This window comes from Eulemur rufifrons, chromosome 28 (genome assembly GCF_041146395.1).
Source record: "Eulemur rufifrons isolate Redbay chromosome 28, OSU_ERuf_1, whole genome shotgun sequence".
NCBI classification, from domain to species: Eukaryota; Metazoa; Chordata; class Mammalia; order Primates; family Lemuridae; genus Eulemur; species Eulemur rufifrons.
This window is the reverse complement of record NC_091010.1, coordinates 19,331,426-19,389,428: the sequence shown is the minus strand read 5'-3', so window position 1 is coordinate 19,389,428 and position 58,003 is coordinate 19,331,426. Positions and strand designations below refer to the sequence as shown.

The 58,003-nt window shown below is 48.8% G+C and overlaps 3 protein-coding genes across 6 annotated transcripts; all 3 read left to right on the top strand.

Annotated features, from left to right (window-relative positions):
* The first annotated feature begins 2,141 nt into the window (after window positions 1–2,141).
* On the top strand, window positions 2,142–20,622 carry MAT1A (methionine adenosyltransferase 1A). The gene is made up of 9 exons (XM_069460763.1): window positions 2,142–2,455; window positions 5,764–5,841; window positions 7,311–7,433; window positions 10,707–10,819; window positions 11,228–11,371; window positions 15,907–16,125; window positions 17,205–17,387; window positions 17,768–17,901; window positions 18,520–20,622. The coding sequence occupies exons 1-9, from the start codon at window positions 2,362–2,364 to the stop codon at window positions 18,620–18,622; spliced, it is 1,191 nt and encodes a 396-aa protein (XP_069316864.1). The 5' UTR covers window positions 2,142–2,361; the 3' UTR covers window positions 18,623–20,622.
* Window positions 20,623–42,047: 21,425 nt separating this feature from the next.
* LOC138376353 (pulmonary surfactant-associated protein A-like) lies at window positions 42,048–44,270 on the top strand. 2 transcript variants are annotated; one of them, XM_069460625.1, is made up of 4 exons: window positions 42,048–42,132; window positions 42,556–42,615; window positions 43,360–43,437; window positions 43,894–44,270. In XM_069460625.1, the coding sequence occupies exons 1-4, from the start codon at window positions 42,048–42,050 to the stop codon at window positions 44,268–44,270; spliced, it is 600 nt and encodes a 199-aa protein (XP_069316726.1). The 2 variants fall into 2 exon arrangements, with proteins under 2 accessions (XP_069316726.1, XP_069316725.1); XM_069460624.1 differs by having other exon boundaries at window positions 42,048–42,219; window positions 42,496–42,615.
* A 6,727-nt stretch (window positions 44,271–50,997) lies between these two features.
* LOC138376337 (mannose-binding protein A-like) lies at window positions 50,998–55,665 on the top strand. Of its 3 annotated transcripts, none has more exons than XM_069460582.1 (5): window positions 50,998–51,092; window positions 52,558–52,750; window positions 53,176–53,292; window positions 54,146–54,220; window positions 55,212–55,665. In XM_069460582.1, exons 2-5 carry the CDS (start codon window positions 52,567–52,569, stop codon window positions 55,583–55,585), a joined length of 750 nt encoding a protein of 249 aa, XP_069316683.1. In that variant the 5' UTR covers window positions 50,998–51,092; window positions 52,558–52,566; the 3' UTR covers window positions 55,586–55,665. The 3 variants fall into 3 exon arrangements, with proteins under 3 accessions (XP_069316683.1, XP_069316684.1, XP_069316682.1); XM_069460583.1 differs by lacking the exon at window positions 50,998–51,092 and adding an exon at window positions 51,123–51,156; XM_069460581.1 differs by lacking the exon at window positions 50,998–51,092 and adding an exon at window positions 51,679–51,741.
* Window positions 55,666–58,003: the final 2,338 nt, after the last annotated feature.

Below are 58,003 nucleotides of genomic sequence, written 5' to 3'. Positions count from 1 at the left end.
TTTAGTTCTCACAACAACACTGAGGTAGGTAATTATTTAACCCACTTTACAAGTGAAGAGACTACAGCTTAGAGAGGTTAGGAGGCCTGCTCCAGGCTGCATCGTGGGTTAGAAGCAAACTGGAGCCCCACTGCTGAAGCCTGCCCTTCTGACCACCATGCTCTGTGTATTTCTTCTTAACATTTATTTACTGAAAGAACATAAGGCCTCTTAGTGTTTAGTGGAGATGTTATATGAAACTCATACATGGAATAGATACTGAATTAGGTGCCTTCCAGATCCTTCCCTCATTCTGAATTGGTGTCCAGGCTGCAGAAGCCTCCTGCACATATTTCTGAAAGTGCCACTTCTCTATACAGGACGTTCCACCACCCTGGTGCCTCTCCACCCCATAATGCCGTTACTCATTTGGGAATTCAGAGAGCAGTTGTTGCTTTGATTTCTGTATTCTTTCTAGCTTTGGGAACCTTTATGAGTACTTGATACTTCAACTTCATCTTGCTCTTAAAGCAAATTTAGGGCATAATGGCTATCATACAGTTCAAATTGCTGGGAAAACCTAGGTCTACAGTTCAAATTAAACATTAGCTCGTATTGTCTCCAGGTTTGAAACTAATGTACCCAGAAGAAATTTACAAAGTGACAGTGATGTTGAAATATTTTAAGTGCAAACAGGAGGGGCTCTGTGCACTGGCAGTGACTAGGTTCTGTTGTCTAAAGTCCCTATTTGATTCCTCATTTGTCCACCCCTTCCCAGTGGCCTTTCCTCTCTGAACTCTCAGCAGTCTTGTGCCTAAGCACTTCAGCCCACTCATTGTTAAATGCATCTGATTAAATATGTATGTGAAAAATCCCTTACTTTATTCCAGAAGCAGTCACTTCAATACACTTTTAATTCCCTGGAGGGATGGTGCAAGATTTGGAGCACCAGAATTTGTGCCAGAATAAGAATTTTAAATAATGCTATATAATAAGCACAGAGGGAAAGCTTGGTCACCAAAATTGTTAGGGCTATTGACTCCTAACTCTTTCTTTCTTTCTTTCTTTCTTTCTTTCTTTCTTTGTTTTTCACACCCACAAATCAAAGGCAAGTATTGCCTCCTAACTTTTGCTTCCCACAGTCCAACCTTTGATGCATGAGGTTTTGGGTGATTACTTTTTATTGCATTTTGGTGAGAACTGGTTTCTCCGCCCATCCTCATTCTCTGCGATCTCAATTCCCTATTGTTCCTTGGGTCTGAGGATGCAGCCAGATCTGAGAGTGAGAGAGAATGAGGTGGGTGGGAGGTGCTGTCATTCGGTGCATGAACTAGTTAAAGACATAATCCTGTTTACTACTTTGCTTGGTCAAAGCAAAACAATGCAGAAAACATGCAAAAACATGAACATGGTGTTTATCAAGTATATAGAACTGAATATGTAGATGTTTATCATCTGGAAACTTTGGGAAACTGGGTTCTGATAATTTCCCTGTAAGGAGTCTGTCTCTCAAAAGTCCTTTTCCAAAGAAACATTGCTTTCTATAACTTACCCAGATACTTTTTAAACATCTTACTCGTTAAAATGCCTGCCAACCTCTTAGAGAAGTTGACAGTTTAGGTGATTGCTGTTAGCAAAAACAAGTGGACTCAAAAGCTTTTCCTCTAAAGTGAATCTGTCACGTAACCTCACAGCTGGCTCAGAACACAGGTGCTTGCTCCTGCTCTGCCCTGAGAAGGTGGGAGGGGAAGAGTCCAATCCAGAGAAGATGTGGGGGAGGAAGGGGACCTCCCAACAGCACAGCCACACTGTGTTGCAATCTTAGCCTAAACCATATCTCTTGGAAAGAGTCTCTTGCTGCCCGTTTGTATCTCTGAGTAACCACAGACCCCTGCTCTCCAAAGTGGGTTGTTACCCCTGGACCAATAGGGAGATTAGCTGGGAAGCTGAAGGACTGTCCCAAAGCAGCCTTAGTTCTTCAGAATCTATGCAGCCTCCTTTCCCTTACGTTGACCAGGTGCTTAGGGTTTGGGAAATCAGAGCCAAGGTCTGAAATTCCTCGAGGTAAGAAGACTCCCCTCCCAGGAAATGGACTCCTCCAATTTTTTTTCACATGATTATTCGGGCACTTTCACTTTCCCATATATAGGAGTCACTCAGGAGCAAGCTCTGACCCGCCGGAGGCAGTGACACATCTGCGTGCTGTCCACTCCCTCCCTCCTCAGCCGCCTCGTCTTACTCTCACGTGCGCACCGGCAGCCAGGCAGAGGTGATCCCCGGGGCTCTGCCAAAGACAAGCCTGTTGGGCTTGGAGAACAAACTCAGGCGCAGGCTCAGCATCCACACCGTCACCTGGCAGAAGCTAGAGAGAAGTGTGGCAGGATGAACGGACCGGTGGACGGCCTGTGTGACCACTCTCTAAGCGAAGAAGGAGCCTTCATGTTCACGTCAGAGTCTGTGGGAGAGGGACACCCGGGTAAGTAGGTTGTCCTGGGCCGTCTGGCAAGTCTGTTACTCCTAGCCCATAACCGAGGGAGTCCCTGTTTAAAACATTTTTTAACTGACACTTAATGATTGTGCATATTTATGGGGTATGGTGTGATGTTTTGATACATGTACACAACATGTAATGGTCAAATCAGGGTACTTAGCATATCCAACACCTCAACATTTATCATTGCTTTGTGGTGAGAACATTCAAAATCTCTCTTTCAGCTCTTTTGAAATATACAATATATTATGATTAACTACAGTCACCCTCCTGTGCCAGGGAACACTAGAACTTATTCCTCCCATCCAACGGTAACTTTGTGTACGAGGGAGTCACTTGTCCTAGAGGTCTTAAGAACAATGTGTGTTGGTTACCATAAGGGATCTCTGCAGAAACGGAGAGAAACTGGAAGAGTTTTGTAAGACAGTCACTCGTCATGAAGCCAAGGGTCCACACTGCTGCCACCACCAGCCCGCCAGCACGGCGGGGCCACGGCAGAGCAAGCAGCTGGCTGGCAAAGTGTAGGCTACATATAAAATGTACCATCAGGTCTTAACTTGATATATAGATTTTTTTCGAGTAAAGCTTTATTATCAGTGATCAACTTGGATGAACAGAGACTATTCCTCAAACAAGACCAGAGGTCACTGAGTTTGGCACGTAAAGCACGTGCAGTTCAGAAGTGAAGGCTGATTGGTGCCGAGCTAGCTCTCATTGCACTGGAGTTCTCAGGTACATTATCTAAGAGGAGTACAGATGGCCTCCTGAAGAGGGAGAACATCCAGGCGTTGAAGTAGGTAGACTGTGGTGGGGGGAAGTGAGAGAGGCTTCCTTGGTGACGGCGAGGACTCTAACCAGACATTCAGAGCCTCGGGTTGCAGGACAGTTGTTCTCAAACTTCAGGGTGCATCTGCATCACCCAGAGGGCTTGTTGAAATACACAATGCTGGACCCCTGCCCCAGAGCTTCTGATTCAGTAGGTCTTAGGGGAGGCTCCGGAATTTGCATTCTTAACAGGTTCCCAGGAGATGTTGGTGCTGCTGGTGTGGGAACCACACTTTGAGAACCACTGTTCTTGAAGAACCCTGGGGGCTAGACATATAGGTTTATGTATTAAAGTGCTTCTTCAAACTTCTTGTGAGTATTTGAAGTGTTTAGTGACTTATCAAGTCTACCTTTTTCCATTGTCCTTGTTTTTGTTCTTTCTTAAAGATATTTAACTTCCCTACCTTGTCACTTGGCTTTGGACACCTCAGTGCAGTACTCCACATGCTTTAGCCAGTGGTCCTCAACTGGGGGCATTTTTGCCACTTTCCCCAAGAGCATTTTGTAATATCTGGAGACGTTTTTAGTTGTCACAACTACGGAGGACGGGGGGGAAGGTGCCACTAGAATCTGGTGGGTGGAGGCCAGGCATGCTGCTAAACAGCCTACAAGGCACAGGACAGCCCCACAACAAGGAATTATCTGACCCAAAATGTCAATAGTATAGCTGTTGAAAACCTTGAATTAAATTGAGTTTTGTATGTGACTTAATTCAAGTAGCCTGTTTCATTGTGTATAGCTTTATAGATAAAGTTTCAAGGTTTACTATATTTATAATCTGACGTTGCTGGTCATCTTTATGGTTAATGAAGGTCATATATAGATTAGGAAAAAGATTTACTCCACCTGGAGGAAGTGGGTTCTTTGGCATACAGTGGCCAGTGTTCCCAAGAATGGCCCATTGCACACAACAGCAATGCACTCAGCAGTCAGAGAACGAAAACTCCAGCCAAGAAATTGATGGTTTTGTCTACTTAGTGACAGCCCATCCATTGGTCTGATCCCCCTTTCACTTGTCACTAACTGTCCGGGTGTAAAGTCAGTTTCCTCTAAGGCTTGATGACTTTCTGCTTGTCTTCCCAAAGTTCCTCTCTACCAGAAAGATAAAGTTAATGGTACTTTTTAAACTTCTAAAAAAACCGACTATTGACTGTCTTAAGCCTATGGAGTGATATTGATAGAAACTTTGAAGCCTTAAAAAAACAGTCCAGAAAGGACCCCCTAGGCCTTGTCTCAGTTTGTGGTGCTATCTTGATGCCCTTGCTAGACCCTGGCTTTACCCCTGGTCACTGCTGCATTTCCCTAGGCAGAGTGGGAGCGAGTGGTCTGTCTTTAAACAAGCGGAGACATCCCTGATCAGCATGTGAATAAGCTTCTGGGCATCCTGAGGGCTAGGCCAGGGTGGCCAGCATGTGTTTATTTTAGCAGCAGAGGCCTTCATCTGTAGGGATTTGCAGAGGCTATGGGCTGAGGCAAACACAGACGTACCACCGGGATCTGCCCCTGGCAGGAGGATAGATAGAAAAACTCAAACGTGTTTGCTGGGGTTTCTAAAGGAAAGAGTAGAGTGTTCGCCTTTAATGGCAGATTAATGAATACCTTTCATTACAGAAATTAATATCTGCTTTTGAGAGCCAAACTACTTGATTCTGGCTCAGGCTTATTAACTTTAAAACATATCACTCTATTAAGAGAAGATTCTGGGTATTTTGAACACTAAATGAGATGAAATATGTTTAGAGGTCACTTTTATGTCTTAATTGGTGAGCATTGACAGTTTGTATAACCCCACAGCAAGAGTGGCTTTTTCTACAGTTCCATTTAGTGGTCTATGTGCTAGACCATGTAGAGTCATTACGGCAAATAGTAGAACAAGATCAAATCCCAGCTCATGCTGAACCCCTGCCAGGCCCACCTTGGCTGAGGAGGTCAAACCCAGCTGTTAGGACATCTGGCCTTCGGGAGGCTGAGTGACCTTGCGGGAGGATCCAAGGTGCCGCTTATGGAAATGTTCTGCAAAACAGCAGTGACGTGCAGGGTCCTCCTGTAGAATTCTATAGGCGGAGCCCTGTGTTGGGTGTGGCGCTTTACACACGGCAGCTTGCAGCTTGTGGAACCTGCAGTGCCCTGCAGCTGTTTGTCCCATCGGATGTTACGTCTTGGCACCTGCTCTTCCTGATGTTATTAACTATTTTAACTTCTATTTCTAGAACTTTTCTAAATGTTTCAATTAAAAGGAATATGATGAGGAATGAGAGACGTTTTAGTTAGAAGAGTGTGTATGTACATTTGTGTGTTTGCGAATTGCTTTAGTCTCTTAGAGGAGCTGATTTTGAAATTTATTTCATTTTTTAGGGACCTCTGTGACCTTATATAATACATGTCATACAACATTAGGCAGGAATGGGAAGAAGTAAAAATTTACTATACCTACTATTTGTGTGATTCTCACCCGTGTTCTTGTCCAGATAAGATCTGCGACCAGATCAGTGACGCGGTGCTGGATGCCCATCTCAAGCAAGACCCCAACGCCAAGGTGGCCTGCGGTAAGAAACACCCAACTCCTTGCTGCCGGAGACCTGCTTGGGCTACACTGAGAAGTTAATAGTAGAGCCACGCCCCTCAGTTCCAAAGTCTCTGTCCTCTGGTCTGTAGTAGGTTTCTTGATTATGCAATCTCTCCTATGTAGTAACAGGGAAGGAAAACATTTCTAACCACAAAACAAATCGATAATTGTTTTTGGCAAGACTTTGGCATTAGATGTCTTACTAAATATCGGAGGGTTGGATTAGCACGCAGCTTCCCCGATGCTTGATCCCACTGGGAGCCAGGGGGCCTTCTGGAGTTCTCAGGTGACTCCTGCAGACGAGGTGGAAGAGCCTGAAGCAAGGGTAGCTGCCTGGGTGGTTACGTGCTGTGCTCTTGTGGTAGGAAGGAGCCTTTGCTAGTTACACAGATGTCTGGCCCCTTCCTTTGTTTTCTTCCCTAGTTTGTGGTATGATTTGGGTTTTAAAATAACTAATGCCTCCCATTTAAGAGCAACTGGAGGGCAGCATCTTCACCAATTGCGTTTAAATAAACTAATAGCTTTCCTAAGGGACATTACTGTAGAATTAAAGCACTGAAGCCCTCTTTCATATCTGCATCATTCATTGCTTCCTAGAGACCTTCATGCAGGCTGAAGATCTTCCCCTTTATCTGCAGGATAGGTTCTTCGACAGCAAAACCTTGCCTGGGTTGAAGCCCTTGGCACAGTGGCAGAGTGCCCAGGAGTCAGGGACTACAGAGCCTGGAGGACCCCTGGGGGAGGTCATGTCCAGCCTATTCACTTTACAGATGGGGGTCATGGTGCCTGCTGCATCAGGGAGTGACCCAGGCCACAGGGTGTGGGTGCCCGAGTGCAGAGACCACTGTTAGTGCCGCATCTTGTCTGTTGCACAGACTCATCCTTCCCTCTCTGGTGGCAGCCTGGCCCCTGTATCCAATACTACAGGGACCCATGCCCTATGAAGGTAGACTTCACCCTGACACCTTGTCTTTGTAAATGTCTGGAGAGAAGTTTGGCCTGCCGTGTGTGTGTGTGTGTGTGTGTGTGTGTACATTGTGTATGTGCATGTGTGTGTGTGGTGAGGGTGCTAACATGCACTGACTACATTCTTTATGTTAGCTACAGACCACCATTGTCTCATTTCAACCCACACAGCGGTCTTACTATCTTCATTGAATAGTTGAGGAAACCAAGGCTTAGAGAGGTTAAATAAGCTGTCCAGGCTCATGCACGTGGTAAGTGTTCTGTGTAGAACTCAAGTGTGACTGATTCTTTCCAAGGCAGCATTTGAAGATGCTCAGTGTTTTTTGCTGGGATTTAATCTTTTTATTGGCATTCTTATTCTCTTTCTGGAGTCCATTCCTTGTAAGGCCCCTTTGTGTCTTTTCATCAGCACTGTGAGAGGTCTAGGTACTGGAGCTTCCCTTGGTGGTGCTGGGCCGCTCACCCTGCCCCCTTCCCTTCCAGAGACAGTGTGTAAGACGGGCATGGTGCTGCTGTGTGGCGAGATCACCTCGCGGGCCATGGTGGACTACCAGCGGGTGGTGAGAGACACCATCAAGAACATCGGCTACGATGACTCTGCCAAGGGTGAGGGCGGGCCTCCAGCTCCCAAAGACACATTGGCCTCTGCCGAGAAAGCCCCCCAATGCTGAGTCAAACCCGAGGCTTTCAGCCTTCTTGGACCCATCTTTCAGGTTCCAGGGGTCATAGGCTCTGGCAAAAGTATGACAAGCAGACGGCGGTGCCCAGTGGACCCAGCGCATGCCCGTCTGTTGTTGGCTGGCCTTGTTTAAGGTCCTGCCTTCTTGGTGCTGGCAGAGGCTTTGGAAGAGAAAGAAGCACCAAACAAAGGGCATTGCCTTCTGTTGGGGACCTGTCCCCCCCAGGCACAGGTGGTAGTCTCTTGGTATGTGTTGTCTTCATCATTTCAGAAACCCTGACATACTTCCCCTGCTGATGAGGAAACTGAGAGAGAAGTAAACAATTGGTGTCAGGTCATGCAGTCAGTACGTGGCTGCCAGGTTTGGGACGCTTGTGCTTTCCACTGCATCATGCTGCTTTCCATTGTAGACACAGAAAAAGACGACTCAATCCAGCACTGGTGCTGGCAGCAGGCGAAGGAGACAGGTTGGCTCAGGTTAGCACCAGTGCCAGGCAGAGTGGAGCCCAAACCCAGGGAAGAGGCACAGGCCCTGGCAGGGAACTGAGGAGGGGCACTGCTAAAACCAGGTGGGGGCAGGCCGAGCTAGATGAAATGAAGGCCTCAAAGCAGACTCCCACATCTCAGACTGGGCAGGCCAGGGAGCAGCATGGCCCAGAGGGGCCTCAGAGGACACAGGGTGTGAGGGCCAGGTGCTGAGGGCTCGTGACATCCCATGGCAGCTTCAGTGGCCCTTTAGCCACACTGGCTTCCTGGGTAGGATGATGGCCCCAGTTCTTAAAGGTTCCATATTGGCCTCTGGTATTAGATATTTGGGCAATTCCAGTTTTTAAAGAATAATTCCTTTGCATCTCTGTTGGCTCTCTCCTAATTCTCCAAAATTACCATAAGAGATGTAATGGCCTAACACAGTTGCAAAAACGTCCACATCCAGACCAACCTTGCTGGACTTAAACCTGTGACCAAGACTCACAAATGGAAGCGTGACTGTTTGAAGGTGCTCATTTCTGCCTGTGTCCCATGCTGGTTGTTTAGGGTGACGTGTGGTATCCCTGTGGGTCAGGGTAGGCAGAGATGCCCGGGCCCCACCTTTATGAATGAGAGCCCCTCACGGCATGAGGGCACAGACATGCAGAAGCTCAGTCTACACTGTCTGACTCGGCCCAAAGCGCTCATGAGCAGTCCGTGTCACCTGAGTGCATGAAAGTAGGTTTTTCTGGGGGGAGGTGGGATGCGTATCAAGAATCACTGGGAAGAGAAGCAGTGAGAGCCAGTTAATTCTCCCAGTCGGGATGGGAGCATGTTCACAGAGGAAACCCATTGTCCCAGACTAGCAGCTTCCCATCATGTTTCCATGCAGAGCCCTCCCCGTTCTACCAGGAAAAGCCAGTTTGTTTACGTACATTTATTTAGCCCTTATTCAAGAGGAAACCTTGTTCTGCATTAGGTAGCAGGGAACTTTTCCAGGAGGCAATGTCCCCTAGAAAGGGAGAAGTGAGTGAGAGCCCAGCCCTGGCTGAGATGGGCTCAGTGGGCCGAGGTCCTCCGTGCTGGAGCTTGTCAACGTACCTACGCCAGATGGACTGTCGCAGGGTGATGGCCTTAGCAGGGCCTGGGGCCAGCCTCTCCTTACTGCTCCTGGCTACAGAGTTGCTGGGCTCATTACCTTTTCCAAGCCCTGTGCCTCTCCCCTTGATCTCCTAAGTTCTGTTTTTCCAAATCACTTGGAGCCCGTGCTTGATTTTAAGCACTGGGAAGATTCACTATTTAGACAGAAAGTGATTAGGTAAAATGTGGAATGTTTCATGCAGAACAAGATAACTCTTTGGCAGTTCTTTAAAGACTTTTCATTGATTTGCAAATTCAAAAACATTCATTGGGGAATAGGAAGGTGTAAAGAGCAAAGGTGACCTGATGCTCCCAGGGCAGAGGGACTGCCCAGCCTCAAATGACGCAGTGTGAGGTGTCCCAGGGGTGAGTCTGTGGCTTGGTGTCCGGTGAACTGCAGGAGGGTCCAGGGACACTCACTGACAGCTAGTGTAGAGTTGGGGAGCTGGAGGAAGAGCATTCTAGGCAGAGAGCCCTAGCAGAGGTGGAAGAGGATGCTGTACTTAAGGGTAAACCCAAGTTCACGTTGGCTAAAGGAGTTCAGGGGGCAAGGGCTGTCTCAAACTGAGGAGCTTCAGTTTTAGTCTTTGGCAGTAGGTCCCCACCTGAAGCTTGCGCATGAACAGTAGCTTGGGTCTGCCTGTGTTTTTTCCGTAAGTCCAGTCTGGCAGTGTGCATAGGGGAATGGACTGGGAAGAGGATGGCCGTGGGGTTCAGGGAGGAGGGTAGTGGCTTGTTACGACACTTGGCCTTGTGGTGGGGCATCTGTGCATTTAGCTCCTCAATCTCACAGTCCCTGTAGCTGAGCTCGGAGGGCCGGGTGGGAGGAGAACACACCCCCTGTGCACAGCGGCATCCTCGGGGGGCTGGCTGGGCTGGGCTGCCGCTAGCCCGGACTTCCCTGAACCAGTGCCCAGCATGCTGGGGGGAGGGGACAGCCCTGCACCTCTGTGCCTTAGCTTGGCAGACAGGGTGGGAGGGAGAGCTTGGCCCCAGACATGTGGCTTTTCCATTTGCCCCTGACCCTGCCCACATCTCGGGTCAGAGAACCCTGGCTCTGGGAGTCTCTCTGGACTGTTCATGTGCACGGTATTTGTTCAGTATATTGAATACTTGGGTTGGGCACACAGCTGGGCTCCTGAGGGACAGTGTTGGATGGAGCCCTTGATTTTCACTCAGAGTAGTTGTTTTCAAACTGGGTTCTGGGAGGCACCTCTGGGAGGGCCTAAGGGGCAGGGCTGTGAGTCAGCCACCTGCTCTCCAGCCAGAGCCGCCCCGATGTCACCTCATTTCAGTGCTGCAGTTCTGTGTTGGACATGTTTTTTAAACCAAGGTCTAACTGAGTATAGTACAGTAAAAATGTACCATGGAGAACTTTCATTGGCCAACAGTCCCACATGATAGTGTGAGAAGGACACAGGGCCTCCCCCAACCTGGGCCCCAGCTGTGGGCCTGGACAGAGCCCAGCGAGTTAGAGACCACCCACCCTGGCACTGAGTGGCATGTCAGGAGCTGAGCAGTCCCCCAGGAAACTCTCAGCCCCCTCCGTCTGACATGCATCCCCACTGAGGCTCACGTTCCCTTCCACCTAGGCTTTGACTTCAAGACCTGCAATGTGCTGGTGGCTTTGGAGCAGCAGTCCCTGGATATTGCCCAGGGTGTCCATCTGGACAGAAGCGAAGAGGATGTTGGCGCAGGAGACCAGGTAACTCAGCACTGAGTGTAGGAACCACGTGGGGACTTCCCTCCAGGGTGGTCTGGCTCAGACCTGGCTCTGACCTGTGTTGAGGAGCTAGCCAGGGAAGGTCATGAGTGATGGGTTAATCACACCCTGGGGAGGACCCCTCCTCCTAGCGTGAGAGCCTGGAGTGCGTCGGACACCCCTGCTTCACCGCTGTGCTGTGGAAGGCTGTGGTTGCTGATGCGGGGTTTGGGCTCATCGCCCCTCCTAGAGAGCTGAGGGTCAGGGACTATGTCCTCCTCTCCGCAGCAAGTGCCCAGTGGAGAGCGAGCTCCATGGATGAGGCACCAGGGGAGTTTTAGACTGGCAGAAAGCCACTGTCCTGTTGCTCCTGGGCCAGTGCTGCTCAGCCTCCTCTCTGCCCTGCCGCAGGGTTTGATGTTCGGCTACGCCACGGACGAGACGGACGAGTGCATGCCCCTCACCATCGTCCTCGCTCACAAGCTCAACACCCGCATGGCGGACCTGAGGCACTCTGGTGTCCTGCCCTGGCTGAGGCCCGACTCAAAGACTCAGGTGAGCTGCTGAATTGCCTTCTGGAGAGCCTCAGGCAGAACCTTTAAGCAACCCAAGCCCTGATTCTGTCATTTTTAAGATCAAAATGTTCAGTCTCAAAGAATTGTCAATTTTGAAAAGAACTATTTATTTAAAAAATCTTTCAGTTGTCTACCGCACATTTTATTATAAAAAATTCCAGAAATACAGAAAAGTTGAAAGAACAGTTCTAGATTTTTTCCCCCTTGTTAGCCTACGTTGCTGCTGATGACTCCCCTAATCCTGCCACATACTTCTTAACCGGATTCAGACTTTCTGGTCCCACGTAGCCAGGGCTCCGCACCTCGAACAGGCTGTCTGTGCTGTCTGCATCTCGTAGTGGCCCTTTTTCTTATCTTTGTGTCTCATAAAAAGGCTTTACCTTTGATGTTGCCAGCTCCGGCCCCAGGGGCCCTGACCTCTCTGCTCCCTGCAGTGTTGAAATCCGCCTCCCAGGTCCGTATTTGAAGGTCCAGGTGATGCAAGTGCTATAGGTGAAGGCCTCCTGCCGGCCCTGCCATGCCACCCCCCCACCCCACCCCAGCCTTGCTGGCCCCGTGGGCCCTGTCCTCATGGCTTCCTTCCCAGCTCCTCTTCCACACTCCAGCATGACTCCAAGGTCCCACACGTCCTCCTGCACACGCTCTCCCTCTAGCCATACTTGTGGGACCCCATTGTCACCTTCACACACTCAGCTCCAAAACCTACCTGCTTGCTGGTCTCTCTAACTCACTAGCTTCATTTCTCCTTCACCCTGCAAACACATGTGCCCTGAGAGCCTGCTGCACCCTGTAGCCCCTGCCCAGCTGAAGGAGGGGCTGGAGCGCCACCTTTCCTCAGCCCTGCTCAGCGTGTCTCTCCCCACCCTACCTGTGCCCCATGTCTGTCCTATCAAGCTCCCCTCTTGCTCCAGCCCAGCTAGGCCGGGATCAGTGCCCTGCCCTCCCAGAGCTTCTCCCTGCTTGGAAACTCCTGTTAACTCTCTTCAGGCTTCACTTTTTTTTTTTTTTTTTTGAGACCGAGTCTCGCTCTGTTGCCCAGGCTAGAGTGCTGTGGCGTCAGCCTAGCTCACAGCAACCTCAAACTCCTGGGCTCAAGCAATTCTCCTGCCTCAGCCTCCCGAGTAGCTGGGGCTACAGGCATGCGCCACCATGCCCGGCTAATTTTTTCTATATATTTTTAGTTGTCCAGCTAATTTCTTTCTATTTTTAGTAGAGATGGGGTCTCGCTCTTGCTGAGGCTGGTTTCAAACTCCTGAGCTCAGACGATCCTCCCGCCTCGGCCTCCCAGACTGCTAGGATTTAAGGCGTGAGCCACCGCGCCCAGACAGGCTTCACTTTTTAATGTTCAAATAGCTGCTCAGTATTTTCAACAACTTCCTGCTTCCTGTGAGGGGAGAGGGGAAATCTACTTGGTTGCCTTTTATGGTCTTCCAACTTTACTTTCCTCTGCCTTCCTCCTCCCCATCCTTGCTTAATCTACGTCATTTCACTCATGTTCCCCTTGTTTCTTACTGCTTTGCATCTGGGCTCCTACCCTTCACCTTACTTGGGCTCCTTCTCCGGTCCTCAGCTGTCCATGAGTGGCCAGCAAAGTTCTCACCTCCTCTTGCTCCCTACCCCCACACCCCCCCCCCCCCCGCAACCCGCAACTCCCAGAGAGCACCTCCTCTTGTCCTGCACTTGGAATTTGGCACATGTGGTTTTATAGCTGGGCGTGGTGCATATAGCTCCACCTGTTCCTCCAGGTGGACAGAGATGGAGAACCTTCTAACCCCAGTGTAAGCCAGGCACAGGGCGGAGGTTGCACCATGGCTACACCTGGGGCAGGGGAGTGTGCTTATGGCCCAAAGGAAACCCTTCCCTGGGACTTCCTGTGACATCCATGTGAGCCCCCAAGGCAGGAGGTGGCGCCATCAGCACTGCTCGGCGCTCTCTGAGGTTGCGGGGAAGGAGAGCGTGTGGAGTGGGAGGGTACCAGGCTCTGAGCCGTCCTGGACTGGGACTGCGCTGGATGCAAAACAGGGGAGATTCACAGAAGAGGAAACCCCAGAACAGGGATGTGAGGCAGCTGGTGGAGCTGGCTGAGTGGGAGTGAGGAACGGGGGAGCCCCTGTCGGGCCAGCTGGAGCAGGACTGGCCTCCTTCCCTTGCCTTAGATACGAAACAGCAGGTTTCCAAGTCTAGGAGGCAGCGAGGGAGGGAAGGGTGGATGGATTCCTTTAGGGTTCCTTCCCATGAGGAATTCTCTTAAAAATGGTAGTATGAACACCAGAGCCTGCCTCAGTCCCCTGCCATGGGCAGGCTGGGGGCCAGCTCCGGTCGGAGGGGCGGAGGGGCTGCGGGGCTGCGGACGGAGCCCGTGTGCCCCTCGGCCCTCCGAGCAGACTGGCTGGCTCCACGCGCTCCCGCAGGGCTTGAGGCCGGTACGAGGCCCAGGCCTTCTTCTCCCCACCCTGTTTGTGAAGGATTTTCATCATCTAAGCAGTGCTGACTGTGAACAGGACGAGTCTTTCCACCTGAACAAATCCTCGCTGCTGATACTGAGAATCGGTGGCGGTGCGGGTGGCTATTTTTGTACCGGGTCAGAGTTGTGTTTTCCGTGCTGTGTTTTTCCCCACATCTGCTGACACAATGAGATAAGAGCCCTTTGCTCCGCCACCCTGCGCTGTGGTTCCCCAAGGCCACCGTGCGGGGTTTGCCAGAGTGGGGGCGGGGCTGTCCCAGGGAGCAGTGGGACAGGCCCGAGCAGCCCCTCAGCATGTGAGCCTTCTCCTGCAGCTCCCTGCAGCAGGCCCGGGGGTCTTGCCTCCTGGGAACCCCCTACCCGCCCCCCACCCTGCCTCAGCTCCCGCTCTCGGGGCCTGTGAGTGCATAGTCAGCATTTAAAGGCTGCTCTTGGTCCCCTGTGTCACTAGCATCCAGCATCACACAGCCAGAGCTCTTTCTCTTCCTTCTTCTGGACCCCACCTTGTTGGACAAGGCAGGACGCAGAGAAGGACTTTGATACAGATCCAGTGTTTGGCGGATGTCTGAGGGGCCTGGGGCAGGCAGAGACCGTGCTACAGGTGCCATCCCGGGCAGGCACTGTTTGCTGCCCGTGGTCCTGTCCAGGCCCTGGGGTATGGAGCGGTCCTGTGCCCTCTGGCCAGTGTCCCTACCAGGACCATCTGGCAGAGCTGCACCTCTGCAGGTACCACAGGTCCCTAAAACCCTCTGGGCCCTGCTCTCAGGGGTCCCACTGCCTTAGGCAGTATCGGGCCTGTGGCCAGCACATCCCTCAGGGTCTAGAGTGGCCACCTCCTGCTGGGCAGAGCCCGGTCTGCCAGGCCACACAGCTCCAGGTCAGACCCCGGCTCTTCTGGCTGTGTGCTCTGGACCAAGGCACTCACATTCTGGAACCTGAGCTTTCTTGTCCGTAACGTGGAGGTAACGGCTTCTAGCATACAGGGCGCGCATAATCGACGCCGGCTTTTTCCCAGCCTCGTCTCCCGTCCTCGCCGCCTCCTTCCCTCTCATTCTGCACACCGGGGTGCTCAGACTGTTTTCCTTCTTTGCCAAAACAGATCAGTCTGTGACTGCGCTCACTGACGTGTAGTGAAGGACAGGGTCTGTGGAGAAGGGCGGGGGCATCTGTGTGTAGTGGGAGGGACACAGCTGGTGGGCTGGACAGAGGAGGGTGCAGCCCTCTGGCCTTTCACACACTGGCTGTGTGACCTCAGACAAATTGTTTCATGGCTTTGTTTTTCTCACTTGTGGAGTGGGATAATAATACTTCCCCCACTGTGATGTCGTAAGTGTTAACTGACGATGCATAGAATGGGCGCAGAACGGGCCCATGGTGGTGGCAGTGAATGTTAGATTTGTGCCTGGGCCTGGCTTGCTAGGGCGTTGCAGGCACGTTCCTCCCCTCCAGGTGTGCTCTGCTCTTCCTTCCTTTGGGAAAACGCCCAGAGGCTGGCAGTCCAGAGCTTGCTGCTCCCTCTATTTCACCACCCTGGCTGGGGTCCCTCTCACCCTGTCCCTGTGGCAGGCAAATCTGCTGGCACAATGCCCTCCCAGAGCTCCTCCCCTGAGGGTGCAGGGACCATCACCAGGCTCCTCCTCTCCTATCTCAGAGGCTTCTGGGCACCAAGAAATATCCCCTGGCCAAAGCCCTCTCTTGACCCTCCATGGCCCAAGGCCAAGGTAGCCCTGCACCTGCCAACGATGTGTGGCCTGGGTGTCTATGGGAGGATCCAAGTGGGTCCTAAGTCATGGGGAAACTCAAGTTTCCATGCAGTGCTGATTGTGGTCCCATGTGGGCACAGCTGTGCCACATGCCCATCATCCCATAGCACTGGGCAGTTTTCCAGATGTAAGAATGTGTCAGATTAACTTGCCAGAGACGAGTTGAGGACAGGAGGCCCCGTGGGGAACCTGGGACCCCTGCCTGCCTCCCGGGTGTCTGCACCCGGCAAAGGGGTGCCTTCGGCTCAGCCTCAGCCTCTCCGTGTTTCCCCGCCCTCTGATGGACAGGTGACGGTGCAGTACATCCAGGACAACGGCGCAGTCATCCCCGTGCGCATCCACACCATCGTCATCTCCGTGCAGCACAACGAGGACATAACGCTGGAGGAGATGCGCAAGGCCCTGAAGGAGCAGGTGATCAAGGCCGTGGTGCCGGCCAAGTACCTGGATGAAGACACCATTTACCACCTGCAGCCCAGCGGACGGTTTGTCATTGGCGGTCCCCAGGTGCGCCCTTGTCTCTGAATGAGGCCCTGATTGGTCCTTGTTACTGGGGTTGCTCATGTCTTGGAGCACAAAGACCACAAGAGACAGCTTTGCGTGGCTCAGCCGGGTCTGGCCGTGGACTAAACGTGAAGTCTGTGAATTCCGGCCTCCACGCGTTTAATGCGCTCTCCTTGGGGGCCTGCCGTATCTGTCCGTCTGTGAGTCTTGGCCCTGCCTGGCTCTGTCGCTCCAGCCTCCCGCTCTGCAGCCGTGCTGTGCCGCCCTGCTCAGGTGCTCGCTCTCTGCTGCCGCGTGTGCTCGTGGCTGACAGTGCCCAGGTGGCAGGTCTCTGCCAGAGGCTGCCTGCGCTCTGTGGGCGCCCGGGGGGGCAGGGTGTTGTACATGGGGACACCTGCTGCTCCTCTCTCCTGTGGCCCAGGCGTGAGGAGGTGGAGGTTGGCAGAGCACCTCTGAGAGGCTGCTGCCCGCCGCCCAGGACCTAAGCTGTGGACGTGTCACCACAAAGTCGAGCCCCGCCCCAGGTTCTATGAGCCCATGTAGTGTAGAAACACAGGGTGAAAAGGAAAGCTTGCTGTTTTTTCTTGCAGAACTTCTCAAAGCCTAGACATACTGGGATGAACTGTGGAGCTCTAAGAGGGGGACATGCAGACTGCCCCCACCTGTTTCACACAGAGCCCCTGCCCTTTTAGAGACATCGCTGTTGGCTGATGTTACACACAGTGCACCCAGGAAATGGGCGCCGGCCAGGGCCACAGCCAGGGCTGTGTTCTCCACGTGCAATTCCTGCCTGCGGGTGCGTCTCTCTGTTGTGATGGGCTAGACAACAAAGGCACTGAGGTAGCTGCGACCCCAGAGAACCTCTGGCCCGTCTTCTGCACTTTCTGATGAGGCTTTGACAAGCTATCTGATTTCTGTATCTGGGTCAGTGTCGGAACTGGGGTTGGAGCCCAGGGTTTCTGGCCAAGGGGTCTTTGAAAATTGCCTGCAGGCAGCCTCAGGGCATCCTTCCTAAGCGTCATCCCCCCCAGCCATGGAGGGCCCTGCTTCTCATCTCCTCTCTCTGTTCTCTCCCTCTGCAGGGGGATGCGGGCGTCACTGGCCGTAAGATTATTGTGGACACCTATGGAGGCTGGGGGGCTCATGGTGGCGGGGCCTTCTCTGGGAAGGACTACACCAAGGTGGACCGTTCCGCAGCATACGCTGCCCGCTGGGTGGCCAAGTCCCTGGTGAAAGCAGGGCTCTGCCGGAGAGTGCTTGTCCAGGTGGGCCCCCCACCTCTGACCCCACCTTCCTGTCCCAGCTGAGGGCCCCTGCCCAGCCCTGCCCTGGGTAAGGAGATGTTGGCCGAGTGGGGAAGCCTCGTGCTTTGCCAAGGGTCGTGGCTCTGGGGTATCATGTTGGGCTCTGTAGCCAGCACTCTGGAAACCTAAGGGAGGGAAAACAAAACCTTCAGGGAGAGGGGCCCCTGCCAGGACCGCCCTCCATGAAGACAGTGGGGGACTCTAGGCAGACAAATTGAGGGGGAGCTTGTCAGGCAAGAGATGAGTGGTCCCTGCTGCCCCTTCCTGAGGACAGCAAGGCCCCCATGAGGGACAGACACTGCATGGAGACTTCAGTCCCTGACCCCGATCCCTTCTGGAAGGTGTCCTATGCCATCGGTGTGGCGGAGCCGCTGTCCATTTCCCTCTTCACCTACGGAACCTCTGAGAAGACAGAGCGGGAGCTGCTGGACGTGGTGAACAAGAACTTCGACCTCCGGCCGGGCGTCATCGTCAGGTAAAAGCACCGCGGGCTGCTGTTATGTGGGGCCTGCCCCCTCCCCAGATGCTCAGCTCAGCTGGAAGGGGAGCAGAAAGAAGGGTGTGTCAGCCTCTCGGCGGTAGGGGGTCCCCAAGCTCTTGGCCCAGCACAGGGCACAGCCAGTGCAGGAGGTCTGCTTTTTGGCTTGAGGGAGGCTGCACAAGATCCCCGCTGGCCCAGGGGACACTAACTCCAGTGGACTCATCTTTGAGCAGCTGGGTATGGGGGGAGCAGTGCGTGTGGATCTTAGGAAAACAATGATATGCCCACATGGCTGGGAATGGGGTTGGCAAGCCTGTTCCCACATGCTCATTTCTCGTGCCACCTCTGTTTTCTGGAGCTTGTGGACGTTGGCCTAGGCCAGGTCAGTGGAGTGAGGACAAGAAAAGCACCTTAATAAGGCTGGAGTTCCAATCCTGGCCCCTGGATCTCCAAGCTCTGTTTCCTAAGCTAGAAAACAGGACCGTGGTGTGGCATAGACGGGAGGTGTGCTCGTGAAATCCACAGGAGGAGGAGTGCCCTTAGAGTCTGTTAGCCACGCCCACACTCTGCTCCTGTTCCATGTTCAAATGACCTTTTCTTCTGGACACACAGGGATTTGGATTTGAAGAAGCCCATCTACCAGAAGACAGCATGCTATGGCCATTTCGGAAGAAACGAGTTCCCATGGGAGATTCCCAGGAAGCTTGTATTTTAGAGCTGGGGGGAGCTGGGCCTGGCCTCATCCTGGTGGCATCCGGTGGCCACGCTCCTCTTTTTCAGGATCCGAAAGCTCAAACATCCTGGAGCTCTGGGTGCTGACTCCCCTCCCCACCCACCAGCCCTCCGGGACAAAGCCGGGTCCCTCTCATTTAGTCCTGTCCTGCCATCACCATGCATGGCCAGAGGCAGGTGGCTTCCTGGTACTGAGGGTCAGAGCTCCGTGTGAGGGTCATCACGGTGTCTCCCTGCCTCTCCCTCAGACCAGGGCAACGTTGATTTTGTGGGAAAAGCACCCCTGTCCAGAGTGAATGCCCTCACTCTCCTCCCTGCGCAGCCTGGACCCTGACCAGCCCCTCCTCGCCCCACGTGGGCCATGGTGAGGTCAGCACTACTCACAGACCTCAAGGTTCCCTCTGGGCCTGGGCCACAGGGTCTCCCTCACAGCTGCTGCCAACACCCCTGAGCCAGAGGCTTCACAAAGCCGCTCCCAGGCCAGGCATCTGGCAGGGATAAGAACAGGGGCTGATGTCTCCTAAGTATCTACAATATGTGAGGGACCCAGCTAACCCCTGATCTCATTTTTTCTTCACTGCAACATGATAAGGTAGCACCTTTTATTACCCCATTTATAAATGGGGGACACCAAGGCACAGAGAGTCTAGATAACTTTCACAAGGTCCCACAGCCACAGGTGTCAGGGCCTCAACATGAATCTAGGAGCTTTCACTCAGGAGCCTGTGTACCCCGTCTCATACCAGAAACAGACTTGAGCAATGACTAAGCAGATTGCAGTGAGGCCATGGACTCTGCTCTGAAGACCTGGGGTTCCTGGGAATTATTGAATTAACCCACTGGCTCTTCTTGAGCCCTGGGCAATGGTCTGCAAAGTCAAGATGGAACCATAGGACAATTTCATTTGTCTCATTTGTCCCAGAAGACAGTTCAGGGTGAGCTGGGCACCCTGGCCCATCAGGCTGGGCTGGAGTTTGGAATTAACAGGCAGCCTTATCATCCTAGCCACGTGACCACTCAGAGACACTCGGGGCTGGGGATTTTGGACCTCTGGGTTAAGTGGTCTAAGCCCAGTCCGTCCTACCTGGGCTTCTTGGAGCAGAAGCAGCAACTTGTCCTAGCACAGGTGACTGGCCCCTTAGGGGACTTCAAGTCCTTCTCCTTCTTTGGCCCCTTGTATGTTCTGCGGGTTTAGTGCCATTGGAGTAAGTGATGGGGGGCCCTAAGGTGCCCTTCTAGAAAGGCCAGCCCTAAGGCTCAGATACTGATGTTAAGTGGGCCAGGCTCACCTCCTAGTGGTGGGCAAGGTGCGTGAGATATCCTGAGGAGATTCTGCCTTCGCCAGGTGGTTTTCTGGGGACAGATCTGCTGCTGAGGGGCCTGAGTGGTCCTTGGTCCACCAGGGTCTTGGAAGCTGCACACTCCCCTGCTTTGCCATCCCTGGCCAGCACCGCCCACCCCACCTGTCCTCAGCCTGGGCCTCAGACAGCAGCGTCTGCACCTCCTCTCGAGCTCCCAGAGCCACAGGCTCAGGTAGGGGCCCCCACGGGCCCCAGGAGAATGCCCCCCAGGGGGCCTTGACATCTTTCCAGGGCACACAGTGCTCCTTCTGGCCGGCAGAGGTGGCCAAGAAAGACTCACCTGGAGAGCCAGCAGCCTGCACCTGGGCCTGGCCTTTCCCTCGGGACAGGAAACTCTTCAGGGCAGAAAGGGAAGCCCAAACTGCCCTCAAAGCCTGGAGCTTGTGTATGATACTGAAACTCGGGTCTCTCTGCAGGCTCCTGGTGATCTGGGTCAGCCTTAAGTTCCTCCAGTAGATGGAGGGACACGTTTGCGGGTGGCTGTGAGTCCTCTAACTTGGACAATGTCCCAAGCAAAAATTCAGGATTTTATACTTTCCCTACCCGCTAGAGGAGTGAGATCTTGCTTTTATTTGTTCATAGTTCTTACTAGAATAGTGAATAAAAACTCAAGGAGCAACTACCTTACGCTTAGTTTTTGTCTTCAAAACCCTGGAGACACCCCCTGTGTGTAGCACTACCTGACTCCCCCACCCACCCCCAGCAGGGCTGGGGTCCTCCCATCAGCGTCACCGGCCTGGGGCGCACCCCTCACGAGCTCATCCTCCAGCTGCACGTGGGCCACACCACTGCCGTACTCACCCCTTACCACCTCCCAGTGAGGTACATGTTCTCAGGAAAGCCACTTTACGTGCGGGGACACTGAGGCCCCAAGAGGGTTAGGGGTGTGACCGGGGGCACCTGGCTGGCGGTGGCTCCTCAAGCTTCAGGGCGTGTTCTCTTGGTCACAGGCACCGCGTCCCTTAGCACTTGCTGGAGCGCTCCTGCCCCGGCTTCACGGTGTCTGGTGAGGCCGCGAGAGGGGGGCGCTCGGGCAGCTTTTGTCGGATGGCGGGGTAAGGGGCTGGACTTGTAGCGAGTGCAGAGGTGGTCTGCAGAGGTGGTCTGTAGCGGTGAGGCAGACCTTGAGGTGGGTACGATCTCCCCTTCACACATCTGCAGTTGTGAGGGGCCTACACAGATGATGCTTTTCAATTAGAACATCGTCCCTGCAGTGGCCCCGAAGACGCAGTCCTGGAGGCGTGGTCAGAGCAGAAGGAGGCGGACTTGCGCAGTTCCAACACGCACGCAGTGTGGCCGGGACTCAGCTCCAGGGAACGTCCCCAGGGCGGGCTGCGGGGAGCCGTGCAGCCCCTCCCACCCACGCTGAGGGGGCTAGTCTGGGGTGCACAGGAGGGCAGAGGTGAGCAAAGACCCGGGAACGTGCAGAGTGGGGGACAGGAGGGGGAGGCCAAAGCCCAAAGGGTCTCATGGTCTCCTTTGAGACAGAATCTATGCCCTGTGAAGCCACTACGTGGGATATGCCATGAAATATTACACATTACGGGAAGTATTAAGAGTACAGACTTTGCAAGAACACATGTGAACAAAAAGACTCTCATGAAACACATTAGAACGCTTGCCTGTGGAGGAAGAAAGCTACAGACATAAAAGGCAAAATACAATGAGTGAAAGCAAGGAGAACCAACTGCGCCACGGAGCACTCAAGCGTCTCAACGTCAGGGAAACGTGGAAGGAGCCAAGGAGATTGTGAGGGAGCCGCCAGTGGGGCGGGAGGAAACCCAGGACGGGGTGTCCTCGGAAGCCAAGTGAAGACAGTGTTTCTAGAACGAGGGAGGGATCAACTGTATGAAATGGTACTGATGAGTTAGATGACATGAGGCCCAGGAGTGTCCCATGAATCCAACCACGTGGAGGTTGTGGGTGATGTGGGAAATGGCACAGTCGTTTTAAAAAGTAAGTATGACCATTTTCCCCACCCCAATCACGACCCTTTTGTGCATCTCATACATTCCAAGCGCAATTAAAAGTAAGTGCCTGCCTGTCCCTGCCGCGCGTGGCTGTGCAGGGGCTCCTCCCCTGCCCTCATTGCAGACTCTGCTCCCCCTGCGCCACCACACTGCAGACTGCCTGGTTTCTATGGCTTCTCCAAATAGGCCAAGCTCATTCCTGCCTCAGGACCTTTGAACATGTCATTCTGCCATGGGTACTTTATCGCACCCTGTAGGTTTCGGGTGAAATTTGTGTTTCTGAAAAGCCCCTTCCTTGATAACTTCTCTTTTCGGCTCCATTCCGTTTTTCATTTCTCACCCAGTGTTTAACAAAATGTGCCAATGGATATAATTCCTTGTTTAACCCTTGGAGCCCGCCCCCCTCACTCAATTCCCGCCATACCCACCTCCCTTCTGTTCTCCGCATGCGGTTCCTCTGAATGTTTTTAGTCTCAGCTTCCAAGGCAACGTCCAGAAAGATGCCTTCAAACATCCTCCATAAATTATAACCGGCACCATCTTTATCTGATACTGAAATAGTGAAGGTTGTGTAAGTCTTTTATTTTTAGTAAACATTTTTATTATTAATAAGGATGTTATGGCAATAATTCTATAGCTCATACACTAAAGAAAATATGTCAACCCAAGTAAGAAAAATTTTCTTTTTCCAGCTTCATTGAGGTATACTTGACAAATAAAAATAGTGTATATTCAAGGTGTATGACATGATGATTTGATATATGTATACATTGTCCAAGGGTTACCACAATCAAATTTACCAACACACCTGTCGTCACACAAAATTGCCCTTTGCAGGCTGGCCTTCTTTATGGATGTCAGTGCCTGCCTGTTTAGCCTGTTGCCCCTGTAGGACCTGGCACTCCCAAGGTCTGGCCTTGTCTGCTTTGTGTGCATCTCACACCTGGCTCCAGTGCAGGGCCCAGCACAGAGCAGGTGCCCGATGCAGCACTGGGCACATCAGAGAATGAGTTGTAGGTGTGTCCATCCCTCCTGCCTCCTGAGCTCCTCTTAGCAAAGAGGTTCTGCAAGATACGAGGATTCTGCTTGCCCTCCAGTAGGTGTTGCCAGGCTCAGGTGCCCAGAGATGTAAATTCCAATCATTTAACAGTTATTTTTTTAAGAGTGTAGCACTGTGACTATGAAAACTTATATACAATGGTCACTCAGCATTTTTTCTAATTATTTCAGAATATTACGGGGGTACAAACGTTTTTTACATGATTTATTTTTGTGCAGTTTGATTTACAGTTATATGTGTGCCCATCACCAAGATAGTGTGCGTTGTACCCATTAGGTGTGAATTTACCCATCCCCTCCTCCTCCTTCCCACACACTTGGTTTCCATTGAGTTTTACTACCATTTGTGCACATGGGTGTTGATCAATTAGTTCCAATTGAATAGTACATGTGGTATTTGTTTTTCCATTCTTGATACTTTGCTTAGAAGAAAGGTCTCTAGTTCCATCAAGGTTGTTACAAAAGGTATTAGTTCACCATTTTTTATGGCTGAGTAGTAAGTACTCCACAGTATACATATACCACATTTTATTAATCCACTCATGTATTCATGGGCACTTGTGTTGATTCCACATCTTTGCGATTGTGAATTGTGCTGCAATAAACATTCTAATGCAGGTGTCTTTTTGATAAAATGATTTTTTTTCCTTTGGGTAAATACCCAGTAGAGGGATTGCTGGATCAAATGGTAGGTCTACTTTTGGTTCTTTGAGGTATCTCCATACTATTTTCTATAGAGGTTGTACTAGTTTGCCCTCCCACCAACAGTGTAAGTGTTCCCTTCTCTTTACATCTGTTCTTTTGGGACTTTTTGATAAAAGCCATTCTCACTGAAGTTAGTGATATCTCATTGTGGTTTTAATTTACACTTTCCTGGTGATTAGAGACTTTGAGCATTTTTTCATATATTTATTGGCCATTAGTCTGTGTTCTTTTGAAAAGCTTTTGTTTTTTTTTTTTGTTTTTTTTTTTTTTTTTTGAGACAGAGTCTCACTCTGTTGCCCAGGCTAGAGTGAGTGCCGTGGCGTCAGCCTACCTCACAGCAACCTCAAACTCCTGAGCTCAAGCGATCCTCCTGTCTCAGCCTCCCGAGTAGCTGGGACTACAGGCATGCACCACCATGCCCGGCTAATTTTTTCTATATATATTTTTAGCTGTCTATATAATTTCTTTCTATTTTTAGTAGAGATGGGGTCTCGCTCTTGCTCAGGCTGGTCTGGAACTCCTGAGCTCAAACGATCCGCCCACCTCGGCCTCCCAGAGTGCTAGGATTACAGGCGTGAGCCACCGCGCCCGGCCTTGAAAAGCTTTTGTTAATGTCTTTTGTCCACTTTTGTATGAGATTGTTAGATTTTTTTCTTACTGATTTTTTTGAGTTCTTTGTAGATTCTGGTTATTATCCCTTTATTGGATATATAGCATGCAAATATTTCCTCCCATTCTATAGGTTGTCTATTCACTCAATTGACTATTTCCTTGGCTATACAGAAGCTTTTTAATTTAATGAAGTCCCATTTGTTAATTTTTGTTGTTGTTGTGATTGCCTTTGGGATCTTCTTCATAAATTCTTTGCCTTGGGCCAATATCTAGAGGAGTTTTTCCAACATTTTCTTCTAGAATTTTTACAGTTTCATTCCTTAGGTTTAAGTCTGTTATCCATGGTGAATTTATTTTTGTGAGTGGTGAGAGGTGCAGATCCTGTTGCAGCCTTATACATGTGGCTATCTAATTTTCCCAGCTCCATTTATTGAATAGGGATTCTTTTCCCCAGTGTATGTTTTTGTCTGCTTTGTCAAAGACCAGATAGCAATATGAGGATGGTTTTATATTAGGGTTCTCTGTTCTGATCCATTGGTCTGTGTCTCTGTTTTTGTGCCAGTACCATGTTTTTTTGGTTACTATAGCTTTGTAGTATAGCTTGAAGTCTAGTAAAGCTATGCCTCCCAATTTGTTCTTATTGCTTAAGGTTGCTTTGGCTATTCTGGGTCTTTTCTAGTTCCATATGAAATGAAGAACTATTTTTCCTCGATCTGCAAAAAATGATGTTGGTATTTTAATGGGGATTGCATTGAATCTGTAGATCACTTTGGGAAATATAGACATTTTAACAATGTTGATTCTGCTGATCTATGAACATGATATGTTTTTCCATCTGTTTACATCCTCTGCAATTTCCTTCCTGAGTGTTTCGTAGTTCTCCCTGTAGCGGTCTTTCCTTAGTTAAGAGGTCTCAACCTCCTTAGTTAAATATATTTCTAGGTATTTTATTTTCCTTGTTGCTATTGTGAAAAGTATTGAGTCTTTGATTTGATTCTCAGATTGTTGGTGGCGTATGTGAATGCTACTGATTTGTGTACATTGATTTAGTAACCTGAAACTTTGCTGAATTTGTTTATCAATTCCAGGAGTCTCTTGGCAGAGTCTTTGGGGTTTTCTTTCTTTCTTTCTTTCTTTCTTTTTTGAGACAGAGTCTCACTCTGTTGCCCAGGCTAGAGTGCTGTGGTGTCAGCCTAGCTCACAGCAACCTCAAACTCCTGGGCTCAAGCGATCCTTCTGCCTCAGCCTCCCAAGTAGCTGGGACTACAGGTATGCGCCACCATGCCCAGCTAATTTTTCTATGTATATTTTAGCTGTCCATATAATTTCTTTCTATTTTTAGTAGAGATGGGGTCTCACTCTTGCTCAGGCTGGTCTTGAACTCCTGAGCTCAAACAATCCGCCCGCCTCGGCCTCCCAGAGCGCTGGGATTACAGGCATGACCCACCACGCCCAACCCAGGGGTTTTCTAAATATAAGATCATATCATCCACAAAGAGTGATAGTTTGACCTCTTCTTTCCCCATTTGGATACTCTTGATTTCCATCTCTTGTCTGATTCCTTTGGCTAGGACTTCCAGCACTATGTTGAATAGAAGTTGTAATAGTGCAAAACCTTGTCTGATTCCAGTTCTAAGCGTAAATGCTGTCAATTTTTCCCTGTTCAGTATGATGGTGGCTGTGGGTTTGTCATGTATGGCTTTTATAATTTGAGATAAGTCCCATTTATGCCTATTTTGTTAAGTGTTATTATAAAATGGTGCTGGATATTGTCAAATGCTTTTTCTGTGACTATTGAGAGGATCATGTAGTCTTTGTTGTCGCTTCTATTTATGTGGTGAATTACACTTATAGATTTGCATATGTTGAACCATCCTTGCATGTCTGGTATGAAGCCCACTTAGGTCATGGTGGATTTTTTTTTTTTTTTATGTGCAACTGAATTTCGTTCACTAGGATTTTATTGAGAATTTTTACATCTATATTCGTAAGAGATATTGGTCTGTAATTTTCTTTTCTTGTTTGTCCTTTCCTGGTTTTAATATCAAGGGTGATGTTGGCTTTGTAAAATGAGTTGGGGAGGATTCCTTCCTTCTTGATGTTATGGAATAATTTCTACAGTATAGGTACAAGTTCTTCTTTGAAGGTCTGGTAAAGTTTGGTTGTGAAACCATCACCATCTGGTCTGGGACTTTTTTTGTTGGAAAATTTTTTATTGCTGCTTCAATTTCAATACTTGATATTGGTCTGTTCAGGAATTCTATTTCTTCCTGATTGAACTGAGGGAGTCTGGGTGCTTCCAAGAATTTGTCCATTTCCTTGATGTTTTCAAGTTTATGTGTACAGAGATTTTTATAGTATTCAGAGATGATATTTTCCTTTATTTCCATGGTATCAGTTGTGATTTATCCTTTTTCATTTCTGATTGAGCTTAGTAGAGTCCTTTCTTTTCTGCTTCTGGTTAATCTAGTGAGAGACCTCTCAATTTTGTTTATCTTTTCAAAGAATCAACTTTTTGTTTCATTAATCTTGTGTATAATTCTTTTGTTATCAATTTCATTTAGCTCTGCTCTGATATTGATTATTTCTTTTATTCTGCTGAGTTTGGGATTGGTTTGCTCTTCCTTTTCCACTTTCTTGAGATGATTCATTAAATTGTTCGTTTGTGATCTTTCTGTCTTTTAGATGTAGGTATTTAGGGCTATGAATTTTCCTCTCAGGACTGCTTTAGTTGTATCCCACAGATTTTGATAACTTGTGTCCCCTTTATCACTTAGTTTGAGGAATCTTTTGATTGTCTTCTTAATTTCCTCCTTGACACAACTATCAATCAGCAGTAGGTTGTTTAGTTTCCATGACGTGGTGTGTGGATGAGTGTTTCTGTTGGAGTTGATTTCTAATTTTATTCCACTGTGGTCTGAGAAGATGCATGGTATAATTTCTATTTTTTTTTTAAATTTTTTGAGACATGTTTTGTGGCCTAGGATGTGATCAGTCTTAGAGAATGTTCCACGAGCTGATGAAAAGAATGTATATTCAGTGTTTTGGGGGTAGAATGTTCTATAAATGTCTGTTACTCCCATTTGTTCTACAGTTCAGTTTAAGTCCATTCTTTCTTTGTTTATTTTCTCTTTGGAGGATCTGTCCTGTTCTGTCAGAGGGGTGTTGAAGTCCCCAGCTATTGTAGTGCTGCTGTTTATCATTTTGTTTAGATCAAGCAGGATGTGTTTTATGAATCTGGGTGCACCTGTGTTAGGTGTGTAAATATTTAGAATTGTTATGTCTTCTTGTTGAATGGTTCCCCTTACCATTATATAATGACCATCTTTGTCTTTCTTTACTTTGATTTGAAGTCTATGTTATCTGATATGAGAACGGCTTTACCAGCTTTCTTTTGATTTCCATTTGCATGGACTGTTGTTTTCCATCCTTTCTGTGCAGAGAGATGGGGACGTGCTGCCGCAGTTCAGCATGAGTGTGGTGGGATGGAAAGCCCTTGTCAAGCTTCACCCTGGGATAGATGAGACAAAAGCCCAGGAGTACCTAGTGCCCTGGGCAGGTCTCACTTGTGATCTGCCCAGGGCAGATCTACAGAAAGCGATTCAAGGCTCTTAAAGGAAACCTGGAGGGAATGATTTCTTCTTCCCAGAGCCAAATTCTGCCCCTTGAACTAAAAGCTCACGATGGTTGGTTGGGAGCAACAAGAAGCCTCATCATCTCCAGACAGGAACTGCAGACCTGAGCCAAGGAATATGGAAACAGAGATTAACCCTGAGCTTCTAAACGTGGGTCCTTACGCACCTAATGATCCACATGGAGCATTTGCCCTCTGACCCCTGGGCATGGGATGCAGCCTTCCCTGAAACCAAATGGCCTCACGCTTCCCTTCATACTCTATCCTAGGGGATGTTAGGCTTTCCTCTGCCCCTCTCCTCCGTTCTCAAAGCCCATGTTTCCAGTGACCCAAATTTGGAGTTCATGGCGAGGAACCACCCCGCCTCCCGCCCCCTTCTCCAGGAAGCCTGGGTGAACTATTCAGCTGGCTTCCGTGAAGGGGTCACTGTCTTCTGGTCCTTCCTCAAGGGCTAGACACCCCCACCCAGGAAATGGAAATGAGCTACCTCCTGGCTTCAGTGAGCCTCCACATGACCTGCTAGTCCAAATCCCTAATCACCATGAGGCCCTGTATAATTTATTGTCTATACTTGTTTTTAGTTAAAAAAAAAACAAAAAACTTTTTTAATATGTATTTTACTTTTACTCAAATTACACCTCAATATAATATAAACTTATGGATAAAATTTAGTAAATAGTGATAAAATTTAGTAAATAGTAAATATTTAAATTATTCTTATAATTTCTAGAAAACATAAGGAGTTAATTTTAATTTGATGACACAGTCCACTATTTCCTAAACTATGCTATTATCTGGGAGCAGCTCAGCCACCAGAGACATCTAGAATATCAGAACACTTCCTCTCTGCCAATGCATCTGTGTTGCTTGCTGGTAAGACAACAGTGAAGGTGATTTGTCAGGCTCCAGAAATGTAAAAATATGGCTTGGCCGTGGTGAGGTACCTCATGCAGAGGAGGTAGCTCCTGGTCTGGGCCCAGTAGGGCTGCTGCCCTCTGGCTGTCAGGGTCCTGGCCAGGGCTGGACTGAGCTCAGCTACTCAGGGTGGCAGAAGGTCTACAGAGGCTGGAATTCTTCAGTTCTGCTCCACCTTAGGAGATCTGTGCCACTGGGGCCCTCAGACTCTTCATCTGGGATGAAGAGCCTGCCCCAGTGTCACTACCATCCATAAAATTCATATTCTCAGGGCCTCAGGGCAGCCTGTGCCAAGCTCTGGGGTATCTGCAGCCTAGAGACTCTGGGTTGGGGTGTGGAAGGTGCTGTTCCCAGCAGCCTGGCTAAGCCAGGATCAAGCATGTCCAGGGCTGGGTGTGGGCACCTGTGGGCAGAGAGCAAGGCTGAGCCCCAAGGTGACCCAGTGAGCAGTCCTGGCACGAAGCCTGACTGGGTTCACCTTGCAGAGTGACAGGCCGGGCTGAGCCTGAGCACAGCCTGATCCACAGCTGTGGCCATTGTGGGCAGAGCATGCACTGGGGTCTTCAGGGACACCTGAACAGAGGAAGAGCGACCCTGCCTTGCAGGGAGCCTGGGAGGGATGCAGTAAACATACAGAGTACAGCTAGTGCCTAGCACCTAGCAGGCACTCGGGGATGCATAGTGGTTCACATCAGGCTTCTCCAGGACACAGCACTCAGCTGGCCTCTGTGGACAAACAGGGATGGGACACTTAGCCAGAAGAGCCCTGACAAAGGGAGTCACACAGAGGAAAGACTCTACTATCAGAATCAGGAGCAGTAGGAGAGAATTCACATGGCTGCAGCCTGGGAGACTCAGAGGATTAAAATCGTGCCTCCTGTCCTATCATGGCACGGGACACGAAGTAGCCTCCCGGATGTGGAATGCATGAGCATGTCTGCACAGCCCCTTGGCTGGCTGCAGTTTTTCTTGCAGCCAGCAGAGGGGAGAGCTGACCCACACATTGCCTGTGGACAGAGGCGGGGCTCCCTCTTGGGAGCTCTGTGTGTTCCCATGGGGAACAAGGGCTCAGTGGCCCCCATCCCCGGCCACGGGGAGGCCATTCAGAGCCCCCAAGAGATCAAAGCTCCTTCCCCAGCATCCCATCTCTCTGAAACAGGACAGTCCCATTGAGACAGATGTTCCTGTGCCAGTCTGACCAGGATTCCTGGGGCCTTGGTGTACCTGTGTTCCCTCGTGTCCCAGGGAGTGCTCCATTTATTTCCTTTATTAGGGGAGTACTTTTCTTAGGGGGAATGGATAATGCATACAAATGTTATTCCATGCAGTGTAGGCAGCCAACGTCAGTCAGCTAGGAGCTAGCTGTCTTTATGCCCATTATACAGGTGTAAGAACTGAGGCCTATTGCAAGGTCATCATTATTGATGAGGAGCAGAGCCCAGTTGTACATGGGCTGAAATTTGGGGGGTGTGTCTGTGTGTGCTTGCGCACATTCTCTGTCTTTCCGCTGTCCTGCCTTGGCGTGTCATGGCTGTTGTCTTTGCTGTTTGAGGGAAAAAGGTGGCTGGCCACCACTCTGGTGGTAGAGAGAAGGGGTGGATAGCATCAGGCTCTGCCATCCTGGGAACAGTTCTTTTTGGATCAGAAATACTTCTCATTTGGAGAAGGGTTACAGGCTTGGAAACCAACCCTTGCATGGGGCCATCAAGGCCCTTTTGCTCGAGGACACCAGCCTATGTCCCTGCCATGCATAGCCTCTCACCTCTCAGGGCTCTATAATTCCCTGTTCAGGACTGACCTGTCCACCTGGACCACAGTGGACATGTATCAGGGTGCGGACCCCATGACAGGTGCAGCAAGGCCACCAGTGCACTCTCCATTACTCCTGGGCAGGACATGGAAGGGTGTGGAACGGCTCTCTGCAGGACTCTTGCTTCCTCACATCAGTGCTCATGACCGGTGAGTCTCTGCGGGTTAGCCCGGTGCTCCCGTCCCTGGCTCATATGCACCTGGAACGAGTGTCTTCAGGTGGCCTGTGTGCTCCTAGAGGACCCTACAGGGAAGGGCCGCCTGGCCTTGTGCTCTGTGTTGTCCTGTCTTCCGCACCCCTGCTGCTCCTAGGACCAGGAATTTTGCCACATACCATTTCACGCAGATTCCTTTTTATCCTGTGGATGTCTGCAGGGCTCTGGGCAGATGGAGCCATGGCAGTGGGCACAGCCCTAAGGACAGTACTGTCGGGTTCCCTGGACAAGGCTTTGTGGTGGGAGCAGATGTGGCTAGTGGTAAGTGTCCCTGCAGTGCTCACTTGCCATAGTTGTTCTCTGGCAGGCCCCAAAGGTCCTCCCTAAAGGTCCCTCCAGGCCTGGCTCCTGGCTTGTGGCTTTGGGCAGTGTGAAGCCCATGTCCCATGTGTCCCTTCAGGTCTCAAGCAGGATTGCGTGGCCATGTGGCTTGGAGTTAGAGTCCCAGCTCAAGCAGAGGAGGAAACCTGAGCGAGGTTTGCAGGGAGCTGAGTTCCTTTAGTTCAGGCCATATGTGAGGTATCCAGTTTTGTATGTTTATATTCATATTTGCAATTTTTTATGTTAACACCACCCCTCAGATAACCATGATCATTTTGGTCAAAGTTGTTTTAGATTAGTTTTTATCGAAGCTGGAGTCTTTATTTGCTCAGAGTCAGTTCCTCCTAGGTCAGTGAATGATGACTCCAGCACCCACCCAACAGGTCCTCCGGATTCAGTCAACTCAAAAGCAACAGTAACACACCAGGGGGTGGTTTCAGAAGACTCTAGAGCTGGGAGTTTTGCAGGTGCACGGTGTGAACTCCCCCCAGGGCTCACAAGCCAGGGAACACTTGCTTCCTGTCATCAGAGGTTGGGTGCTGGACTGGCGTGCGGGGAGCCAGGGACTGTCACCCTGTAGGTGTGGACATTCTCAGCATGGACTGAGTTTTTACCCACACCGGTCACTCTGCCAGGAGCCCTGCCTGAGTTGCCGTAGTTATTGTCTCTTTACCCAGTGAGTTAGATACTCTTGACAGATGATTTCTTTTTGTTTTGTCTTGCCCTGGGAGCTCATGATCTTCCTGGGAGAAATAGTCTTGATGAAAGAGATGAGAGCAAAGGACGAGTCGGGGAGAGGGAGAGAAAGGAGCCTGCAGCAAGTGAGTGCTGTGAAGGCCCAGGGCTCACGTAGGTCCCAGATGTGCTGGGTGATGACTGAGTCAGCGTGGATTAGGGCATAACCCTTTTTCCACACAGGATCCTGATGTCTGGATCATTGCAGGGTTGGGATAGTTGGAGTTTAAGAGAAGGGAGATGGAGCCCCTGGAAGGGCCCTTGATGTCTTGGTCAGGAATTCCCATCGGGCATTTGAGGAACCCCTGGGACTCCTTCTGGTGACTACAAGAGCATATGCTGGATTGTCTCATGGCATTCACAGTGACATTATACATGCCAGGAAATAACAATTGTCTATCAGCACCATAGTGGATAACTAATTGATGGCAATAGAGTTCAGAATAATGGGTTCCTATGGGGAAGGAAGAGGGTGCAGAGACTGAGAGGATGCATACGAGAGTCTCTGAAGTGTTGGCAAAGTTTACTTCTTAACTGGTTGATGGTTTTATGGGTTTTTAATTTGTGATAACTTATGGAGACATAAACATATATTTTATTCTTTTTTGTGTTACAATGTGTTAAAGTGCAAAAATTTTTTTAAAAATTAAAAGAGAGCAAAGAATACATTACTCAAATTAAAAACAAACCCCAAGAAAAGACTACAGTACAATTAGATCCGTATGTGATCCATATGGGAAAAGATGTCTGAAGTTTGTAAGAGAAAATACTAATTGCAGAAGACTATGACCTTATTTGTGCAAAGTAAAAGAATGTGTGTGTGCCTGTGTATCTGTGTCTGTGTGTTTCTTTTTTTTTTTTTTTTTTGAGACAGAGTCTCACTCTGTTGCCCAGGCTAGAGTGAGTGCCATGGCGTCAGCCTAGCTCACAGCAACCTCAAACTCCTGGGCTCAAGCAATCCTCCTGCCTCAGCCTCCCGAGTAGCTGGGACTTCAGGCATGTGCCACCATTCCTGGCTAATTTTTTCTATATATATATTTAGCTGTCTATAATTTCTTTCTATTTTTAGTAGAGATGGGGTCTCGCTCTTGCTCAGGCTGGTCTCGAACTCCTGAGCTCAAACGATCCGCCCACCTCGGCCTCCCAGAGAGCTAGGATTACAGGCGTGAGCCACCGCGCCCGGCCAGTGTTTCTTAATGTATTTCTTTGGAGACAGTTGCTGCCACATGCCAGTTTCAATACTTCAAGGTAGCAGAATGAAGAAGCTGTCTCCCTCCCCTGAAAGCCTAAAGCATGGTGTGTTTCCCTGGAGTTTGGATAGATTCAACCCAGAAAGGTCCTCTCTGAGGCACTACAGTCAAACCATCAAAAGTAAAAGACAAAGAATTCTAAAAACAGCAAGATAAAACCATCATGTCACATATAAAGAAATTCCCATTAGACTAACAGTAGATTTCTTAACAGGAACTTTACAGGCCAGAAGAGAATGAGATATTTTCAAAGTGCTGAAAGAAAAAAAAAAATGTCAATCAAGAATACTATGTCCAGCAAAACTATCCTTCAGAAACGAAGGAGAAATAAAGTCTTTACCAGACAAGCAAAGACTGAGGCTGAGGGAATTCATCTCCACCTGACTGGTATTACAAGAAATGCTTAAGAGAGTCTAATATCTGGAAGTGAAAGGATGATACCTACTATCATAAAAATATGCAAAAGTATAAAACTCATTGGGACAGCAGAAACACAAATGAAAGAGAGATAGGATCTAAATCTTATTATTATAGAAAACCACCAAACCACAAAGATAAACAATAAGAGAGGGAGGAAAAAAACAAAGGATACACAAAATAGCCAGAAAACAATTTAACAGAATAACAGGAGTAATCCTCACTTACCAGTAATAATCTTGAATGTAAACAGATTAAATTTCCCAATTAAAAGATGTAGGCTAGATGGACGAATTAAAAAAAAAAAAAGATCCAACTATACGCTGCCTGAAAGAAATTTACTTAACCTTTAAAGACGCACATAGACTGAAAGTGAAGGAATAGAAAAAAATAATCCATGCAAACAGAAACCAAAAGTGAGCAGGCGTAGCTATACATAGATAAAATAGACTTTAAGTCAAGAGTTGTAAAAAGAGACAAAGAAGTTTATATATAATATTAAAGGGATCTAATTCAGCAAGTGGATATAACAATTGTAAATATGTATGCACCCAATACTGGAGTACCCAGATATATAATGCAAATATGATGTATAAAGATAGAGATAGACTCCAATACAGTATAGTTGGGGACTTCAACATTCCACTCTCAGCATTGGACAGATGATCTAGACAGAACACTAACAAAGAAAAATTAGATTTAAACTGTGCTATCAACCAAATGGACCTAACAGACATTTACAGAACATTTCAACCAATAGCTGAAGAATTTACATTCTTCTCAGCAGCATATGGAGTATTCTCTAGGATAGACCATATGTTAGGCCACAAAAAAAAGCTGCAACAAATGAAAATTAGAAATCAATAATGATAATTATTGATTGTACAAATGCATTGAAATTAAACAACATGCTTTAGAACAACCAATGATTCAATGAAGAAATTAAGATGGATATTTAAAAATGTCTTGAGACATTTGAAAATAGAAACACAATATACCAAAACCTATAGGATACAGAAAAAAGCAGTACTAAGAGGGAAATTTATAGCATTAAATACCTCCATTAAAAAAGTAGAAAGATTTCAAATAAACAACCTAATAATGCACCTCAAGAAACTAGAAAAGCAAGAAAAAAATCCAAAATTAGTATAAAGAAAGAGATAATAAAGATCAGAGCAGAAATAAACAAAATAGAGACTTAAACAAACAGTACAGCCAATGGAATGAACTCCAATCCAATCAACAGATCAATGGAATGAAAAGTTGTTTTTTTGAAAAAATAAACAAATCTACAAACCATCAGCTAGACTAAGAAAAAGAAAATAGATCCAAGTAAATAAAATCAGAAATGAAAAGGAGACTTTACAACTGACATCACAGAAATACAAAGGATTGTTAGACACTATTATGAATAGCTATATGCCAACAAATTGAAAAACCTGGAGATAATGGATAAATTCCTAGACACACACAACTTACTAAGATTGAACTAGGAAGATATAGAAAAACTGAATAGACCAATAAGGACCAAGATTGACCCTGCAACAAAAAGTCTCCCAGCAAAGAAAAGTCCAGGACCAGATGGCTTCACTGCTGAATTCTACCAAACTTTTCAAGAAGACATAACACCAATTATTCTCAAACTATTCCAAAAAGTTAAGGGGAAGGAGTTCTTTCAAACTCATTCCATAAGGCCAGCATTACCCTGACCAAAACCAGACAAGGACAGAACAAAAACAGAAAACTACAAGCCAATATCCCTAATGAACATAGGTACAAAAATTCTCAACAAAATACTAGCTAACCAAATCCAACAGCACATCAAAAACATGATGCACCATGATTAAGTACTATTTTTCCCAGGGATACAAGGATGGTTCAATGAATGCAAATCAATAAATGTGAGGCATTACATGAATAGAATGAAGGATAAAACCCATGTGATTAGCTCAATAGATGCAGAAAAAGTATTCAACAAAATTCAACATCCCTTCCTGATGAAAACTCTCAACAAATTAGGTGCAGAAGGAACATAATTCAACACAATAAAGGCCATATATGGCAAACCCACAGCTAACATTATACTGAATGGGGGAAAAGTTGAAAGCTTTTCCTCTAAGAACTGGAACAAGACAAGGATGCCAATTTTCATCATTCTTATTCAAGATGGTACTGGAAGTCCAAGCCAGAGCAATTAGTCAAGAGAAAAAAATAAAAGGCGTCTTTTATTTCCACATTGGAAAGGAGGAAGTCAAATTGTCCCAGCTTGCAGACAACAGGATCTTACAAATAGAAAATCCTAAAACCTCCACCAAAAACTCTTAGAACTAATAAACAAATTCAGTAAAGTTGCAGGATACAAAATCAATACACAAAAATCAGTAGCATTTCTATATACCAATAAAAAAATAGCTGAAAAAAAATTGAGAAAGCAATATCATTTACAATAGCTACCAAAAAATTAGATCCCTAGGAATAAATTTAACCAAGGAGGTGAAAGATCTCTATGATGAAAACTATAAAACACTAATAAAAGAAATTGAAGAGGTTACAAAAAATTGGAAAGACTTCTTATGTTTATGGATTGGAAGAATTAATATTGTTAAAATGACCATACTTCCCAAATGATCTACAGATTTGATGCAATCCTTATTAAAATGCCAATGACATTTCCACAGGACTAGAAAAAAAACAATCCCAATATTTGTATTAATCACAAAAGACACCAAATAGCCAAAGCAGTTCTATGCAAAAAGAACCAGAGGCATCATAGTACATGACTTCAAACTACACTACAAAGCTATAATAAGCAAAACAGCATGGTATTGGCATAAAAACAGACAGATAGAACAAGGAAATAGAATAGAAAATCTAGAAATAAATCCACATATTTACAGCCAACTGATTTTTACAGAGGTGCCAATAGTGCACATTTGGGGGAAAGGATGTGTATTCAATAAATGGTGATGGGAAAACTGGATATCCTTACACAGATGAATGAGACAATACCCCCACCTCTCAGCATATACAAAAATAAACTCAAAATGGAGTAAAGACTTAAACATAAGACCCATGATTATAAAACTACTAGAAGAAAATGTAGGGGAAATGCTTCAGGACATTGGTCTAGGAAAAGATTTTATGAAGAAGACCTCAAGAGCACAGGCAACCAAAGCAAGAATAGACAAATGGAATTATATCAAACTAAAAATCTTCTGCACAGCAAAGGAAACAATAGAGTGAAGACACAACCTGCAGAATGGGAGAAAACATTTGCAAACTACTCATCTGACAAGGGATTAATATCCTGAATATACAAGGAACTCAAATATCTTGACAGCAAAAAATAAACAATCCAGTTTAAAAATGGGCAAATGATCTGAACAGACATTTCTCAAAAGAAGACATACAAATGGCTGACAAATATATGAAAAAGTGCTCAACATCACTAATCACCAGAGAAATGAAAATCAAAACCACAATGAGATGCCATCTGACTCCAGTTAGGATGATCATTATTAAAAAGATAAAAAATAACAAGTGCTGGTGAGGATATGGAAAACAGGGAACTCTTCTACACCACTGGGAGGAACATGAACTAGTTCAGCCACCCGGGAGAATAGTATGGAGGTCCCTCAAAAAACCAAAACTAGAACTACCATATTACCCAGTAATTCCACCACTGGGCATTTATCCAAAGGAAATAAAATCAGTATATCAAAGAAACATCTGCACGCTCGTGTTTATTGCAGCACTATTCACAATAGCCAAGATATGGACTCAACCTAGGTGTCCAATAACAGATGAATGAATGAAGAAGATGTGGTATATATGCACCACGGAATACTATTCAGCCATAAAAGAGAATAAAATTCTGTCATCTGAGACAACATGGATGAGTCATTATGTTAAGTGAAATAAGCCAGGCACAGAAAGATAAATACTATGTGCTCTCATTCATATATGTGAAAGCTAACAAAGTTGATCTCATAGAAGTAGCAATTAGAACAGTGGTTACTAGAGGCTGGGGAGGAGGAATGGGAAGAGTTTAGTAAAAAAATTTAAAAAATTACAGCTGGCCAGCCTGAGCAAGAGCAAGACCCTGTCTCTACTAAAAATAGAAAGAAATTATCTGGCCAATCAAAAATATATATAGAAAAAATTAGCCAGGCATGGTGGCGCATGCCTGTAGTCCCAGCTACTCGGGAGGCTGAGGCAGGAGGATTGCTTAAGCCCAGGAGTTTGAGGTTGCTGTGAACTAGGCTGACGCCACGGCACTCACTCTACCCCAGGCAACAGAGTGAGACTCTGTCTCAAAAAAAAAAAAAAAAAAAAATTACAGCTGGATAGGAGAAATAAGTTCTATTTTTCTCTAACACTGTAGGGTGACTACAGTCAACAATAATTTATTGTATATTTTCAAATAGCTAGAAGAGAGGATTTTGGATGTTCCCAACACAAAGAAATGATAAATGTTTGAGTAGATGATATGCTAATTGTTAATGATCCTGATTTGATCAATGCATATTGTACACATGTATCAAAATATTGTTTATACTCCATAAATATATATGATTTTTATGTGTCAATTAAAAATTTTTTTAATTTTTAAATTAAAGAAAGAGTAGGCTGGGCACGGTGACTCACACCTGTAATCCTAGCACTCTGGGAGGCTGAGGCGGGAGGATCACTTGAGGTCAGGGGTTTGAGACCAGCCTGAGCAAGAGCAAGATCCTGTTTCTACTAAAAATAGAAAGAAATTAGCTGGACAACTAAAAATATATATAGAAAAAATTAGCCAGGCATGGTGGCACATGTCTGTAGTCCCAGCTACTCGAGAGGCTGAGGCAGAGGGATTGCTTTAGCCCAGGAATTTGAGGTTGCTGTGAGCTAGGCTGACACCACGGCACTCTAGCCTGGGCAACAGAGCAAGACTCTGTCTCAAAAAAGAAAAAAAATTAAAGAAAGAGTAAAGAGTACATTACCAAAGTTAAAAATAAGAAAACCCCAAGGAAATGCTACAGTTACAATTATATCCTTATGTGTTAATTTGAAAAAAATATCTGAGATATATGTGCGAAAACACTAATTGCAGAAGAGTATCTACAGTGTGATCTTATTTGTGCAAAGTGAGAGAATGTGTGTGCGTTTGTGTGTGTGTGTTTCTGAGCATGTTTCTTTAGAGACAGTTGCTGCCACCTGCCAGTTTCAATCCTTTGAGGTGGCCGAATAGGGAAAGCTGATCTCCCTCTCCCCAAAGCCTCAAGCATGATACGTTTCTCTGGAGTTTGGAAGTCACACAAGATAGTGTTCAAAGTGTTCAGGGCAAAGAGAGCTGTGTTGGTGAAAATTAAAATAAAAATGAGTGGTGAATTTTAAGACAAATTGGATGTCATTTCTAGGTAATAGAAATAGATTTATTGTGTTATTTTTTTTTTAAAAATGAAATGACATTTATTGGCAAGGTACTAATGTAATATATATGCCTGTGTGTAAATACATAATACATATGTGTGTATGTATATGTATATACTGCAAACACATATTTATTTAGTGTGCTCACTGCATTAGAGAAGAAAAGCCTCAGTTCCCACTCCCTTCATGTTGCTGAGCTGACCCCTAGATTTCTGTAATTAGAAGTGACCTTGAAATATATATAAATTCATAAACTAATTTGGGCATGCCTTTGTCTCTGGGTACAAATGGAATACCCACATCCCTCTAACCTTGGGAAGATTATGGCAGAGGATTTAAGCTGGAATAGAGGAAATCTGGGCGATTTTGACAATCCATGCAACCCTCTCAACCTCAGTTGATTGAAATACCAAATGAGGATTTATTTACTTTCTGTACATCTCATAGAGGTTGTTGTGACAATCTAAAAAGACAGAAAAGCTCCAGGCATCCACATACAGACTCCTTATCCAGCCAGATCCCAGAGCAGCTGGACAAGGAGGAAGGGGAAGAGCCCCTGGGAGCTAAGACAGAGGTCTCAAATCTGCAGAAGTCCACGACTGTCCTCGGAGTGCACGTGACCTCCACTCGCCACCCCCTCCATCCAACTCCACCCACACGGGAGAAAGTGTCTTCCTTCTGGTTCCCATCACACTGAGTGAGGAGAGCGTCCTGTCACAGCGGGCAGGACTCCAGGTGGAGTGAAGCTGCGTCCTCGGAGGTGGCTTGGTGTGGGCTGCCAGAGCCCAGAGGATGTCCCCACGGAGGAGCCATCCACATAGAGAGACGGCCCAGCACCGGGCATAAGAGCCTGAGCAGGGTGAGGAGGATGTGGAACTAACTACTTGACCTGTTTGAGTTGTTTCCAGAGATGGCGGGATTTCTGCAAGACAAAGGAGCTGAGATTCCGAAGGCCCCTATACAGACTTCCTGACACGGAGACTCACCATTCCTCACTAACGTGTCCCAATGCACAGAGCCCCTCGTTAATATCAGCACGACCTGCCCCAGTGCACACAGCCCCAGGCTAAAAGCCCCTACTCTCCCTTAGTTGGGGGGATGGACTTGAGGCTGCCTACCCTGTTCTCCCAGCTGATACCATTAGCATTAAAAATTCCTTTCTTCCTTGGCAATCCTTGTTGTCTCAGTAATTGGCGTATGTGTGGTGAGCAACCGTACCCAGGCTGGAACTCCCACTGCCTGGCTTCCTGCCCCGAGGATCAGGGAGTCGGTTAGCTGAGCTCCCACTCCCCGGAAGACCTCCACCCTCCCCGAGGACCTCACGATTTTTCAGATCACTTCCAAGTAAGCATGGGGATGTCCCCTTGTCTTGGTTCCCCAGTGTTACCACCCCCACAGTTAGAGAGTCCCCCCTAACCTAGTGGCTTAAGTAGGGGGTCTCATCAATTAGAGCTTCATGTATCATTCGACCACTTAAAATAATCACCATTGCAGGTGCCAGACATCACCCACGGCCAGTGACAGAAACTGCTGCTCTCCTCTGACCTTCCGGGTGCTGCCCGGCCTCCCCGCAGCTGAGCCTCCAGGGCAGAGTGGACCTGCAGTGTTTACCTGGCCCTCCGCCCAGGAGCCCACTGGCTCCGGTGCAGGCTTCGGAGGCGGGGGCCAGGAGGTCTAGGGGCTCGGTGGCAAGCCGGGGCCCAGGGCACACAGTTTGCTCTTGCTCATCCTGACCACACTCAGCTCGAGCCGCAGCCTCTACCCTACCCCGTCTGGAAACAAACCAGGAAGCAAAGGGACCTCCATGAGTGCCTGGGTGAGGGCTCTCGTCTTTCACTGCTAAGGACGCAAGTTACGGGCAGGGTGGTGCCCTCAGCCAGTGGGAGATTTCCCTTCTTACAGACCTCGAGTTTCTCGTTAGCAGGCTCTGTGCTCCCCTCAAGGGTCCTAAGTGTTCCTCCAGCCTGAGTGCTCTGCGGGGAAATGAGCTGTGTACACGAGATGGCTGCTTCCGGCCTTCCCTCCCTGGAGTAGAGGCCCTTGTGACAGGGGCCTCTCCGGGGTGGCAGGAAGCCTGGCAGTCCACATCCCTATAAATGGCGCTGTGCACTCACTGCTCTGACGTGGAGGCAGAGACCCACGCAGCCTGGGGGCTCTGTGCGAGGGTGAGTTGGCCCCATCCCCCGGGTCTTCTCCAGCGCTGGGGTCTCAGGCTCTGAGAACCAGCCCAGCAGCCACGGCCCTAACTGCAGCCTGGGCTAGGAGGAGGGGGCCTCCCCCTGTCCCCTGGGAGGGGTTCCATAGCATCGTAAATGTGGGTGCAGAGAGACGGACTTGCAAATATCCTTATACTGTGTCCCTGGCCAGGTCCATTCCCATGGGGGCTCAGCAGGGCCTGCATGGGGAGTGAGTGCATAGCCCCCCAAGGAGAAGGGGGAGGGGGCTCCCCATTACTGACCACCTTGAGGCTGTGGGTCCTGTCCACACCTTTTTATTCTCAGGTCCACGATCCCTTAGAACCTGAAAAGAGGGTCACTGAGAGTAGGAGGGACAGTGAATGAGTGACCACATCCCTTCTTCTAACAGGCTGGGAGGGACAGCTCGGGGCTGTCTCCAGAGCACAGAAGACCCAGCTGAGGTTAGAGAGGTGGAGCGAGTTTCCCGGGGGCTCACAGTGAGGCCCTAACAGAGAAGAGGCTCCCTTAGAACCCAGGCCCTCTGACCCCCGGAGCGCCTCACTCTGCCCCTCCTCGCCTGCGGGGGACCACACCACCTCAAGCCAGAGGGAGAGGGCACGAGACCTGTTGGATAGCAGATGACGCTGGGAATTTCCGTGGGGAGTCTGGGTCTTCCCAGCGCTCTTGTCTAGACCTGCCCTGGCTCTCTGCCCCGCTCCTGAGTCCCAACAAAGCACAGTGGGACGGACATTGCAGGTGCTGCAGGTGGGCGGACGGCCCCTCCCTTCTGCAGGAGAAGCAGCAGGAGCCGCCATGCTGCTGCACCCGCTGGCCCTTGCCCTCGCCTTGGTGGCAGTTTCCAGCACTGTGTGTGACATGCAGGATGTGTGTGTCGGAAGCCCCGGTGTCCCTGGCATTCCTGGATCCCACGGCCTGCCGGGCAGAGATGGGAGAGACGGTATCAAAGGAGACCCTGGACCTCCAGGTACTGTGTTGGAGACCCCACCCTCAGCCAAGGGACAGAGACCTATTTTCAGGAGGCCCATCTGTCCAGGACTCTAGGCTGGGTCCAAGAGTCGGCTGGGCAGGACAGGGTGGGAGTTTCCTGGGGCCCTTAGGTTGGAGCATCCTGAGTCCATCCTCAAAGTGCCCACAGAGTGACAGGTGAGTCAGCCCAGGTGACAATGGAGACCCAGTCTCATTAGCCCCAACCCAGTTGTGGGTGACAGATCCCACACATCCCTGTCCCCTCTCTCTGTAGGTCCCATGGGCCCACCTGGAGGAATGCCAGGTCTCCCTGGGCGAGATGGCCTGACTGGAGCCCCTGGTGTCACTGGGGAGCGTGGAGAAAAGGGGGAACCTGGAGCGAGGGGCCCTCCAGGTGAGCAGAGCGGGACAGTGGGCAGTGGCAACATGGGCATGGCCCCCGTGCAGTCACACAGGGACAATGGGGATCAGACAAACCCTGCAGGTCCCCAGGGACGTCTGGCTCAACCCAAGTCAGAGAATATGAGGTTGAGGAGAGAAATCAGAGGTGTCTGAGTGGTGTGGTCACAATTCACAGATGGACAGGTATACAAAGTGCTCGGTGCGCCATGACTGCGGCCGGGGAGACACCGCGCCAGGTGTGGGAAGAGAGCAGCACTGGGGCAGGGGCACTTCCTGGGGCTGAGGCACCGGGGCCATTCTGAAAGGTGCACAGGGTTTGGTGGGTCAGGGATCCGGGCAGAAGGGCGATCGGGAGCCCCACACGCAGAGGGGAGCTGCCCGGCAGGTCCATCAGGAGGGCGCAGAGACAACCATATTTACCCTTGGTGGAGGGTGGGGAGGGGCCTGCCCACAAGCCAGGAATCCCCACAGAGGTGGGCAGACAGCCATGCAGGGGACATAGCCAGAAAGAGGAGCCAGGAGGGACTGAGCAGCTGCAAAGCTGCCTTAAAGGATGGGGGTGTAGGGAGTGTGGAAACACACTCCAGCCTCGAGGGCCCTTTTACCCTGGGGCCTAGGCAGTGGGCATGGACAAGTAAAAGGCAGAGTTCCAGCTTTCAGCTGGCAAAACACCTGCTTGACAGCAAGTGGGATCTGTGATGGCTTGGCCCTAATCCGGGGTGGGGTCTCTCCACAGGGCTTCCAGCTTATCTGGATGAGGAGCTCCAAACCACACTCCAGGACCTGAGACATCAAATCCTGCAGTCAGTGGGAGGTAAGGGGACCCCTTGGGGCCTCATGGGGTAGGGGTCTCCCACAAGTACCCCTCATCCTCAGCACCAGCCTCTGGATTAGAGACCTGACCAACTAGTGTGGGCATGCAGGAGGCGGGTAAAGAAGTGACGCTTTCCTTTCCTTATGTCTTTGAATGGCCCAGAGGAGACAAGCAGACACGATGTGCTCCTGACACCCTAGGAAAGCAAGTTCTCTGCCCATCTTGCTTTCTATTGAATTCCAGGCCATTGCACCGTTTCTGGCAATAAGTAACTGTTAAATGGGTGAATGAATGGATGAGAGCACAGAGGGGAAATTAGAAGCTAGGATTGGAAGAGGCAAGACAGAGAGAGGCAGAGATGGAGAGAAGGAGCGAGCCTGATGGCAGAGAGCCCAAATAAGGGAGATGGGCGCAGGGACAGAGGTCAGTGGGCTGAGCCAGACCCTCTGCTCTTAGTCCTCACTTTGCAGGGGTCCGTGCTGGCAGTGGGAGAGAAGATCTTCTCCACCAACGGGCAGTCAGTCAATTTTGATGCCATTAGAGAGTCATGTGCCAGAGCAGGCGGCCACATTGCTGTCCCAAGGAGTCCGGAGGAAAACGAGGCCATTGCAAGCATCGTGAAGAAGCATAACACATATGCTTACCTGGGCCTGGCCGAGGGCCCCACCCCCGGAGACTTCCGCTACCTGGATGGAGCCCCCGTCAACTACTCCAACTGGTACCCGGGGGAGCCCAGGGGTCGGGGCAAAGAGAAGTGCGTGGAGATGTATGCAGACGGGCAGTGGAATGACAAGAACTGCCTGCAGTACCGACTGGCCATCTGTGAGTTCTGAGAGGCAATTAGGTCCCAGGACAGGGGATCCTGTCTTGCTTCAGCCTCCGTCCTGAGGGTCTGCACGGTCTCTGAGATGCTATAACTCCTTTCCAACAGAATGTATCTGTGGCTATTAGAGCTGGAGGCATCCTTGGCCTCTCCGTTCCCCAGATGGGCCCTGACTCTTCCCCCATAATCGCTGATCAGTCTTGGCACTCCCCTTTGAGCCCCTCTCACCTCTGCACTCAAGGCAGCCACTGCTAACCTTGGCCCTTGGCATGAGATGGAGACCTCCTTCTCCCTCATCTTGTCCAGTTCTTCCATTTGCAGATGGCAACAGTGAGGTCCCAGGATGGAAGGACCCTCCCAAATCACACATGCCCGACTCCCTCTGCGGCCCACCTCCTGCCCAGTCCTCTCCAGAATTAGCAGTCTTGATCAAGTGCAATGACAAACATAGGCAGACTTCCGGGGAATTCCAAATGTGGGGAGCTAAGGATGCTTTCGAGATTATCTGGGACTCTGAGGTCTCTGGGGTATGCCTCATCAGCTCTCCATGAGGTCAGAGTGCCAGGAGATGCCTCAGCATGGTGGTGGCCAACCCAACCCTAGTGAATGACATGTATGATTCTTTGAATCTTTGGATGCCAACTCAGCCCCCCCGGCCTCAGAGCAGCCAGCCTGGGCCTCTAGGGAGGAGCTCCCCACCCTAAACATAACCCGAGTGACTTCCTGCTGATGGACATATCCGTACACCACTTCAGGCCTCAGTGAGGCATTCATACCACTCACCACACCACTGGCTCTGTCTTCTCCTTTCATTAATTCATTCAATCAAATATTTCATTAAGATCAGCTGTGTGCCAGGTCTTAGGCTGTCTCTTAGGGTGGACAAGGTACCCTGTGTCTCTTGAGGACATTTATTTTCCCCGAGCCTACTTCTTCATCTGCAAAATGAGGATAAAATGGTTGTGGCTGTTACAATTATTACCATCCATCCAACTACCAAAATTATTAGCATAACTGTTAGTACCAACAGAAACTATTTGTTGAGCACATACTATGTACCAAGCACCTTGACAACCACTTCTAATACATCCTATTAGATATTATTTAATCTTTACACAATGTCATACAACCGGTGTTTTTTTCCCCATTTTTTACATGAGGCTACTGAAGTTTAGAGACATTAAATGCTTTGAGTATTTACATAGAGCAAATGACACAGGCTGTATCCAAATCCATCTACCTGGACCTGAAACTCACACTCCTAACTACCCCACCCTTCAGCTGAACAAAGATGATTTAAATGTAATAAATCATAAATTTGCTAATAAACGTTTCCATTGCTTTTTATTCCAAAAAAAAATCACACTTCTGTGTTTTTATAAATCAAATTAACTCTGGCTCTGAGGCCCCAGTGGCCTGAAGAATGGAAAATTCAACCTGTGGATGTGCTTGCTTTGTTTGGTGGGAGGGGCCACCCGCTGTCCTCCTTCAGGTTGTACAGGGGGCTGAGGAGCTGCAGAAAACATTTGGCAGAACATCTGGGCATCAGTGTACATGGCTGGTGTTAAGACATTTCCTGGTCTGCGTCCTCATGGTCCATTTGTGGGTGGTGATATCACGCCTACCATCCCCTACTCAGCCACGTGGATGTTTTCCACAGCCCAGCAGTGGTGGTGGCATTCAGGGCTCAGCCCCAGGCCTTGGTGAGCCACCCTAGTCTCAGGTCTGCACGGAATGGGGCCATACCCCCACAGCCCCAGGGCTGTGTAGGAATGGGACCGTGTCCCTACCACATACGTGCCCCCTCTTCAGAAAGGCTCCGAGTCCTTCCACCTTCACACCTTTGAATGCTCTCCCCCATCCGTGGCATTTACTGCTTTTCTTGGGCAAAACGAAGCTCTGGATCAAAACCCACAAAACCAAATGGGATGAGGGGAACTATTATTTCTCATTCTTTCATGAATGTCGATTTTTAATCTGATTTTCCTGCCACATGTGCTTAGGACCCAAAACACAAATTATTGAGCCTTCCTCCCAACCCCCCCCAAAAAAAAACAAGAAGGAGAAACATATGCAGATGTTCCGTTCCTTGACTTACTATGGGGATATGTGCCAATAAGCACACCGTAAGTTGAAAATTTCATAAATTGAAAATGCATTTAATACAGCTAACCTCCTAAACCTTATAGCTTAGCCTAGCCTACCTTAAACATGCTCAGAACACTTACATTAGCCTACATTTGGGCAAAATCATCTAACACAAAGCCTATTTTATAATAAAGTGTTGAATATCTTGTGTAATTCATTGAATACTGTAGTGAAGGTGAATGAATGGTTGTGTGGGTACCTGAAGTACAGTTTTCACTGAACAAGTATCATTTTATAACTATCATAAAGTTGAAAAATTTTAAGTCAAATCAACATAAGTCAGGGACACTCTGCATTCCCTACTTTATAGATGGATAGTTTAAGCCTCTGAAAATTGATGTTTTCTTATCTCTCTCTCTCTCTTTTATTTTTTTTTAAGACAAGTTCTCACTCTGTCTCCCAGGCTGGAGTACAGTGGCATGATCACAGCTCACTGTACCCTTGAATTCCTGGGCTCAACTGACCCTCCCACCTTAGCCTCCCAAGCAGCTGGAGCTATAGGCATCTGCCACAATACTCAACTAATTTTTAAATTGTTTGTAGAGATGAGGTCTTGCTATGTTGCCCCCACTGGCCTCAAGCCATCCTCCTGCCTCAGCCTCCCAAAGTGCTGGGATTACAGGCATGAGCCACTGCACCTGGCCCATTTCTTAGTAGGTTTATTTTTACTAACTTTATGGTTTTATTTGCTTTTCTTAATATATATATATATTTCAGCATATTACGGGGGTACAAATGTTTAGGTTACATATATTGCCTTTGCCCCACCTGAGTCAGAGTTTCAAGCGTGTCCATCCCCCAGACGGTGAGCACTACACCCATTAGGTGTGAATATACCCATCCCCTTTTCCCCTCTCCCACCTGCCCAACACCCAATGAATGTTACTACTAAATGTGCACGTAAGTGTTGATCAGTTAATATCAATTTGATGGTGAGTACATGTGGTGTTTGTTTTTCATTCTTGTGATACTTCACTTAGTAGAATGGGTTCCAGCTCTATCCAAGATAACACAAGAGGTGCTAGATCACCATTGTTTTTGTGGCTGAGTAGAACTCCATGGTGTACATATACTACATTTTATTAATCCACTCATGTATTGATGGGCACTTGAGTTGTTTCCACATCTTTGCAATTGTGAATTGTGCTGCTATAAACATTCAAGCGCAGGTGTTTTTTTCCATAGAATGTCTTATTTTCCTTTGGGTAGATGCCCAGTAATGGGATTGCTGGATCAAATGGTTGTTCTACTTTTAGCTCTTTGAGGTATCTCCATATTGCGTTCCACAGAGTGCCAGGCACTCTACTTGTATTAATTCATGTAATCCTCATTAACCCTATTCTATAAATGCCTTTATTCTCCCCAATTTACAAATAAGAATATTGGGGCTCATAGAAGTCAAAGTGAGTTGCCAGAAATCATGCAGCCAATTCATGGGCTAATGAATGCAGGGAGTCAGATTCCAGAGACTGTACTATTAACCATGAATGTACTGCTGAACTTTAACAGCTAATTCTTATATTGCATTTTGCATCTGTACTTGTAAATTCATATAAATTGTCTGAGTTCCCTTCTTTTGCTCTGTCCTGATCCATTCTGATTTACATGTTTAGCTAATCATTCTAATTACTCTTTTGGATACAAGCTGTTCATATGAAGGAGGAATTATCTCTTCTCTGAAGATTTAGTAAAATTCACCTGAAAACCATTTTTTGATGGGGGGATGGTTAATAATTTCCATTTCTATATATATTTTATTAATGATATATCAGTCATTTTAACACTTAGGCCCACATACTTCTGAACTTTTTTCTAATATTATCTATTTTACCTAGTTTTCAAATATATTGCTATAAAATCAATAATGTAATTTTATAATGTCTATATTAGGGTAATATTTCCTTTTCCTTCCTGATTTCTTTATTTCCTATACCTTTTCTACTAATCATTGATATTGTTCAGTGAGCCAATGCAACACTAAATGTAATAAATCTCCATCTCAGGTGTCTACGACAACAAACATTTTTATTTCTTGCTCTGGGTCTTCCAATTTGCTGAGCTTTGGCTGATCTCGGCTGAGCTGGGCTGGACTCCACTGTGGTTGGCTGGACTGTAGGCTTTCAGGTGAGTTAACGTCTGTTCCATACCATTTAATTATCCTGATATTAGTCACAACGGGGGACGCATTCTTCCCGTGATTGGGAAAGAAACGCAAAGGCCATGTTAAGCCTATAAGCGCACTGAAAGCTGCTGCTCCCTTTGTAGCTGCTCACAGTCACGTGGCCCAGCCAAACACCAAAGGGTCTGGATGTTTACTCCACGTACTCCAGTAGGAGCCTCTGGAAAGCACCACGGCAAAGGGCGCGGATATCTAACTTTCTAACAAGGAGGAAGCAAACAATTGGAAACAATCCAAATGACCATAGTCATAGTTTCCAAATTTATGTTTTTTGCAAAGAAATAATTTTTGATTTTATTGTTAGCTCTAAAGTTACTTCCTTAGTTTGTTTATTTAATTTGTATTTGTTCCTTAATTATACCTTCCTTTTAAATGGATATCAATTTATCAGTCATAGAGCCTGCGGTCCTTGGAGGACTGTTTCTGAGACTTGTTTCTGTCGACTCTCACTCCGCTTGTTTCCTGCTATGTTTTGTGATTGTCACAAGGTGAACTCGGATTCTCCCGATCTCCATCTGAGAAAATCCTGCGGTGCCTGGGTTACGGATAAGGTTCTGCATTGTTTTCATGTCTCCATAGTGCACTACGGTGTGACGCACTGGAACATTCTAAACAATTTTTCATCTTGGCTGAAACGGCAAAATTCAGTAGTAATAATAATAGCAGCATAAACTCAAACCCCAGATCTGTGAAAGGGTAGATCTGTGGGCAGACGTCCTTAAGGGAGAGTCTTTCTCCCCAGCAGAATCAAAGCTTTCCTGCTCCTTTGCTCACCGGTGTCTGTCCCTCCCACTGCCCCCCCCAAACCCCACTTTCTCTAAGTCTGTACACATTTAGGGTCCTGATTTTATGCAAATCTCTCAGTTTCGAATTCCCACCTTTCTGGGAGGTCTGCTTATGTCCTGTATGAATTGAATGTCCCTTGTCCTCTGGGCATGTGGGCCCTTCAGAATTGTGTCCATGGCACCAGGAAACACAGCCCTGAGGGGGATCTTCGTTACAGTGGGGGCCCCTGTTGGTGTCTGGCAGGCTCCCTGTGAGGGGCATGAGGAGGGCTGCAGAGCAGGGCGCGATGACATGAGTATACAGGGCTGATGACCCTTGAGAAGCCAAAGCACCTGTCACAAGACAGAGTCAAAGGGAAGCGGCCCACCCCCGTGCCCCACCATGGAAAAAGCAAACCTCTTGAGTTGTTAAGATAAATTGTTTCAAAGAGTGAGTGTGAGTTTGGGGAAAGGCAGGCATTAAAGGTTACATCAGGGACTTGGGCCACTTGATCAGGCTCTGGCGATAAGAACTGGACACTCCTAGAAGCCCAGGCCTTGAGGAGCCACAGACTGTCTGGCATCTGTTTCAAGGTCTCATTTTTTCTCCTCACTCCCGCACCGGAGCCCACCCCTGTGCCCAGCCCCGGGGTGCACCCTGGGAACAAAGAAGTCTTGAATACAGCTGCCGATCTAGGAAAGTCAAATCCCTGGTAAAGTGGGCACAGAGGTTAGCCCCGGCCAGCGAGACGTCAAGAGGTTGGCTCTGAGGACGCGGTGCTGGAGGATTCATTTGTTCTATCAGTCTCTACTGAGCATCAGCTGTTTCCAGACACACTTCTAGGTGTGGGAACAAGGCCCTGTTCTCATCCTAATGGGGTGGGGTCGCAAATCATTATGCAACTAAATAAACAAAACAATTTCACATAGAGATAAATAATATGCAGAACATTAGAACAGAGAACTGTAACTTAGTGACAGACTGGCTAAAATTAAATGGTTTGGAAAGCCCTTTCTCCAGAGATGATATTTAAGCTGAAATCCGCCGAATAGCAACAAATAACTACACAGAGACAGAAATGTCCGGGCAGAGGGAGCAGCTGGTACAAATGCTCACATTCAGCTTTGAACGTAAGTTATAAATACTCCTCCCCCTTGCGCCTAGGCCTGTGATGTGCCCAAAGAAGACATTTGACAAATGCTCTGAACGCGAAAGGAGGAATGAGGTGATACAGTGTTGTAGGACTCTCCTTTCTCCACCCCGGCCCTGCAGTAAACGAAGCACACATGGAACTAGTCGGAACAACTGATACAAAGGTGTGCTTGTGCGTGCGTGTGTGTGTGTGTGTGTGTATGCACACGCGTGTTTGTCCGGTGGAATGTCTATGCGTGTTTCTTGTGAAAGTAAGTATCTAGAGAAAACTATCCTGAGAACCTGAGATTTTACTGGCTCAGAGGTGCTGAGCCGTGGAGAGGATGCCCAGGACGGGGCAGGCGCAGGGGCAGGCACAGGGGCAGGCTAGGGCCTTACAGTAGAGAGCCGCCTGGCGCTGTGCTGGAGACCCCACCAGCAGCCCTGGAGAGCTTCCCAGTACACGGCAGTTCTAAGGGTAGTTGTTTATTAATCTGGGGTTGAAGGCCAGTCCAGTGCTGTCCCTGGTCACCAGCCTAACTGGGCCTGACGTCGCCAAGGCATCTGCCAGCTCCCCTGCCGCTGCCTCCGAGCTCTGCAGAAGCCCTAGTAAGTCATTTCTGGAGGAAAGAGGTGGGGTTCTGGGCAGGGCTGGCCTCTTGACTTGATCCTGGTGAGTTCCCGGCAGGGGCTTTAATAGAATTGTCAGGCCCACCTGGGGCCTCTGTCTCTATCAGACCTGGGGCATCTGTGTCCTTCCTGGATCCACTCGACCATCAGCAAACTAAAGCGTGGTCTTTTCCAAGGAGAAAAATAGAAATGGGGTGTATGTGCCAGCAACAGGTACAAGCCCTGACCGTGGCCTCCAGCACTATCGGGGGAGGTTTAAAAAAAAGGCAAAAAAGAAAGAAAAAAAGTGGAGAAGGATATGATCTCGGAAGTTCCCTTACAACTAGGCACCTCTCACTGAGTCCCGGAGGAAGGGAAGGGTCAAGAGAGCTGACAGCCTGGGCAGACGTGGCAGTTACACAGCAAGGCCCAGGGACATTGGGGTAAGAGGCCGGAGCGGAGCAGAGGGAGAGCCCCACGGGGGCTGGGCTGCCAGGGTGTCCTGGAGGAGGGGCCAGCTGGGCACAGGCTGGACGGGCATCCTTCAGCTGGGTGGGGGCCCACGGCTGGTGGAGCTGGGAGGCATCTGGCAGCACACGAGGACACTACCAGGAGAAGGGGCATGAGCTGGCTCCCTGCCAGGCCCAGGGTGAGCAGAAATTTCACAAGCCTGGGTTCTGCCTGGCAGAAATGGCCTCTCAATAGAAAATCTCAAACAAAAGGAAGTCTCATCTGGACAGGACGATAACCAAAGAAGTTTCCACTTGGAGGGTCAGATTCCTGCCTTCGGGCACACTGGGTCCTGAGCCCCCAGCAAGAGCCTGTCACAAAATAGAGACTTCATACAAGTCTCTACAGGTAGCTGCGGAAACAGCTGCAGTTCTGAGGATGTCTGGGGCCCCGGCGTGTAAAACAGGGATTTTTACATGAAATGAGAGAGTGGATATCATAAACCAGGGCCAGCCAAGGAACAGACCTTGTGGGACCTCAGGTTACCTGCTGAGTCCAGCCCCAGGGCCCGTAGGAAAGGGAAGAAAAGAGAAACTGAGGCGCCCTTGACCTTCAAGAAAAGGAGTTGAGAAATCCAGGCTTTGGCCAAAGCTTACACAGGCAATGGGCTGTTTGCCTTTGTGCTAGGCCACCAGAAACAGGGCTAGTTTGTAATTTTCAGGGTAGGGGGTGCCTAACCATGAAGGCTTGTGCTGACAGGTGCTCTGGGACCCCAGGGAGAATGGGCCCCTATTATTCTTGTACCCACCTTCATTTTAGCACGGATCTAAGGCTACCTTTTTTTTTTACTTGTCTGTCTCCTTAGTAGCCTGGGAGTCACTCAGAGCCAAGGGCCGTGGTATCCCCCTCTGTGTCTGCTGTCCCGAGCACAGGGCCCAGCACACCAGAGCTGCTGGCAAATGTTGACTAAACAAGAGGAAGTGGAATTATTCTCCTTGACTTTTTCCACTCCCAGGTAAGGACTATGTTCCTGTTTCCATCCCTCCTGGTCCTCCTTCTGCGTGCGGTGGTAACATCCTGCTCAGACACAAAAGCCTGCGAGGATGCCCAGAAGTCCTGCTCCCTGATCACCTGCGGCATCCCCGTCACCAACGGCACCCCAGGCAGAGACGGGCGAGACGGACCCAAGGGAGAAAAGGGAGAGCCAGGTACAGGACATGCTGCTCTGTCTTCCCAAATCTTGGCCTCCAGCAGGAGACTGTTCCATATGAGGGTTCCCGCACAGAGACCTGGGGAGGTCACCTTTCAGTGTGATGGATGCTGGTCCACTCAGAATAAGCCCTGTACAATGTCACTGCCTCCAAAGCAAAAGTGCTCTCTGACTCCCCAGCAGCCCACATTTCCACCCAGGAATTGGTGACGTGTGGGGGTCCCTGCAGAGGGGGTGTCCTGCCTGCTCCGGGAGCTGGCCCTCAGGACAGGCCTTCCCCTGGGACGCTGGAAATTCTTTCTTCTTTGGGTCACCACTAAGCTCTCTGGCTGTTTCCTGGGGTCGATGTGAATTGAGTATTGAGCTTTTGGAAAAAGAAAATGAGTGACAGCCATGAGTCACGTTTCCTTTTTCTTCCAACAGGTCAAGGGCTCAGAGGATTGCAGGGCCCTCCTGGGAAGATGGGGCCTCCAGGAGAGAGGGGAACGACTGGGCCTCCAGGAGCAAAAGGCTCAAAAGGAGACCGTGGAGATAATTCGAGTAAGGGGCACACCTGGGCTTGGTCTTGCCTGAGGGGATCCAGGGCCCTGGGACTGGAGGGCCAGGAGGGAGGAGCCCCTTCTGCTGCCTCCCTGGGAGATGCTCAATTCTGCTTCCCGGCCCAGCACCCTCCGCCCTCTCAGCGTTACTTGAGGTCTAAGGGGATTCCCATGAGTGCCCAGTACGGACTTCCCAACCCTGTGGGGCCACTTTCTCGTCACCCCTCTGCAGGAGAGGGGCCCTGGCTTTTGTTCAGCCGCCCCCGTCCAGTGTTGGCTCCAGGCTGCGAGGGAGGAAACGGGCCCTTTCGGGTGTTGGGTTTATGTCTATTGTCACGAGAGTGGCATGAAAATGGTCTGCCCCGTAGGATGTCTGGACAACAGGGAACATCACCGCAACTTAGTTCAGCATAAAATAAAACAATAAGAACAGTAAGAACAAAAGAAAAACGACAACCCTCATATTAACATCTGTCTACCAGTCGGCCAAAATAATAAAAGTATTAAAAAGTTTATCTGGTCTGAGAAGTGAAAAAGCATTACAGAGTAAATTTTTCAAAAGAGAGAGAAATGAGTTTTTTCTTACAAATTATTGTAACTGTGATATTTAAGCAGTATGTGAAGACAAGGTCTAGAACTACAGTTACAAGTTGTCAAGGGATACTAAGATATGTTTGCAGAGGCAGGAATATAGGGGTTTTTAATCCTTTTGTTTCTTTTTGCCTTCTTATTTTTCTGGAATAAGCATACTTTTTAGTAAGCCAATTTTTTGTTAATTTTTATTGTTTGCAAAATGCTCTGCTCTCCGATTTAAGGTCTTCTTCATTCATTTCCTTCTCCCTGTTGCCTTGCAGTTGCCGAGGCTAAGCTGGCCAGCTTAGAGAGAGAAGTGAGCAGCCTGCGAGCAGAACTGGACCACATCAAGAAGCGTAAGCTGCTTCTGTCCCCAGCGTGTCCTAGGCTCTCCCTTCTTCCGAGTGCTCTAGGTTCTGGAGAGGGTGGAAGAGAACTAACATCACCAACACTTGTCACACCTGCCAGGGCCTGTGCTGGGCGGGCGCTTTCTCGGAACATGGTTTCCTTCAATCCTCTCTCCAACCCCGGCTGTGGTTATTAGACTAGTTCTGTTCACGGGGGCGGGAAGTGCAGGTAACTCAGTCGACATCACACCGCTGGGGAAGCTGCAGAGGAAGGACAGAATGAAGGTCTGTCGTCTCCAGGGTCTTTGCTTCTTCCCCCACACCCTCTGTTCTCGGATGGCTGTCCCTGCCTCCTCACCTTGGTGCCCAAGCCCAGCTGTGAGGCCCAAGCATGTCCCCCGTCTCCACCTGTGCTAGCGTAGTTTCTAACAGATGTTTTCCTCAAGGGCGGCATATCCCAGGAGAGCGCAGGCTGTCTGCCAGGGGCTGTTTCCCACCGCTGGCTCTGCGACTGAGGCTGCCCCCTTCCTAGGCTCTGTCCTCGGGTGGGTGGGCATGGGCTGTTTTTCAGTGTCGGAGTTCCCAGAGAAGGGCATTTTTGACTACTGTCAAAAATGCTAGGCCGGGCATGGTGGCTCACGCCTGTAATCCTAGCACTCTGGGAGGCCAAGGCGGGAGGATCGCTTGAGCTCAGGAGTTTGAGACCAGCCTGAGCAAGAGCGAGACCGCATCTCTACTAAAAAGAGAAAGAAATTAGCCAAACAACTAAAAATAGAAAAAATTAGCCGGGCATGGTGGCACATGCCTGTAGTTCCAGCTACTTGGGAGGCTGAGGCAGGAGGATCACTTGAGCCCAGGAGTCTGAGGTTGCTGTGAGCTAGGCTGACGCCACGGCACTCACTCTAGCCTGGGCAAGAGAGTGAGACTCTGTCTCAAAAAAAAAAAAAAAAAAAAGCTGGGCTACAAACCCTGTCTGCCTCACCCACCTTTGTGATTTCAGTGCAAGCCTTCTCCTTGGGCAAAAAGCACGGTAAGAAGCTCTACGTGACCAACAGGGAAAAGATGCCTTTTTCCAAAGTGAAGGCTCTGTGTGCTGAGCTCCGGGCCACTGTGGCTGCCCCAAGGAATGCTGAGGAGAATAGGGCCATCCAGGATGTGGCCAAAGACATTGCCTTCCTGGGCATCACAGATGAGGCCACCGAAGGCCAGTTCGCGTACGTGACGGGGGAGAGGCTGACCTACAGCAACTGGAAGAGCGGTGAGCCCAATGACTTCGGCTCAGGGGAGGACTGTGTGATTGTCCTCACGGAGGGGATCTGGAATGACGTCTCCTGCCAATCCTCCTTCCTGGCCGTCTGTGAGTTTCCCGCCTGAAGAGGCGCGTGCTCGGCCCCTCCCTGCTCCCTGCTGAACTCTCTGCTGCTTTGAAAGACAATTCGGTGCTGGTTTCCCCCCGCCTGGTGTTGAGTCCTTCCTTCGTGGGGTTGGGGAGAAAATGAAAGGGATATATTTGATTGTGGGGTGAGGAAGTGAGAAGGGGCTGACTGTGGGGCACGAGGGTTCTGGTCCAGCCCAGGGCAAAGGACACTGTCTGTCCTGCCAGGAGCACAGCACTGAGCCCGAGGCCGCCGTGGAGACGGCCGTGTCTAACCTCTCCTTTTGCGGTGAGGACACTGCAGGCCCCTAGAGGGACCCATGAAGGGCCACACCTGTGTCAGAGTAGGCAGTAAATCTCAGCCACTGAGAGACCTAATTCCTTTTCTCCAAAAATTGCCATTACTTGATGCCAAAATCTCACCCTGAGCTCCTGCCCACGGCCAGCCCAGCCTCCCTAGGACACAGGTGTTTCCAGTTGTCCATGAGCTGCCCCACACACCCTGTCACTGCCTGACTGTGATACCTGGCAACATCCTACTAGATAACAGTCATTAGTCCTAGGAGTCCCCTCACCCTGCCCAGGTAGCTGTGCCCCCCAACCCCCGCACATCAGTCACTAGGGTGACTTCGAGGGCAAAGAACAGCTTTTCCTTCCTGCGTAATTTTAGGAGACTGGTTCGATATTGTGGCGTATATCAGGGGCGTGCGGGGAAGCAAATGGTCCTGCAGGGTGCGCCCTTCTCCACGGGCCTCCTGGGTCTCGTCCCCCCTGCTACGCAGCACCCCCCCAACTGTGACATCCTCATCCCACTATAGGTCATGGGCACATTCTCAGTACAGACAAGAGGAAAACCTCCCCAAAAGTGAGCTTCGCACCCTGTAGGTCAAATTATGAGGCCTCAGACAGTCAGCAAGTGACATGTCCCTTCCGAGCAGGGGTCTGGCACGGTCTCAGCCCACGCCCTGCTCATGGCCGTGGATGTTTTTCAGCCTTCTCAGGGGGAGTGGATCTGAGATTACACAACAAACCAGGGGAAGAGGGTGACTGCCGCTCCTGCTGTATGTCATTCACGCAATGAGATTAGAACATATTTTGTGAACAGGCCAAGTGCCACTTTAACTTAGTGAAAAGCTTTGGTTAACTTTAGTTTTCTATTTTATTTCTCTTTGTATGGGAACTACCAGGAAAAGCACCTCATATTAATAAGTGCTCAATGAATATTTGTTAAACAGGTATGTTGAAAAATTACAAGTGGGCCGGGCATGGTGGCTCACACCTATAATCCTAGCACTTTGGGAAGCCCAGGTGGGAGGATTGCTTGAGGTCAGAATTTTGAGACCAGCCTGAGCAACATAGCAAGGACTCCATCACTACAAAAATATAAAAATTAGCTGGATGGGGTGGTGCGCGCCTGTAGTCCCAGCTACTCAGAGGCTGAGGCAGGAGGATCGCTTGAGGCCAGGAGTTTGAGGACGCAGTGAGCTATGATCATGCCACTGCCTTCATGCCTGGGCAACAGAGTGAGACCCTGTCTCAACAAAACAAACGAAAAAAAAAAAAAAAAACCTCAAAATTGCAAGTGGACAAATGGGTTGGGTCCTGGGAAGCAACTGCTGGGCAGAGCTCTCTCCCAGACGCTCTCCTTCTGCAGGACTATCAGGACAGGCCTGGGATGTGCTGAAGACGCTGGGGCCCATGAGTTGAGGGTGGCTGGACCTGTGTCCTTGGCCTCTAGTGCACCTAGACTGTCACATCACTGAATGTTCAATCCTTCGAGATTCTTCCCCAAGTGCTGCACTTGGGGGCAAGGAGAAGAGTGTTTTTGTGATGAGGAGCAAAGCAGTTCGCTACTTCCAACTCAACTCCAGACTGCTTGCCAAGAGAATAGGAAACTGCTTAAAATTTCAAAGCACATATGAAGCCTGGGTTACGGCAAATAGACAAAGGAAAGACCGGAAACTTTTTAGAAGGGAGGAAGGTACACACATAGGGTGACCCAGAACAAGAGAATTCCTGCAACCAAGCACAACGGTTACACCTGAACTTTCTCACGACTGAGACAAAAATGAGAAACCTATCAGGTAACTATTATATAATTCTTTCGATTTTACGGTAAGAGGGTTGTCATGGTCAACACTGAAATGAATGGACCCTTTTTCACACTGTGTGCAGGACAGTAAAACTGTAGAAGATGCAGTTACCGTGCTCCACACAGATCGTTTCCCGGCGTGTAGCAAGTGTCCCCGCAGGGAAATGCACTAAAAACCTGCAGGGCAAGCTCCGATCCTTCCACTCCCTTTCAGGCTGCTTCTATTAGTTCCTTCCAGGCTTCTCCCTCCTTCCTACATCCCTCAGTCACCAGAGCCTCACGATCCTGCTCTCACAGCTTCCTACACCCCAACCGAGACCCGAGA

Coding starts and splice junctions, on each gene's coding strand:
- MAT1A (XM_069460763.1), top strand. CDS start 2,362: ATGAACGGACCGGTGGACGGCCTGTGTGACCACTCTCTAAGCGAAGAA. Junction 7,434..10,706: donor CTACGATGACTCTGCCAAGG/GTGAGGGCGGGC, acceptor CCTTCCACCTAG/GCTTTGACTTCAAGACCTGC. Junction 11,372..15,906: donor GGCCCGACTCAAAGACTCAG/GTGAGCTGCTGA, acceptor TCTGATGGACAG/GTGACGGTGCAGTACATCCA.
- LOC138376353 (XM_069460624.1), top strand. CDS start 42,048: ATGCTGCTGCACCCGCTGGCCCTTGCCCTCGCCTTGGTGGCAGTTTCC. Junction 42,220..42,495: donor AGGAGACCCTGGACCTCCAG/GTACTGTGTTGG, acceptor CTCTCTCTGTAG/GTCCCATGGGCCCACCTGGA. Junction 42,616..43,359: donor TGGAGCGAGGGGCCCTCCAG/GTGAGCAGAGCG, acceptor GTCTCTCCACAG/GGCTTCCAGCTTATCTGGAT.
- LOC138376337 (XM_069460581.1), top strand. CDS start 51,715: ATGAGCTGGCTCCCTGCCAGGCCCAGG. Junction 53,293..54,145: donor AGACCGTGGAGATAATTCGA/GTAAGGGGCACA, acceptor GTTGCCTTGCAG/TTGCCGAGGCTAAGCTGGCC. Junction 54,221..55,211: donor ACTGGACCACATCAAGAAGC/GTAAGCTGCTTC, acceptor TTGTGATTTCAG/TGCAAGCCTTCTCCTTGGGC.